This window comes from Taurulus bubalis (assembly GCF_910589615.1).
Source record: "Taurulus bubalis genome assembly, chromosome: 2".
NCBI classification, from domain to species: Eukaryota; Metazoa; Chordata; class Actinopteri; order Perciformes; family Cottidae; genus Taurulus; species Taurulus bubalis.
Window position 1 is genome coordinate 18,311,028 of NC_136590.1, and position 72,089 is coordinate 18,383,116.

General features: G+C 41.1%; 1 protein-coding gene across 1 annotated transcript; it reads left to right on the plus strand.

Moving 5' to 3' along the window:
- Positions 1-8,811: 8,811 nt before the first annotated feature.
- uts2r (urotensin 2 receptor) lies at positions 8,812-56,331 on the plus strand (the record flags this gene model as incomplete). The annotated part of the gene is made up of 3 exons (XM_079238027.1): positions 8,812-9,525; positions 12,081-12,459; positions 56,255-56,331. The coding sequence occupies 2 exons, from the start codon at positions 8,812-8,814 to the stop codon at positions 12,456-12,458; spliced, it is 1,092 nt and encodes a 363-aa protein (XP_079094153.1). The 3' UTR covers position 12,459; positions 56,255-56,331.
- Between the last annotated feature and the right edge of the window lie 15,758 nt (positions 56,332-72,089).

Here is a 72,089-nt window from a genome sequence, read left to right on the forward strand (position 1 = left end):
TTGGGAGACTGACAGCCAGTCCACCGTCACATGTGGGGCCCATGGATTTTTTTTTAAATAAAGGCCTCATTAAAGTTTGCACCTTCTGAAGAATCCCAACAGTTTACAGACAATGCCTGCAGGGCTGGGTGATATGGGGGAAAGCAAAATGCAATCATCTATTGTTGGGTTGAGCATTGGTGCTTCATCAAAATATAAACCGTTTGATAAGTAATCATCAGTAATGTGGATGCAATGGGTAAGTGGGTAAAGGCAAATAACAGGACAGCTTGAACAGTTTGGTAAGGTCAGATATCACTTCACTATAACGCAGCCTTTTAAACCAGTAAAAGATCAATATTATGTTCTCAGAACTCTCTTCCTCTCTCGATAATTTGACACCATATAAATTAATTGGATCGAAATCACTCGCAAGAATCATTAATTTCAATAGTGACAACGAAGTTGCCGAATCCAATCAAATAGGTGCTGGTCCCAATCATGATACAGAAAAAATAAAGCACCGCACTAACACATTAACACACAATGCCAAAATGTCCATCTTTAGGCTCATTTTCATTCTCTCATTAGATAAAGTATTCATTCTTAAAAACTTTGTTTAAGCTTAGGTAAAATAAATATAATTTGGCCTTTTATGGTAGATAAAGACATACTCTTCATACATATATATATATATATATATATATTTATATATATATATATATATATATATATATATTGGATGTCAGAAAGGCTGAAAAGGACATTACTTTATATTATATAAGTCACTTCAGAAGAAACAAGTATACTATCTTGAAACAAGACAGACCAGCGGGTCTAGAATCAATCTGTATCCAACCCCTGGTGTCATTTTTCCTTGTCAAGACAAATACATATGACACAACAGTTTGTGACACATAAACAATTTGTAACACTAATAATTGTACATTTATAAAATTACACCGCCGAACTGTATGCTGGGTACAGCGTGCCCACTATCTCAACAAGAAGAAACTCCGTCGCACAGGAAGAGACAGACTCTTCCGCTTCCTGTTTTTTTCACATTCCTGGAGGGTCCTAAGTCCCTCCAGATTTAGTTTCCGAACACTCTCTATGTACCAACATTTTTAGCCATACCGCCCAGCCTTACTTCAGAGATGACATTTATTTTTAAAACACGTCTCTCCCTGGCCACTTTTAGCCAGACAATTGCCACTCCTGTTCCTCTCCTGGAACATATCCTGGAATATATCTCCTGTTCCTGCCATCGTATTTGTAGCCGTTTCATGCTTGATCTTTGATATAGCAGAACTAGGATCCCTCTCTGAATTTGTCCTGGCATTATGGGATAATACAAGGTGATATGATAGGACATAGAATTGGGAAAACGATAAAGAAAAAAAACTATGTCTCAATGGAGCCTCCTGCTGTTCTCTTTGCAGGAGTAATGATTTGCGTTGTGATGGGCTGCAGATGTGCGTTCAAACCCACCAGGGAACGAAGCATTCTGTTGTGTTTGAGTCAAATCCCTTCCCGATCTGGAGGAATGATTTACACAAACTCGATGAGCTCATGGTAGTGCTTTTGGAAGTGTGTGTGGAGACAGCGCAGACACACATCTCTATTGAGACCAATCTGATGAAAGGATTGACTGTGATTGCCTGTCAGCATCGTGAATGAACTGTGACGAACGGCCTCACTCGCAAATCTGACACTTACATAACTCCAGCTCTCGCTTTTTTTTCGCTCTGGCATTCTCTGCTATCTCCCTCTGTTTTTGTGCTGAAAGCAGCTTTGATGTGGCCAATACGTCAGATCCAGTAATGAAGCGGTGGAAGAAAGCCTCATTTGGCTGTAATTAGCCACACAGTCAAGTGGCCCGGCCGGCTTTCCAGACACCAATTTGTCGTGAAGTTCACACTTTGCACAGAGTATTCGAAGAAACATCAAGTCCTGCTGTAAATATGTGTAGTTTTTATACTACTAATGTTAACGATATTAACTACGGTCCAAGAAGTTCCAACTTGTAACACTGTGCTCTACTATCTTGATGTACTTGGGCTTTGTTTTATCGTTTTCTCCCTCCACTATATTTATCTGACATCTATTGCCCTCTCCGTTCACCCATTGAGACAGCGTGGAAATTCTCCAGACTATCGGCCTGTAATTTCCTCTTTTTTTTTTGCGTGTGTGAGTGTCTTGTGGGGATGTAAATCTGATAACAGTCATGTTGTGGGGACTCCGCTTTACTTTTCGCCACACTTGAAGACAATTGCATGTGCCCTTAATGTAAATCGTTACTTGGCTTGGGGCTAGGGTAAGGTTAGGTGAGAGTAAGTCTCTATAGAAATAATGTAAGTCAATGTAATGTCCCCAAAAGTCATAAACAGATTTGATTATTGGGATATGTACATGTATATACATAAAATAAAAAATAAAATGCGTAAAAGAAATAGGAGTAGGCCTCGTATGTGAAAATGCCCAAGTGTATTAGTGCTCTTGATCAAGCGCATTATGGACAATATGGACATGTCCCGACCAATATTTTTGGGAGGACAGAATTGTCCCCCAGCTACTTTTTTTTGAGCAAACTTCTCAAATAACGTTATATTTGGAGTGGAAAGGACGCACACAGAGAAAGAGAGAGAGAGGAGCAGACCGGGGAGCTGAATCGCTTGTTGACCGGCGCGGAGTAATGCGCTTCTGGTGTAATCAATATGTCCGGAGCCAGCTATGAGGTCCCCAAGGTATTTATGTCCCAAACAGCCCACCGTCTCTCGCAAAGTCGCTCCAAACGGACAGCCGTCAATAAGGAAAAAAAATGAAATGGTGATATTTGCACAGTATTTGAAGACATAATCGAAATCTGTTGTCGCTCTGCTCCACAGCTGACCCCCACAGGGTCCGTGGCAGACCGGCCGGACCTCTCTGAGCTCCGGAATGTTATGGTGAGACGGTACTGATAAAATATTGAACGGATTTAAGATTGGCGTTCGGTGATATACTTTGAAAAGTGCTAATGGGAAGGTTATGGCTCACAAGCACAAATAACTGTATTTCTGTGGATCTAGCCTCCACTTTATCAGACGTGTTGAACAAGACAGCGGCCACGCAGCAGGCTGAAAGCTGCAGGCTGAAGGCAGAGCAAGAGAGGAAGCTGTGCAATGAGGAAATAAGCTAATAGGTAAAAAAACAATTAAATTATAAAATAGCTATAACTTTTAATTAAAAAAAAATTATAAAATAGCTATAACTTTCTGTTTCTGTTTAAGCCAGCAGAGAAGGCTTAGTAGGCCCTGGCGGCCCGCCACTTGTGAGACGTATGCCTTGTAAAAAAAAAGGTGTGTGCCACGTGCATATTTATAGACAAATACACGGAAGCTGAGGAAGAGTGAATCATGTCTACAGGTGTGTTGACTCAGCAGAGATAACACTGTCAACACTGTGAAAAGTTGATTTGCATGGGGAATACATATTCGAAAGCAATAAGAATACCAGAGAGCATTGCTGCCTTATGTTCCATTCTATTTTTACATTTTGGATTTTCAACTGGTGCCTAAAGTTTGTGTTTTCATCGACATAAATAAATCATTCCCACCAAAAAGGGAGGACCCCAAGACCTGCGCTTAATAAGCATCGCCACCAGTGTTCATTTTGCAACTGGCCCGGCATTCAGTCTGCTTAAAGAGGATAAACACTCAGCGCGTGCAGACGTGTGTGTGTGTGTGAGTGAGTGAGTGAGTGAGTGAGTGAGTGTGTGTGTGTGTGTGTGTGTGATGGCTAATGAGGTAGAGGCGGGTGTGATCGTCCCATATGGTTGCAAGAAATCTGTGACAGGCAGTTGCTCTGCAAGCAGCCGATATTCAGTCCTGATCTGGTTTAAATAGCTGCTCATCAGTGCTCCCTTAATCCCTTCACAAATAGTCTTCTACTTTTAACAAAAATGACCTTTAAACACACACTCACACACACCATACCACACAAGCAATGTGACCCCCGCTGTGACAAGATCCCGAAGACAACCCTTATAAATTTCGACTATACCACGTAAACCCGCACACGGACCTGCTCCTTCAGAGCAGTGGAACCAGTGTAGCCAATCATTTATTTTCTATGGTTTGTAAAGCGCTGCAGAGAAGAGACCTGCTTGCTTTTCCACTGGCATGTTGACATCATTACACCTTCTTGACTCATAACAGTTCTTTGGCATTTAATATGCTCGTAAAAGCCAATGCAAGCTGTCGGAGAGATTTGTGTCTTATGTGCTGCCAAGTGTCTCCGCCAACCTTTTATCATTTCAATCCTATTACCAATATGCTGTAGTTACATAAATACTACATGGTGGCTGCTCGCCACAGGGTTGAGTGGCAAAGCGCATTGACTTGCAAGAGGCTCTGTGGTTAAATGTGGAATTCTGAGTTACAGCGTTGACAAAAACCAGAAAGAACTCATCTATTATTTTTACAGCAAATTAGTCAATTTATACCTTTAAATACTGTGATTTATCTGCCGCAGTTTCTTTAACAATAATTTGGGCCATAATCTTGTTTTTCACGTAACATGGCAACGTTAGCCAGACAAAAAAAGGAAGATTGAACTGACTAACTGCAAAATGCCCATGGTAATTGTCCATATTAGCTTCATGCTAATAACAAAATTAGGATGTTTGGATTATTTACTTGTTAATTATATTACTAGACGTTTTTTTTATACATTTTGCAAATATCCTATTTTCAGGATGGTACAAAATAAAATAGTACAGAATAATCACAATCAAAAGGCTATCATTAAAAATAGACCATGCAGGAAAAGCTGCCCAGCTTTAAGGCTCTTATGGGATAAGATATGAAAATGTCAGACTTTGATGCCCGATGGAAGTGTCAGAAAGGACAGCTGTCTGTGTGGTGTACTGTGTTTGATTACAGATTTGCTTTTGATTTACAGGTTAGCAGGAAATCTGTCTTTTTCTTTCTTTAGCCTCCAGGAATACCACCTGTTGTTTTCCCCATTTGTCTTCACATTTATGGAAGTGAAGTCAATAGGCCTTGTAATACTCATTTTCATGTCAAGTTCATATAATACTAAAGATTTTCGTTAATTTTGATTTCAGAGAAATCACACATTAGATTAAAGAGACCAGCAGGGATAACATATTGTTAACCTCTTAGCTTTCCTGTAAAATTTGACGAAAAACGCCTATCCAGGTATACCCAAAGTAAATTGCAAGCTGTACTTGAACTATTTGGAGTAAATGCATGGTCTTGGTCTCTTTTGAAAGGTAACACTCTGAAACTTTTTTCCCTCAATAGTCAGAATAACTTTAAGTGCTGCTGACACTGAGTTATATAAATTTGAACACACTAAAGTATAAGGTTTTTATTTACGCCTGAACATTTCTTGCAAATAGATGCCTGTAGATGACTATAAATGGGACTTATGGACTGGAAAACACAATGGAACCATAGCCTGAAGCCTTTTCTAGTCTAAGTAAAAAGCAGATAACAATATCACAGAAAATGATGTTTTTCTAATGAAATGTCTAGGCGTTTTTTCATTTTGAGACTGAAAATATTCATGATATATACACTATATACCTATTTAAAAAGGCTTATAGTCTTGCAAACTTATAGAGGTACTATTCATATGTACTACCAGTATTGCTGACACAGAGAAAATGAAGTGTAAATGCATTTTCATGCTAATTCAATGCCAAACTGAGGCTCTGTGAGCAGCTGACTCTTCTCATCATATTGAAGGCTGTTGGGATTATTTGCACCCCCTCCCTCTTCCTGGTATTCGTTTTTTAGGCAATTTCATTGGCTGTACGAAATGCATGCCATCCGAGCCGTACGACGTGACAGGCGTGATCCATGTAAGAAAATAGAGGCTCAGCCTGTACTTCAACGTAGCTTCTGGTTGGGTAATGTAGCCTGTCAGTCAGGACATGAAGCTCCTATTGGTTCAAGTGCGGTTTCATTGGAAACGTTCGATTTCGGCGGTCATTTTGATAATGAGTTCGTAGCTGTGCTCTCATGCAAACTTGCTTTTTTTCTAAAAACAAAACGTTATTCTTTCATATCTTCCAGCTGATATGAAATGATGCAACGCCAGTTCATGGATATTTATGGATGTAATCACGCATCGGACTAAATCTTTTATGGGATTTTTTTTTTATTGGACCTTTACGACGTAACAACACCGTTTTTGTTGGAATGTTATGAATTTATGGATAAATGAGGCGTCATCGGTGAGTTGCTTGGATTTTGCTATCGTTTGTTTGTTTGTTGTTGTCTGACAAAAGTCTTGTTTGTAGCTGCTGTGGTGGTTTGATCTTGAAACGGATAGCACAGCTGGAATCACAATAATCGTAGGTTTCCAGAAACATATGGCACTCGTACCGAACTCGTACCGAACTATAAATAGGGGGTACAGTGCACAGAATGTCCAGTAAAGGACGCCCGCGGGACGGCAGAAAAACCAGGAGGTTAACATCGCACTGGTTGCCTTGAAAAAAAGCCATTGAAATGTTTGATCATTGCCAATAAGTTATTTGGCAAAACAAACGTTTATGAAATGTGCACGCTTTGTTCAGCGATACAATCTTCCAAAATGAATCCCCCTTTTATGATAATTGAAACCATAACAAAAATATGACTTCAAGAAGAGGGAACCGAAAGTGCAAGAAATTCCAGGTTTAAGAACTCATTCCTGCAGAACTCTGTGAAGGAGAACTGATGCATGAATATTTGTCACATAATAGGCCAGTGTCAGTGAGGGAGAGCACTAGCAAGAAAGCCTATGCGTCTTTATATATGAATTGTCCCTCCATGGCCTGTACGAGTGGCGACAAAAGGCCAAACACATTGTTTAGCTTTGCCGAGCCGCCTGCAGCAGATGATGTTTGATGGCTTATAGGTGAATTTCTGCCGTGGTAGCTGCCATTGACCCTGGCACTATCCATTTAAAATAATGGACACTGGATACACCGCGCTGGAACAAATGGGCAGTGTTAGCTGTCTTTTTAGCGATTGATTTATATTGCGTGCGTGCTTTTGTCAGCGGGGTTGTTCTGTCGGTGTGTAATGTGTCTCAGTCCCAGTGTTGCGTATTAGTTTGAGGCGCACACCTCCGTTGCATGGAAATAGATGGCACAGAGGTTAGAGAGGGAGACAGAGAGCAGCACACATTTCCTGCATGCCTCTCTCTTACCCAGTCTCTCGGTCTTCTCCCTCCCACTTTGGGCTTCTGAGCGAGAGTGCCTCACTAGCAGCGCGCTCCTGCTTCTCTCTCTCTCTCTCTTTCCCCCTCTCTCTCTCCCCTCTCTTGCTCCATTTCTACCTCTGGCACGCTCAGTCCAAGGGGTGGATTCTCCGTAACCAGCTGTACCTTAACGTGATCCTCACTTCTCATCATTTCATTGATGTTCTCTTTTCTTTATTTCGTCTTCTATATAAAATGTGTCCGCTGCCGATGTAACAGCTGACAATGTTTGGATGCTCCCAAGGTGCAAGATTGGATGGAATGGAAACGAACTTTTAGGCTAACAGTGCACCTTTTTGTTTTAATCAAGACACTTTGGATTGCTGTATTTGCTGTTGAGAGACTAGTCAACAATGGAGGTTCTTTGTTATTGTAGTGGATGACTCATTGAGGTTATTCTACACCCCCTCAGGATTGCTGGATTTAGATTTTTCATTTTCTTTTTGGTCCACCGGCTTGTTTCACCCCTCAACGACTCTGAAGAATCAGTTGGGACTCTTATAGAGTGTGCACATTCTGCAGCGTGTACACTTTTGAGGAGCCAAGTGAAACAAAGCATGGCTGATGGAAGCACAGCTGAGTGTTGAACCCTTCTGTCCTGGGAGGCAGTCCAGGTAAGACTTTAGATTCAACGATTCTAATTCACTTGCATGGCCAGCTGTGATTGTCCTTAAAGGTACATATAAATGCATGCATCAGGGCTGTTGCGCTACACTAAGCAGACAGGTCTATTAGTGCAGACTGAAATGTAACATCAACCCTGTCATCTCTGTCCCTGGTGCTTTTGGGACAGCATATGTCGGAAAGGAAAAATACTTCCTCAATTATCTCTGTCTGAATAATTTTGACAGTTTGGGACTAAATGGACAAAGTGAGAGCTCAGTGACATACTCCTGGGTGCAAGCATCACTAAAGCTTGCATCATTTTGCTCTCAGAGAGTGAGAATGCATATTGTCATCAGATAGACTATCACCCAATGGCTCTCATGTCCATACATTTTGCTTATGTAATCAGCATCCAAAATTCAACTAACAGAATATGTTGCTGTTACTTTGTTTCTTAAGATGCTTTACAAACCTATCTTTGAATCCAACTGTGGCCCTGTTCACATTTACCCGAGACATTTGCCATCTGAAAACTTGATAAGCTCGAAGCTTTTTTTTAGAGCTGCTCTCTCTATGCCACAAGCAAAATGAGGGATTTCATTTTCCTCAAAATAAGTGAGTTGGTCATGGTAGATGCGTACCTCTGCAACCATGCAAGCAGTCAGATTTAGCAAATGACTAGTAGAAATAGAGCCTGAAAAAAAAGCTTTGCATTGAAAGTAGGCTCATTACCGCATTCCATAATGACTTCCTCTGTTACTAAAGGATATTATGAATTAAATTAAATCGGCCAGCATAGTTTCTGTTTATCTGACTATATTAGCCCTTATTTATGTCAGTTGCAATCCAATTCAATTATATAATAGTACAAAGACCAGTCAGACGAGAAGGGTTGATTACCAAATGTACATTTTCTGTCCAGTTGCAACCCTCACCCCATACATTACTGTCCCCTCTCATCCAGATATGACCACAATGTCCATGGAGCCTGTGGGAGTGCTCGTGGAAAGGAACGCCAATGCCACCGACACACCTCTGAGCGAGCATGAGGACACGGCCGCCACCTTTACCATCGGCACCATCCTCTCCATCATGTGCCTCGTCGGCGTCTCGGGGAACATCTACACCCTGGTGGTCATGTGCCACTCCATGAGGACTGCAGCCTCCATGTACATCTACATCATAAACCTAGCTTTGGCAGATCTGATGTATCTTCTCACCATACCCTTTGTCGTCTGCACACACTTCCTGAAGGGGTGGTACTTTGGGGACGCAGGGTGTCGGATTCTGATCAGCATAGACTTCCTGACCATGCACGCCAGTATCTTCACGCTGACAATCATGAGCACAGAGCGCTATTTCGCTGTGCTCAAGCCACTCGACACAGTCAAGCGGTCCAAAAGCTACCGGAAGGCCATTGCTCTGCTGGTGTGGGCCGCATCACTCATCCTCACCCTGCCAATGATTGTGAGCATTCAGCTCATGACAGTGGGCAACAAGGCTATGTGTCAGCCCACGTTGTCGCCACTCTCCTACAAGGTTTACATCTCCTTCCTGTTTTGCACTAGCATTGTCGCTCCTGGACTGATCATTGGCTATCTCTACATCCAGCTTGCACGCACTTATTGGGTTTCGCAGACGGAGACGTTCAAACAGACGAAGAAACTTCCCAATCAAAAGGTCAGTGCGTCGCAAGATATTGTATTCCAAGGGTTACGAGTGTTTCTACTTCACGCAAACTTACTTTCTCACAGTACTTTTCGTGCTTTACTGCTCATCTTCAAAGCTTTACGCACTAAACATATTTGCATGTATGTGTTCAGCCATGTATGACAACCCTAGTCCAAAACCCAGCAATTCGATGACAAACAACATTCGAAACCATTACAAATCACTGTTGCAAAAATCAACCATGTTCTGATCTGGCATTTCCAAGATATGTTGTGGTTTAGGCTCTGAAATTACTTGGTTAGAGTAAGGAAGACATCGCATTTGCGTACAAATTTGGAAATGATTGGGGAATAATCATGGTCATGTTTTTGTTTTTTTTATACCTTGACTGTCAGCAGAGGGCAGAAAACAAAAAGTAACATGTGTTGAAGTTGGACCTTTGGTTGACTTTGGTTACGGCATCACCCTAGTGCCAGTCCCTCAAGTCTTACCCAGTCAACAACTCAGCTTGAAATGAATCCAGACACATTCATCAGGTAGAGCCTGATGAATAAGCAGGAAGTTGGGCAAGACGCAGCTGTACAAACTACTACCTAATACATTCCGCTCACCAAGGCTGTGGATTCAGTCAGACTCCTTCCTGAGAGAGCATTTTTCTACAGCTATGACCTTCTGTTTTGGCAAGAGTTTAACAACCACACTGTCATTATAAAGGATGAATATTATTGCAGAGTATATGACTATAGCAGCATCTGTTCCCTGATTATAATCATAATAATAATAATGATGCTTTTATGTATAAAGCACATTTCACAGACAAAGAGGTCAAAAAGTGCTGTACAATAAAAAGATGGAGGAGTAAAAAACACAATAAAACAAACAGTGAAAATATATAAATAAAAACAGATAAAAAGCAGGTCATATCAGGTATTTAAAACAAAAGCCAGCATAAACAGGTAAGTCTCGAGTTGTTTTTTAAAAGACATTGAATCAGCAAACCGTAGAGGAGCAGGCAGAGTGTTCCAAAGCTTTGGTGCTACTGCCTCAAAAGCTCGGTCACCACGTGAGTGTGTGGGACGGACAGAAGGTTTAACTGGTTGGACCTGAGGTTGCGGGCTGTAGTATAAGGGCGTTCAAGTAGTTCAGCCACATATGAAAGAGTCTGACCGTGTAGTGCTCTGTATGTGAGGGTGAGGATTTTAAAGTGCTTTACGGGGAGCCAGTGAAGAGACCTGATAATGGGGGTGATATGAGACCATCTATTTGTCCTCGTCAGTAATCTGGCAGCAGCATTTTTAATTACCTGCAACTGGTTAATAGCAGATTTACTGAGTGCGGAAAAAAGTGCGTTGCTGTAATCAATATGTGAAGATATACAAGCGTGTATGATCATCTCTAATTCAACCGTAGATAAAACAGATCTCAGTTTGGAAATGTTTCATAGATGGAAGAATCAGGATCTGGACAGCTGCTTCACATGGGGGTCAAACGACAAAGATTTGTCAAATATTACCCCGAGATTATACGCAGGTTTAGGTGGACAGCAGAGGAGAGCGCACCAATGCTCTGCTTGATCATAGGGACAGCATCATCAGGTGCAATAACTAGAACCTCCGTCTTATTATCATTTAGTTGTAAGCAGTTTACTGCTGTCCAGTCTTTAATAGCATTTACACAATCTAGCAGGCTGGTTAACCTGAAAGATCATGTGATTAGATCATCACATGATCAATTATCTCCCAGTCGCTGCAGGTTTTCTATTGTCTATTTCAGTGGTTCTCAGCCTTTTTTCAGTGATGTACCCCCTGTCAAAAACATTTTCAGCCAAGTACCTCCTAACCAGTGCAAAGCATTTTTGGTTGAAAAAAAGATGTAATACACAGCACTGTGCATTCAGTGTCTAATTTAATATAAAATATATACAATTCTGTTTATGAACTTAAACTTATATTTTATTGAATATTTATTCAATAAAATGTTTTTAAAGAACTTTGAATGGATGTTACTTTTATATTTTTTAAACCTCACGTACCCCCTGGAGTGCCTTCACGTACCCCCATTTGAGAACCACTGGTCTATTTCACCCTTGTTCTCAGCTCATGCTGAGACAAACCCTGTTCCAAATTGCTTCATAGCAGGGCTTAAGTCGGGTTCATTTTGTCTTAACTTAACCATTGGAGCAACATAGAATGCAGAGTGCCTAACTTTCAAAAGTGTTGTTTCCTTAGTAGGTTAGTAGGCTACTCTCTGTCCCTCCCAGTGCTGTGACTGAGTGGGGATATCTTTCTGTGATAATGCTGGGGCAAAAAGGGTTTAATAATCCAATCTTTGGCTTATGATTATCATATGTTATCAAATGCTATTTGCTAAATGTCAGCGTATTAACATGCAAATGTAATCTTGTGAATTCTGCATTTTTAAGGAGAAAAGCTCTCCAAAAAAGGTAAAACCAGAGTGTTTGTATTCAATGTGTAGTTTGGTGATACACAGTTAATCGAATCCTTCCCATATCCCTATCTGGTGCATCACTGATTCTCAGTAACTAAACTCTTGTGTCGCAAAAGGTGCTGTACCTGATCTTCACCATCGTGCTCCTCTTCTGGGCTTGCTTCCTGCCCTTCTGGATCTGGCAGCTGCTGTGTCAGTTCCACCCCTCACTGACCCTTTCAACAAAAGCCAAGCGCAACATCAACTACCTGACCACTTGTCTGACGTATTCCAACAGCTGCATCAACCCCTTTCTGTACACGCTGCTCACCAAGAACTACAAGGAGTACCTTAGGAAGCACAAGCGGTCCTGGACGGCTGGCAGCTACTTCAACCGGAAGAGTCGCTTTCAGCGTTCACCGCGCAGGTCGCCATCTTCCAGCAGCCAGCAGTGTACTGAGAGCTTTGTGCTCACGCACACAGCCTCCCTACGAGCACATAACAGCAGTTTGTAAGGTAGGAGCAGATTTTTCTGGCTTTTGTACACTGCTTAGTAACAATCTACTAACAATTATGCATAAACAGCCTGAGAGCCGGTGGATTATTGGGACATGGCGGCTTTGTTGGAGTTTTCTCTCAAGCTGAAAGGCTTCTGATGGGTTATGTGATTAAAGATGTCATTGATTTCTGCCCCTCTGAAAACTTGTCTTTGGAGGATTCCCACTTTCTGGTATGCAGTGTAAACATATGCATAACGGACGAGCAGTGCCTCTTGATGTTTATGTATGGAACTATGGAATAAATAGCAAAGTGATTACATCATTAAACCTTTTTTGCCGAAGGTTTCGGACAATTGTCTCTTCCTCGAGGGGCACCAGGCATGATTGAATCAAACTCATATTTTATTGGAAAAGAACAAGATATGAGTCATGCAATAGTTCCACCTTTGTGTATATGGAAAGGAAAAACTATTCCTTCGAAGGAAGAAAAACAAACACATTTTATTTAACTTAAAATATCAACAGATCTTCTTTGATTTGACCATTTATTGGTCTGTAAAACACAGTCTAAGTTAAACACTCAGTCTAAGTCACTTTATAGTTTAAATTAAATAGTAGGTAGACCATAGGGCGGAACAATTATCAAAATCCCAATTTGACATGCACTCAGCTGGAGCTAATTAGTTAATTAATTGTGAGTGGTAAATCACCAAAAATCCGATCTTGACTTTTGTCAGGCTTTTTCGGCATGCTGTTTATGTTTGGCAAAAGATGGTTTTAATGACCTTTAAGCTTAAGTTATTTTGTCACACAAACTTAACGCAGAAGTAATAAAATGAACTTCCATGCTTCCATATATTAAACAGTGTATCTATTGTGTTGTAAGTTGCTATTTTGCCGTGATGCTTTTCTGAATAATTCTAGTTTCTAAAAAATAAATGTATAAGTCATTCTACAAGCACAATATCAAAATTCCAATAATGTGGCAATCAAATTATCTAGCTCGACTTGCTGAGTATTATCTATGGACAGTGTTGGGGTAGGTACTCAGAAAAAGTAACTAGTTACAAGTTACTTCTGAAAATTGTCACTAGATTACTTTACTAGTTACTGCATTTGAAAAGTAACTTCACTACTAGTTACTTTACTTTCCATTTTTTTAAGCAAATGTCCAAATTAACCGCAAAGATACATGGACAAACATCATGGCCCTTTCATCACTTTATTTTCAATAAAGGGCATCTCTTAGCCTTTCCACATAGTGTATTGTAATTGTAAAATGGCATATAAAACTCAGCCATTAACTTGAACGAACATTAACCCTGTTCACACTGTCTGACCAAAGAAATATGCCTCACTTTAAAATCCACAAACAACAGGATACAAGAGGCTGTGTACGGTGGGGACATTCAGGTCAAACAGCATAACACATTAAAAACAGGCTTTTGGAAACATGAGACCCCACTAAACCAAATGGGGGCCGACTCCTAAGAACAAAACCAGCTTGTTATAGGAATCATTGTAGTGGTTTAAGAAAAATAGAAAAATTAATGGCACTTTTTCCCATAAAATAGAAACAGAAATGCACTTAACCTAAAAAATAGAAACAGAAAATGCAATTAAATAAACAGAAAATCCACTTCATCATTGCCTAAATAAACAGAAAGTGCACTATATCCTATGAAGTTTATCATTTTTCTCTATTCTTCAAAATAGCGATTGTATTGCATGAGTAAAAGTCTCTGGAATCTTTTATCCGACAGCCTGTTCCTCCTTGGGGTCAGAACAATACTGCCCAGGCTGAAAAGCCTTTTGACAGTGTTGTAACTTGTTTTATTACATGATTTACTCTTATTGTGAAGAGCATGTAAACAGGAAGTGCTTTTACTTTGAAGGCAGAAAGTACAATGATACGTGCTTGTTGACGCTAACTAATGTTGATGTTACGTGTGGAAAATATATACATGTCGGGTGCAAGAGCGCGTTCTCAATGCTTTAACAGTTGTAATACTGCAGTTCACCAGTAAAGTGAGTCCGTTCATACCAGACGTGTCTTGGTCCTCATTAGAAGCTCCACGTCATTACAGACAGGTGCACTTGATGGTATTGGAGTGTTGTATTGCTTTGCAATATCCTTAATCCTAGGGAACCTGGAGAGAACCTCCTAGTTGGATCCGGGCACTCCGTCTCCGTCTCATCCATTACCCGCTTCCCTCCTTCTACGTACCAGCAGCTACGTCACTCAAATCACTCAGATCGGAGTTCTGTGATAGATTATTCATGCAGGAAGTGTCGTGTGACTCGCACGACGCTAAAAGAGAACTTTTCGGACTGGTAAAAATGGCTTGAGTAACGCAGGAAAGCACGTTACTGAGGTCTAGTAAAGTAGTGTAGTTACCAATATTTTGAGTGTAATGCGTTACTTTACTTCGTTATCTATAAAAGTAACATCGTTACTGTAATCTGTTACTTTGTACCTCGTTATCCCCAACAATGTCTATGGACTATCTATTGCACGGGTGTCAAACTCACATACTGCCCATTTTGATCTCAAGTGGGCCAGACCAGTAAAATCACAGCATAATAACGCATACATAACGACCATATTTTTGTTTTAAATCATTGGTGAAGGTTTTTGGATGATAAACCCTATTTTTAGGTCTTTCTACAATAAATTAGAAACATAAAGACCAGAAATTCAGACATCAGCTCACTGTTCATCTGCCTGGGCTCTCCTCTGCAGATTCCCTCGCTTTGTGACGCGTTTGTGACGCCACTTTCATGACGTGATCCATTTTTAACGACTTGCAACACAATGCCTCGCAGTGAAAAATACAGTGAAATGTCCAAAAATTGTGTGTAGAATCTGTATCAAATTTGTTTATGCATATTGGTTGTTTATTTCACCAAATGTCCACATTCTTCCAAAACAAAAAGTCCTCCAACCACATTGAATGGGTTTCAGATGGTCGCAAACGTTCCGTGCAGAGAAAGCTGGAGGACTGAATCAGCGAGGGGGGCGTCACGCACGCACACACACACACACACACACACACACACACACACACACACACACACACACGTAAGATAAGTCTGATTGTATAGAAGTCTATGAGAAAATGACTCTACTTCTCTCTTGATTTATTCCCTCAGTAAACAGTGTAAACATGAGTCTCAATCTCTAGTTTCAAGTCTTCTTCAATACAGTATGATATTCATTTAGTAAATGATGGTCCATTTAGAGTCAAATAGACCCATATTGAGCTCCTTTACAGGCACCATTAATGGAACTGTAGTGGGCAACACAAGTGGATGTTATTTGTGGATTTTTAATGGATTTTATTTGTATAGCACATTTCAACAACAAGGCGATTCAAAGTGCTTCACATAAAACCATTAAAAGCATCAAAACATAATGCAGATTTAAAAACAGTTAAGAAAACATTAAAACAGTCAAAAAACAAAATAAAAGTAGAAAAAGCAACTTAAAAAATAAAAGTTGAATAAAAGTTGCAGTGCAGTTTAAGAAATAAAATTCAGTTAAAGGCAGCAGCAAACAGAAAAGTCTTCAATGTGGACTGAAAGGAGCTGAGGGTCTCAGCAGACCTGCAGCTTTCAGGGACCTTGTTCCAGATATGTGGAGCAGAAAAGCTGAACGCTGCTTCTCCATGTTTAGTTCTGCTCTTGGAACAGAAAGTAGACTCGTCCCAGACGACCTGAGTGGCCGGGATGGTTCATAAGGTAGCAGCAGATCACAAACATACTTAGGCCCTAAACCATTCAGTGCTTTATAAACCAGCAGCAGGATTTTAAAGCCAATTCTTTGTTTGACAGGGAGCCAGTGCAAAGACCTCAGAACTGGAGTGATGTGATCCACTTTCCTGGTCTTAGTGAGGACTCGAGCTGCAGCGTTCTGAATCAGCTGCAGCTTTCTGATTGACATTTCTGGCACATCCAGTTATTGATTTCTTCAATGCATTTAGACAGCCCTTGTATGGGACTATAGTCCCCTGGTGATATAGCTATGTAGAGTTGTGTGTCATCTGCATAATTATGATAACACACTTTGTTGTTTTTCATAATCTGAGCCAGTGGAAGCATGTAGATGTTGAACAGAAGAGGCCCCAGTATTGAACCTTGGGGAACACCACATGTCATCCTAGTCAGCTCTGATGTGTAATTAGCTACCGACACAAAGTATTGTCGGTCCTTCAAGTAGGATTCAAACCAGTTAAGTGTTGCGCCAGAGAGTCCGATCCAGACTTTCAGTCTGTCTAGTAGTATGTCATGATTAACCGTGTCGAATGCAGCACTGAGATCCAGTAATACTAAGTCTGAGATTCTGCCACTGTCTGTGTTTAAGTGGATGTCGTTGAAAACCTTAACAAGAGCAGTTTCAGTACTGTGGTACTGACGAAAGCCGGATTGGAAGACATCGAAACAGTTATTTTCGGCCAAGAAGTTGTTCAGCTGTTGAAAAGGCGCTTTTTCCATTATTTTACTTAAGAATGGGAGGTTTGATATTGGTCTATAGTTTTTCAATATTTTGGGGTCTAAACTAGCCTTCTTTAGAAGTGGTTCAATAACTGCAGTTTTTAGGGTTTTTATGTAATGTAATGAAATCCCTCCAACTGTTGAGGAATGACTAAAGTAACGTCTTTAGTAGTCTATTGCTTGCTGGAGGAAGTCTTCGGCTAAAGTCAAGCTTGCAAGTCGATGGTCAGACTGTAGCTGCTTCTTAAATCATGTTTTCTGGTGTGAAGGTGATAGACCTGCTCTGAATGGCATTTTAGTACCTTTATGCCCCCTCTAACAAGTCACCAGTAATGTAATGAATTGCCTTTGCTGTTGAGTAATATGTAATTTGTAATGTAATTAACCTAATCTAATTTTCCAACACTGTAGAGTATCTAACAGGGCATTAGTCACATGTAAACCAAACATGCAGCACTCTGAAGGTTGTGGTTCAGCCCAATGCCTCTTCTAAGCGATCACCGTCTGGCCTAATGTGCTTGGATTTGAATCAACAATGAGGGGGATCTAATTGCTGTTTTAATTCACCAATAACAATACAGAGAATGAGATTAAAATGATCTTGACATATAAACAGTTTATGTGCCTAGGAGAACCAGTGTGATTTTACAGGTATTGCAAGATGATTTGCTTTTATAATGACGGGCAATTTGGGCAAAACAAAGAAGCCATCAAATCAAAGAGTGTGGATTGATTTGATCATCCCGCTGTAGACTGCGGTTAAATGACCTGAGGAGACAGCAGCAAAGATAAGACTGGATTCTGCACAGAAAAAAATATATATATGTATATTATCTTTGTCTGATAGATGAATGTTTAGCTGGCTAATATAAATGTATGAAACCAGGCAAACATTGTATCTATTTCCACACTGGCATTGTATTCATTATTAATTTCTTCATCGCTGGATACCCCTCTCTTCTTCAAATACTCTGCTGACTGTTGGTGACTATTGGAAAATGGGGCGCACAAAGGTGAGCTCAGGGAGACATTACCACGGCACCTGGAAAGTCAGTTTTGGAATAAATGAGCTATTGGAAAACTCAATGGCTCAATTGTATATTTAACGTTTAAAACATACACCTATCCTTCTTTCTTTTTTTATTACTTTCCGCACATGTCTTTCGTTGCCCATTTTCGTAAAAAAAAAAAAAAGAGGCCCTTGACGGGGCATCATTGTAGGCTAACACTCCTCAGAGCTAAATTCTGACCCGTAAGTGTTTCCTCATTGACAAGTTTCAGACTAAACTCAAGAGTACATGTGGTGACAGCGGCCTGCTAGGCTATGTGGAAGTACCCTTACTCCTAATGCATGCTGAAAGCGGAGTGATTTTACTGCAACACAGGACACAACAGGAAATGGAAGGAACCAGACCTTTTTATTTTTATTTTGCAGTCACTGTGGAAAACGCGTACTGTATAGCCCAGTTTTATGCAGCTGTGGTTTAATATTCATCGCATCAGCGAGGGCTTGTGGAATCTACCCTTCCACCAGTTTAATTATTCCATACATCTGAAGGACGAATATTCCCCACACAAACGGGTCTGATATTGCCCTGAAATTTGCTAATAAAAGGTCCCAGGAAATTATCTAGAGTAATGCCGTGTTCACACCAAAACAGTTGCGAATTTTCGCAACGCCACTTCGCCTATATCGCGCCGCAGGTGAAAAATTCGCTCTATGTGGTTAATCCGTTTTTTCGCAACCATCGCTGGGGAAAGGGGGCGGGGCTTATCTCTGTGTCTTGAAAACATTTACTATTTCCTTCATCCACCAGGTAAATAACCACTAGTTCTGCTTTATACTTGTTGAGGAAGTCCCACACACGTCGGAAACATCAACCACCCCCGTGTCTGGGTTCATAACATTATCCGTAGTCACACACAGCTCCGACTCCTCCAGGACGAGTGTCTGAGTGAAGCCGTTTCCAGCGCTCCTTCAGCGGGCCAGCAGTTTCATTCAGTAACGGCGGTGATGCCGGGCAGAGCTTCTCAACGCTGATTGGCTTTCGCAACTCCGCGTCATGCGAATTATTCGCTGGAGTTGAAATATTTGAACGGCGACGAAAAAGCGAAAAAGCGGCGTTGCGACGCCGTTTCGCTTCTATCGCGACGCCCGGCGAAAAATTAGCTTTTTCGCAACCTAACGCGGCTGTGCATTGACTTAACATGTAATCTGGACGCGCGAATATTTCGCAACTTTTTTGGTGTGAACACGGCATAAGAGGAAATGAGGACATTGGTTCATTTGCTTTTATATTGCATTCTCCAATCAAAGGCAACTGCGTGCACTGGTATCAAGCATCTATACAATTAAAGTCTCATAAGCACCAGCCTAGGGCTGGTAGCAAAAGAAGATATACATTCACATAATCTGTGCATATAAGATTATAAATAACCTTTCCGTTTGCAGCATTTCCCCAAAACTCTCCCAGACAAGGAGAGGACATTTGTCAGCAAAGGAAGTCAGACTTTAAATAAAAGAACATATTTGTGAGGAATATTTCTCTCGTTGTCAGCTGCGTCCGAAGGGAAAAGCTGAATAATTTAAAAGACAGTAAACAAGCTGCTGCAGTGAGACCACGTATGGTCAGTAAGACCACTTGTACATACACATATCTTCAAAGTATTGTTTTTCAGTGTTTTAGGGAATTGCTCTTCATAAATATGAATGCCAGAGAGAAACTGACATTTTCTCGCCATGCTAGAGGCATAACTGTACGAAAAGCGTGTTCTGTTGGTCGGTCCACTACTTTGATCTGGACTGAAATATCTCAACGACTACGAGATGGATTGCCATGAAATTGAATGCGTGTTTGTTGACGTGTATCAAGAATATCTGATCACAGTTTTTGTATTTCATCATAGTGCCGACATGCAGCCATGCACAAACCTAGCCCCATAAACTCCACAAAGGTCAAACGAGAGAAATTGGCCGCTATTAGAGTTGGATGTATACGCAATTTAATCATTCTCTAACAGACCAGACATGCGCCATTTTAAATCATAATTGCTTTAATCCCAAGTCTTGAGCTGTACACTTTGAAGTCCCTTCTGTCACACGCTGTGCCAGAGCATGGTATAGAAATATTGATAGAGAACTCATTAACTTGGTGCATCGTCCGACTGCCTTTTCCCCCATTGAGCTGCCATCTCAGCTGCCAAATTAAACAGCAATCGGACTTCAGGCGCCTCTTGGCAGGATCAAGCTGAGGTCACCTCTGGAAAGGTCATCCAGAAACACGCTGTAACTCATGCTATTTCTCCCGTGATGGGGAAAGGACTATTGATCTCTCAGCCAGCCATATATATCTGAAAGCTGATTGCATTGACTGGGCTCTTTTGGGGAATTGGAAACAAGAATTGCTGTTATCCTCTCATAATAGGTGAGAGGAAGCTTTGCTTGTAACTATCGGCTGCATTGTCTGGGAGAGTCCTGAGTGTGATCAATAAGCACCGTGACTCACCCTCCACTGCTTGTTCTACAAGATTACACGGAGGCGGGGATTGCTCGAGTGCCCCCCTCTGTTTTAACAGGTCCACGTTAATGCTGCAACCCTCGTTTAGAAAGGTCTTAAGCCGATAAAAACATGGACTTCTCTGATGATTTGATGCACGTAAATGTATGACACATTTCTTTCTTTTCTGGGTTGTACTCCCTTGTTTTCATTAGATTAGAGCAGTGGTTCTCAAATGGGGGTACATGAATGCACTCCATGGGGTACGTGAGTTTTAAATCCATTTAAAATGAGCATCCATTATTTATTTAATAAATATTCAATAAAATATAAGTGTAAATTCATAAACTGAATTGTATATATTCTATATTAAACTAGGCACTGATGACACAGTGCTGTGCATTACATCTTTTTTTCAACGAAAAGTTGACTTTGTAAAGTCTTTTACAAATTGACATTTTATCAAGAGTGCATGCAACTTTATGTATTTAACTTATTGTACCTTTTGGGGTCGTGACCCAGGGCAGTTGCTTGCTTTAATCAGTTGGAAATCAAGCTTTGGTAAACTGTTATCAGTCAGAAAGATACGGCTACTGTTGCCCAGACTATGCTGCACCTTGATGGGGAAAGTCAGTGCAGTGAGAAGGGAGGGGCAGCGTACGGCACACATGCAGAGGGGGAAAGATAGCCAGCTGCTGGGTTTTCAAGAAAGAAAGAATAAAAAGAGGGCTTGGGGATACGGTGATAGCAGACCATTTCTTGAGAAGCTGCAGCTGGTTCTCACGTCCCATGTTAAATGCCCACAGACACTTTAGGCACTACAGGCTGCCTCTGCGTGATTGAAGGAAAACAGAGATAATGGTGAGGATGATGGAGAGGGTCAGAGAATTGAACATTTTAACAGAAAATGAGGACAGCTGAGGTATTTTTCTTTTTATGGGGGTTATGAGGGGTTATGTTGTATTCATGTCATGAAAAAGAACGATGGAGGACAAAATGGATGAGGCAAAATAAAATTGATTAAGAGAGAAGATGGAATTGGAGCGACAGTGAATGATGGAAACGCTGGCATGCTTTCCATGGATTGAGACTTTTGAGTGATGGAGCAAAAGAGAACATGGATTTCTGAATTGTGCGAAATTATTGGCGTGTGTGTGTGTGTGTGTGTGTGTGTGTGTGTGTGTGTGTGTGTGTGTGTGTGTGTGTGTGTGTGTGTGTGTGTGTGTTGAGCGTGTTGTGACTGACCCAGGACAGCTGTGTGTGTTTATAGGCCTCAGGTCCTCGGCTGCACACATGCTTGTAAATACTTATCCTCTGACCCTGGACCAAAGTGTCCGGCATCTGCACACAATTTGGCATCCCAGTCTGAGAGGGGTTATTAAGAATCCGCTCTGCATTTATCCATGTTAGTACACGTCTACTGTGTTGAACGCCTCTAAATCCTGCATCTGGCTTTTGTTGTCGTCTTCCCCTTGGTGCTCCTGTCCTGTCCTCATAATGGAAATGTGTTGTGTAGTTTATTTTGCAGAAAAAGAAGAAGATACCGCTCAGTGAAAGGTGCTACAGAATATTCCAATGCAGAGAAATCCAGCATTTTAACCCATTTATATTTATTTTTGCTTTTGCTTTACTTTGCTCTCTCTTTCACTCATAAACAGAATGTGTGTGTTGTGCTGTGAAGGTTCCTCTCTGCACCGGCGTCAATCAATGTGAATTGCTGCTGGACATCGTAACTGAAGTAAATGGAACCGCAGAGCCGTCAATTTTTCATATTCAGGCCGGCATTCTGGGGTGGATGCTGACCTTGTAAAATGATGAATGTACCTTTTAAAACAACCGAATAGGATTGATTGGGTGGTAAGCTACGAAGCCACTGTCATCCTGACAGAACACATTTAGCATCCACTCTCATCGCCCATCACACCTGTCAAACGGGAAGTTGGTTGAAGAACAGAAAATACATTTACAAACGTGCTCGGGGAATTCTTAGTGTTGTCTGTAAATCCACATGCAAAATATATACATAAAAAGGCTGCTCCATGGACTATGTCTCCTTGATTGTAATGCATACAGTGCAAAAAATGACTGCTAGTAGACAATTCACCAGACTTTCATGGTATAGTTGACTCCATGGCAACACTCCATTATTATTTCCTATTAAAAGAAAGACGATAATAAATCAAGGCTATTTTGAGTGTTCAGTACCTTTATGACACCACCGAGATGCACATTCTCATTCCCCTAGAACACTGACATTTACTGTGTGATGAAAACCTGTGGGCTAGCAGGCAAAACAACGTTTTTAAGTATTTAAGATTATATATTCAACTTTTGTCATCATTAAGAATACGCTGAATAAGCTATTAGCGATTCTTATTTGCAGTGTATTGGTGTCCCAATGCCAGACGATCAGAGCTCTCCGCCTGCTGAATGACGTCTCAATGAAAAGTTGATGATAGAGCTGACAAACCTCGACCGCCTTACATGCCTTGAGTTGCGACGGGCCAATCACAACCGTTTACCTACATGCATAGAAGGGGGCGCCACGTGGGGATACCTCACTGTTATTGGTCGATTCACCAGATGGCTCCAAGATTATACAAAAATAAAAATGTAACAGCAGCAAAACCAACAATGGCCGTGTGTTTGCGTAGCTGGTACGACTTTTTTTTTTCAGCAGATGACTTTTGCGTGTCGCCGTCCTTCAAGACTTGGGATTGGTTCTGATTTGCTGTTTTTTTTTTTACTCAATGACATTCCATTACTGAATTACTATGGCACTGGTGTGTCCTTTATTCAATTCTTTCTAAAACGGATTTATGGCTGTTAATGCACAATGGACATTCAACATATGATATCATCGGAAAGTGAAAATCATGAGGAAATCTAAACTTACGTGTAATGTGTCCCGACTACAGTTATGACTGAGAAAGAATGTGATTTTTTTTTTTTCTACATATTGTTGCAATTGGGGGCTTTTAAAGTACCTTAAAACTCCTGTTAAAGTGTAAACTATTGAGTGTTTACGAGAGATGCTGCTTCGGACACAGATTTGGTCTTTTTCATGGCTACTTTCATGAATACAAAGTTGTAATGTTATTACTCGCATCTGTGCATTTCCTGACGTGAAAAGTCAATATGTCTGCTATGCAAAAGAGGCCTGTTTTGTCCTTGAAAGTGCATCTTACAGAAGTAGGAACTTGGCTGCTCGTCCTCGAGATACCACACAGTTGGCACGGGACCAAGATGTGGAAGTCGTTTTGAGATCATGTCAAAACGGATGCATTATTTATTATGGAAAAAAGGACTCCTCTGAATCGAGTGCATTCTGCTGTAATGACCTCCCCAAGGGCCGGGCAGGGTTTGGACATGATACCTTCATCCCTCAGAAGACTTTTGTGTGTGTGTGTGTGTGTGTGTGTGTGTGTGTGTGTGTGTGTGTGTGTGTGTGTGTGTGTGTGTGTGTGTGTGTGTGTGTGTGTGCGCGCGTGTGTGTGTCCGTGTCCATCTCCCCGTCCAAACAAGGAAAATCAATCTCTTGAATAGGGATCTCAAGCAGCCACTCTCCCATGTTTGAGCTTCAACCCTAATTACAAGTAGGGGGTTGAACTGGTATCTATGGAAACAAAGATATCTGCTATTACAGAAAACCAAAATGTGTGTGTGTGTGTTGTTTTTTATATATATATATTTGTCTGCGTGGGGCTGTTTGCTGAGGGGTACACATGTGCAGGCTAATCTGGTGCAATAAATTGAGCAGTCAAAAGAAGCCGTTACAATCAATAGGATGTCTGCTCATGAGAAGCCTGTGATCGTAAATATCTCTCTCTCTCTCTCTCTCTCCCCCTCTCTCTCTCCCTCTCTCCCCAACGACCACTGTAAAAAGGCAAATTCATATTATTGGAGGTGACTTCACAAAATCCTATATGAAACCCTGTATGATGTCATCCAAACCTGGATACCACCACTTCAAAACTCCACCTGTCAACTCAGATATTTACTTGAATTTGCCTTGTGTTTACTGGTGCCTTTGCCGAAGCAAATATCTTCGGGCAACAACAAACGACAATGTTTTCAACTTTTCAAAAGCTGAAACAAATAGAAAACCAATTGAAAAGAACTGTCGGAAAAGAAAAGAAAAATAGGTGTGCAAATTACCCACACAATGCATTGAGCATGAAGAAATCTAGTTACTTGGCATGAAAAACGCTGCCTGCCCAAATACCAAAGGTATTTGTCATTAACACACTGTTGTTGGCCCTATTTGACTTGGCTGAAGCCAATGGTCATGATCAAAATGTAATTACACAAGAGTGCATGCTGGTGATTGCATTCACTGATGCAATGCACCAAAATATCCAAATTAGGGTCTGTAAAGTTATTGTGTGGGGAGGTACTGAGACTTGTTTTAAACTTCTTTAACTTTAAAATACTTTAACTCCACCAAAGAGAAACAATAAATTATTAGGAAGGTGTACAAAAACCTGAACAAAAACCTAAATTATTTCATTGTTATAACTTGTACCTTTTAATTCCCTATGAGCTGCCTCTTTCCCCCTTCCCTTCATGGCGCTAACTATACTTGAATAATGCTGTGGCCCTCCGCTTCCTGATGTGTTAGAGCAGGGGTGGGCAAACTTTTTGGCTCAGGGGCCACGTTGAATAAAAAAATTTGACAGACGGGCCGGGCCAGTATCAGATGGATGGAGAGTGTTTGTGTGAACCTGTCACGGGAGGACAATGTTGCGGACCCAAATGCAGACCACATGAGAGTATGAGTATCTGGTAAAACAGATTATTGGAGCCAAAGGGAAGGTGGGGAGCCTGTGGTCCGCCACAGGGGGTGCTGGGCGGTGTGAGACCCGTGGCTCTACACTGGACGACGGCGAGGCCGGCAGGGGGCGGTGTGAGAATATAACGTAAATTACTCCGCTTTTTTGTTCAACTCGCTGGTTAAATCTTCATCAATTTGTTCTACACGCTGTTCTGCGTGATCAACTCAATTTTTCAAATTTGTTTTTGCTCTCTGGACATAAGAGACCTGCTGTTTCTACCATACATTCTTTCAAAAACTCTCCTTCAGAGAAAGGCTTGCTGGCTTTTGCTAATTTGAATGCTAGCAAAAAACTTGCCTTGGTGCTTGATTCTTGTATAGCAGTTTGGCGGAGAAAAATATTTTGCTGACTCTTTAAATTGGCTGCCAACCTCTTAGCAGTAGCCGCCCGTTCTGTTGTTGACTGTAGGCTAGCATAGTTAGCATGCTTGGCGGAAAAGTGGCGGCTAATATTGTATTCTTTAAATACTGCAATGGTTTCTTGGCAAATAAGACATACTGCCTCTGATCGTACTTCGGTGAAAAAATACTTAGCAGTCCACTCATTAAAGACTCTGCACTCACTGTCGACTTGTCGTTTCTTGGGTCCACTCATTGTGACAGAAGGGATCAATGCAGGAGGATGGCAGGAGGCTGACAAACAGAACCCTATATGTCACATGACATGAGCGCGCAGGGTGGCGCAGTTCCGTGGGTCGAATGTGGTTAGTTATGTTAGTTATATTGAGGAAAAATACTCTGCATGCAGCTGTCAGTTCATTTTACAACTCTAAAACTGTTGTAGTACAAACCCTGTCTCCGACGACAGAAAGTGATTCATATTACCATAATTCTTCTAAAGTTAACACTTTACGCCATAATTAAAAAGGATTCTGACCGCTAAGAAGTGGAGCTTTTCAGTGTTTTGCGGTATATTACGGTAATAAAAAAAATTAAAAAGTGTCGCCCTTGTCTGTGGGATCAGTGGGGGAGGGGTGGAATTGACCAGCACAGCACAGCAAGTGTTGTGTGTCGCTCTAGTTCAGCAGAACACGGCAGGCAGCGGTCCGCACGGCGCGTACAAACTGCTGTAACGCCTCTCTGTTCCCGACTTGATTTTCCCAAAGCACGATGACCACAACAGACCAGCGTTGATGTTTCTTCATGCTTATTTATTACACAGCGCTTTTCGTGTGTGTGTGTTCTTCTGCAGCAGAGCCGTGTGCGCAGCAGAAGGCATTACAGCGGTCTTTCTGCTGCAGCAGAACACACACACGGAAAGCCTAAAAGAGCGCTGTGCAATAAATAATCATGAAGAAACATCAACGCTGGTCTGTTGTGGTCATCGTGCTTCGGGAAACTGAACTTGGGAACGGAGAAGCGCTACAGCGGTCTTTACTATAACTTTTTTTTTTTTTTTTTTTATGTTATAGTAATTATAATACTCGGCGGGCCGGATTAAAATTCGCATTCGGCCCGCGGGCTGTAGTTTGCCCACATCTGTGTTAGAGCCTCGGAGACTGAATACAAATATAGCACTGCCCTTGCTGTGTCACCTTTAGTCAGCAAACAGAAGGATCAAGTGATCTATCACTTGGAAGCAAACCAATATTGTCGGCATACTGAGTGTAAAATGGAAACATTTACAGCTCACACTGTTTAGTCTAGGTTCAAGAGATGTCCTTTGAGGCCTAATGTGGTGCTGCTGCATTTACTAAAAGCTTATTTATTTATTATTTTACCAAAATGACCAATGATTAGCTAATGGGACACACACACTCAGCTTCCATTCATATGATCGGTGAATGAAGTATGGACAGTATGTATATATATATATATAGTTTATAAAGCTATTTTTGAGGGTTACAAGTGTGAATGAAATATGTTTTCAAATCTAATTATTCTTGATAAGAATTTAGGATAGGAATATATAAGCATTATGCTTCTGCCTATACCTTTTCAGTCATATCGTCTCCTAGAGTGTGTATACTCATTGTATTGTACGTGATAACTGAATAAAACACTAATACTAAAGTAAAAAAATAAAATAAAAATGAAGTAGTATTTGTATCGGTATCACTTTAAGGGTCCGGTTATGTGCTGGTACTGGAATTGGCGTTTTTGAACGATACCCTAGTTAGTATCATGAGCTAATGATTTTTACAACAATCGGGACACCTTGAGGCTTGCAGATGCTGGAACTTTGACGCAGGGCCGTTCTGGCTAAATGACAACACCCTGGGGCTTCACATTCAAAAGGTGTTTGTTGGTTTCAAATGGAGAGACCAACCTGAGGTCGTGTTCCTGAGGCATCATGAGCACAGTATCCTGCTGGAAGTCTCCATTTGGAAAGCATGGCTCGGAATGATTTCTCTGAGAGTCCCTCTGGAAGGTAATCGGATGGTAATTACATGAAAGAAAGAAAGAAGAAAAGAAAAATGTAGTTTAATAGCACATATTTCAGAATGTGATGGAAGTGGAAATGGAATTTTAATGCAGTGTGAAATTAAAATCCTGGAATAGAAAACTCAAATTGTTATATTGACAGTTGTGATAAGTATGTTGGAAAGCGGAAATGGAACTGTAAAATATAGCAGTATAAGTCATCCTCGTTCTGTTTCTTATATTCCTGATTTGAAGGTGGGGAGGCTCCCAATGTGAAATCCAGGCTTCCATCACCATCACCCGCCCTCCATACAATAAAGCAATTATGATTCTTCCCTTGATATATTAACTCATAGAGGAAGTGGCAGAATGGACCGCAAAGTCCCAGACACCTGTCGACAATCCACTTCTGAATTCATCAACATATCAGACGCTGTGTGGATATCATGAACTGAAGGAGAAGCTTTTCATTCAGCATACAGCACAGGAATTTCATTTTAGATGCAAGTAGGGGGGCAAGAGCAGTCAGTCATAAATAAAAATGTATTTAAAAAAAGAAAAAAAAAAGACTGCAGGGCAAGTGTGAGGCCCTTAGAAACGGAAGGCCTACTACACATCCCATGTGACTGTTTGGACCTGACCTAAAGGGTGAGGAAAGGAGACTGAGGTTTTCCTTTGGATGCTCTCTCTATGTCTCTATGGGTGGCTGTGTGCATTAGTTGTAAGAGAGATGAAAATGTGTACCTTCTGGTGATGCAGTTACTGCATGGAATATGAATGCTTCACTAAGGGCTTATAATGATATATGAAGTATAATTAAACTTCAGACCTGAGTGATTGTTGATGCACTATTGTATCCAAACTTAGCGTGTCGGATGTTTGTGCTGGTTGCGCCGCACCCACTAATTCACTGGGTAACAAGTAGAGATTCCAACACTAGGGCAAAAACAGGAAACAAGGTGAGCAGGAACAAAGAACAAAGCTTACGAGTCAAAAAAGGCGGCCTGAGTACCTAACTACCACTATGGTGATGACTGGCAGAAAGACCCGGGTTAATATAGAACAGTCTCCTGATGACAGATTGCTGCAAGGAGGAGGAGGAGATGGCCACGCCTCCTTGCTGACAGACAAACAGGGTAGAAACACACAGGAGACAAGAGGACAGGGAAACAGAGGAAACGCAGGGAAGCTGCTGGACAGACTAGATGAAAACACAACATAGCATTGCCATCCCTCGAGTCCTGTAAGGCTAAAAAGTGACTACAAAGTTAAAATTTATATCAAGGTTAGTGTGAGTCCACCAGGGCACATATAGCCAACGCTGTTTCATCCTAAATTACATTCCCATTCAATTAAACTGTATTATGCTTCAATATGTATTCAATTCAACTTAGTTTACTTTGTATAGCCCAAAATAACAAATACAAATTTGTCTCAGAGGGCTTTACAATCTGTACAATCTGTACACATACGACATCCCTATCCCGGGACCTCACATCAGATCAGGAAAAACTCCAACTCCCCAAATAAAGATTAGTCAGCTTTAGTTGTACGGGAACATCATTTTATACGAGACCATGCTGACGTAGTTGTGGCAGGTGGTCTCTTAAGGCAAGGCAAGGCAAGGTTAGTTTATTTGTATCGCACATTTCAACAACAAGGTGATTCAAAGTGCTTCACATAAAACTATTAAAAGCATCAAAACATAATGCAGATTTAAAAACAGTTAAGAAAACATTAAAACAGTCAAAAAGCAAAAAGCAAAATAAAAGTTGAATAAAAGTTGCAGTGCAGTTTAAGAAATAAAATGCAGTAGTGAGATGCAGTAATTGAATCTGGTTCAATTCAAGGCAGCAGCAAACAGAAAAGTCTTCAATGTGGACTTAAAGGAGCTGAGGGTCTCAGCAGACCTGCAGCACTTTTCTGGTCTTAGTGAGAACTCAAGCTGCAGCGTTCTGAATCAGCTGCAGCTTTCTGGTTGACTTTTTACAGAGGCCTGTGGACACACCGTTACAGTAGTCAAGTCTACTGAAGATAAATGCATGGACAAGTTTCTCCAAATCCTGTTGAGACATAAGTTCTCTAACCCTTGATATATTCCTCAGGTGATAGTAGGCTGATTTTGTAATTGCCTTGATATGGCCGTTCAAGTTGAGGTCTGAATCCATAACTACACCTAGATTTCTGGCTTGGTTTGAGGTTTTTAACATTAGTGGTTGAAGCTGAGCGCTGACTTTCAATCGTTCATCCTTGGGACCAAAAACAATTACTTCTGTTTTATCTTGATTTAATTGAAGACATTTCTGGCACATCCAGTTATTTATTTCTTCAATGCATTTAGACAGCCCTTGTATGGGACTATAGTCCCCTGGTGATATAGCTATGTAGAGTTGTGTGTCATCTGCATAATTATGATAACACACTTTGTTGTTTTTCATAATCTGAGCCAGTGGAAGCATGTAGATGTTGAACAGAAGAGGCCCCAGTATTGAACCTTGGGCAACACCACATGTCATCCTAGTCAGCTCTGATGTGTAATTAGCTACCGACACAAAGTATTGTCGGTCCTTCAAGTAGGATTCAAACCAGTTAAGTGCTGCGCCAGAGAGTCCGATCCAGACTTTCAGTCTGTCTAGTAGTATGTCATGATTAACCGTGTCGAATGCAGCACTGAGATCCAGTAATACTAAGTCTGAGATTCTGCCACTGTCTGTGTTTAAGTGGATGTCGTTGAAAACCTTAACAAGAGCAGTTTCAGTACTGTGGTACTGACGAAAGCCGGATTGGAAGACATCGAAACAGTTATTTTCGGCCAAGAAGTTGTTCAGCTGTTGAAAAAACACTTTTTCCATTATTTTACTTAAGAATAGGAGGTTTGATATTGGCCTATAGTTTTTCAATATTTCAGGGTCTAAACTAGCCTTCTTTAGAAGTGGTTTAATAACTGCAGTTTTAGCGCTTGTGGGAAGACACCTGAAAGAAGGGATGTGTTTACAATTTGTAAAAGATCAGCGGTCATGCAGTGTGAAATATTTTTGAAAAAGTGGGTTGGTAGAATATCCAAGCAGCAGGAGGATGTTTTCAGATGTTGTATAATGTCTTCTAGGCTTCTTTGGTTAATTGAGTGAAATTGTGTCATGATATTTGAATGGATGCTATTTAAAGATGGGGACAACACATATCCTGTGGTTGGTGTGGAGCCACCGACTGCTTGTCTAATTTTCAGAATTTTATCAGCAAAATAGGAGGCAAATTGATTGCATGCATGGATTGGAGCGTAGCAGTTACCGACACCGGAGGGTTTGTTAGACTGTCGACGGTAGCAAATAAGGCCCATGTATTGTTTTTGTTTTTGGTTATGATGTCAGAGAAGAAGGCCTGTCTTGCATTTCTAAGTTCCAAATTATAATTGTGAAGTCTCTCTTTATAGATACCACAGTGAACCTGGAGATTAGTTTTTCGCCACCTGCGTTCAGCTTTCCGACACTCTTTTTAAGAGAGATGCCAGTAGCCGTAAACAATAGGGCAGAAAAGCCAGAGGTCTGACGTTGTGCTTTTCTTCTGGGACAACGGAACCAATCCTGAGGTTGTTTGGGATGTTAGAGGGATGTGGAAGGCTCTGGCAGACTTTCACACAATCGGGTGCTTTATACATTAGGGGCTGCTGACAGACAACAATGACAGATGGAGCTTAAGCCAATCCAGACGAATGATGTGTGAGCACACTGCAGCCCCCGCATGGACCTTTGAACCTCATAAAACAACCACACACAAGACTAGCCAGAAAATAATAATAATACTTTCATTTTATATACCGCTTTTCAAAATGCTCAAAGACGCTTTACATAGGACAGAGACAAACAGAACAAAACAAAAAATAGAAAGACAATGGAGCAAACAGAAAAATGGAGAAGCTGCAACGGAATGAGTCCTGTAGTGGAGGGTAGGGAGCAGGGGTTAGCAGGTGAAGGTGAGTTTGAAGAGGTGGGTTTTGAGGGCTTGCTTGAAGGATGATAGGGTGGGACCCTGACGGATGTGGATGGGGAGGGAGTGCAGCAGCTGAGAAGGCCCTGTCACCCCAGGTCCGGCGCTTGGTCCTGATGGTCTTCAGAGTGTTTGCATCGGCGGACCTGAGGTAACAGGTTGGGGCGTTAAGGGGAGGAGGTCTGAAAGGCAGGGAGGGGCTGTTGTGGCAAAATGACGAGGAGAGACGTTGATTTGGAGTTACAATCCAGCGGGAAGTGTTTTAATGACCACAACAAGGCACATTCAACAAGACCACAGTTCAGAACTTTCAGCATAAGCTTTATAGTGTAATTCGGTCCTCCCAGATCACTTTCCATCAATCAGACCAATTGATTGAAACACAAACAAAGCCCATCCGTCTTTCCAAGTATGGTATGTTCTTTTGGTGTGACCTACGGTCGGGGTCAAAATAACCTTTGACAGAACACACAATTCATGTACTGGAAATGTGTTTACTCGACCCAAGTTTCATGTCACAGGCAGTGTAATTGCCAACTTCCTAATTTCTACTATTTGTGATAAAACCAGATGTGTTCAACATAACAAGTTACATACTACGTTTTCCTTATGATTCCAAATGTAAGGTGTCCAAACTATGTCATATGATGATTTTCTCCAACAGGGCCATATTGTTTAGGGCAGGGGTGCCAACTCTTTTTTGGCTCGCGAGCTACTTTTAAAATGACCAAGTGAAAAAGATCTACCTACGTTGATAATGGTACATACCTATATATATATATATACCAAGTATACTTTATATTTACAATATTGGCGTACCTTTTGTACATTTTTGGTCATTACATTTAACTCTGATGACTTGCACTGAATGGTCTTTGAAGAGCTCTCGCTCGAACAGAACAGGCGATCTTCGTTGCCACATCCATGATCTCTTTCATGTTTAGCATTGTAGCGCATAATGCTTGTTGGTGTATTATGCAGTGGTAATTAAGGAAGTCGGGGAAAACATCGTCCTCCCTATACTTGGCAATAAATCCATTCAAGCTGCCAACCATTGCGGGCGCACTGTCTGTGGTGATTGACAATAATAGGTTTGTTCGAGATGAGCCAGTTCTGCACAGAATCGATCGCCAGCGATCGGTGCGCAATGCATGCCAGTTGGATTTTTGTCCGACTTGATCCTGACTTGATCTGACGTCATGCACACGTGGTCAACGATATTCTCGCGAGAGCAAGACAGCCCCCGATTTCAGAGCCAGAGACTGTGTGGCGCAGTGCATGATGGTAAATGCTTAAAAAGATTTGACAGTAAATGCTTAAAAGATTTGGCAGCAAGCACGTGTTGTAGAAAATCTTTATTTTATGTGTAGTTGTAATACTTAACGCTTGATTGTTGACTATTAGTCTCATGTTTAATCTAAAAACATATCTTGTGTAGTTGATAATACAAAATTGTATTTATACAACACAAATTAAAAACAAGAAGTAATGTATTTCACAGGCAGACATAAAAAGAACAAATGGATGCAGCTAGACCCACATTTCTACATAAATATATATTTATAAACACATATAAATAAATCCAAACGTGATCTGTAAACTACAAGAACCCTAAAGTTCGGAACTAACAGGAAGTCATTTTTTCTGTGACTTCTTGTTTTCTGAAAACTGTCCGACTTGACCGCAGTTTTTTGACTCTGCCCCCTGCTGCTCCCGCCTGCTCTCGTCTGGATTCTAGGCGAGGCGCAGCTCTTTCGAACGAGCCTGTTAATTTACCCACCGGGAGCTGCGTTTTTTATTTTTATGGGATGCGATCTACCTGCGATCTACCCGCACTACGATCGACCTATTGGGCACCCCTGGTTTAGGGCTTTGAATGAATGAATGAATATATACTTTATTAATCCCCAAGGGGAAGTTTTTTTGTCGTCATCAGTAGCGCCTTACAATTGAAGATACAAGCACACAAGATAAAAGATCAAATATATAAAGAAGCAACAGGGATGAAAGATATATACAAATTAAAATAAAGTCATATATATTTAAATATACACAATAAAATAGAATACAACTAACTGGAGAATATATTTATATTTACAGAGTGTATTCATTAATAAAATGAATTAGATAAACAGTAGAAAGTGCAAAAAGCAAAGTATGTATGGTACAGTGATGAATTGAATTAATCCACAGAGGAACTAGCAAGCGGTGACTTGTTATAAAGCCGTATTGCTGTCGGCAGGAATGTTCTCCTGTAACGGTCCTTATTGCAGCGGAGCGTGAGGAATCTCTTAGAGAAAGTGCTCCTCTGGCCCTGCAGCAGGTGGTAGAGAGGGCGGTCCAGGTTGTCCAGCGACGATTTCACCTGCGGTCGGAGGTGGGCCAAGACCAGCCTCTCGAGCACCTTCATTACATGGGAGGTGAGGGCTACCGGTCGGTAGTCATTGAGGACAAATGGAATCGACTTCTTCGGGACAGGGACCAGGCACGACGTCTTCCACAGCACCGGGACCTCCTCCTGCCTCAGGCTGAGGTTGTAGAGGTGCTGCAGGACACCAGACAGCTGGGTGGCGCAGGTCTTTAGGACCCTGGGGCTGATGCCATCAGGTCCTTCAGCTTTGCCTTGGTGGAGTTTCAACAGGGGGAGCAGAGGAGGAGGTGTGGTGAGAGGAGGAGGTGATGAGTAACATTTTAAAGTCAATCCTGTATTTGCCTTGGAGCCAGTGAAGGTTGCGTAGGACTGGGGTGATGTGGTCATAGCGGCAGGTGGAGGTGAGCAGTCGAGCGGCAGAGTTCTGAACATATTGGAGTTTGTTGATAATTTTGTTGGGAGAGCCGTAGTGGATGCTGTTGCAATAATCGAATCTAGATGTTACAAGAGCATGGATAATAATGTTGGTGGTGACAGAGGACAGGGAGGGCCGGAGGCGTGCAATGTTATTGAAGTGAAAGAAGGCAGTTTTGGTGATATGGTAAATGATGAAGAGGAGGGGACTGGGTGACTGGGGAGGTGGAGGATTTACAATTGTTTATGGCAATGAATTGATGTCGGTCTGAAAGATATGAGGTGAACCAGGAGAGGGCAGTGCCAGTTATACAAAGGAGTACTGGAGACGTGAGAGGAGGAAGGAGTGGTTGATAGTGGCGCTGAGGTCAAACACTCCTCATTTACTAATCCTTCTTCTTCTATAACTATACCTCCATTAACTTCATCTTCTTCCCCTTTGCCTTCCTCTTTCACCTCCCTGTCTCCCAATCAAGTTCTTACCTTGGTAGCCTCTACCCGCCCAACCACCTGCCCCCTTGACCCTATCTCACATTCTCCAGTCTATTGCTCCTGACCTTCTTCCCTTTCTCACCCATCTTATCAACACCTCCCTCTCAACTGGCTGTTTCCCTAACGCTCTGAAGAAGGCAAGAGTTAACCCTCTCCTGAAGAAACCCACTCTCAACCCGTCGGAAGTCAACAACTACAGACCTGTCTCTCTCCTTCCCTTTCTTTCCAAAACTCTGGATAGAGCTATCTTTATCCAAGTCTCCTCCTTTCTCCACCATAACAACTTTCTGGACCCTCACCAGTCTGGATTCAAGGCAGGCCACTCAACAGAGACTGCCCTCCTCACTGTCTATGAGCAGCTCCACACTGCTAGAGCAGCCTCTCTCTCCTCTGTCCTTGTTATTTAACCCGTTAAGCTCTATGGTATTTTTTTATTATTATTTTTTGTTATAATAAAGGCAACCCTTGTGAGCTTTTGGTCACATGTTTAAATATTAGTATATATGTTGCTGGCTAAGAGTAAATAAAGATTGAAACACAGAAAAAATAGAAGTTTCAGGTCCGCCTATAAAAAAAAAGCACTTTTAGGGTGATTATCTCCTTGAAATGATGCTTCACTAAGCCCTGAGGCTCTCCCAAATCATAGCACAATATGTGAACAGTCTCTCTGCAATGTTTTCACTTGAAAAAGTGAAGCAGAACAAAGTCAGAGAGGTAAAGTACAGAGAGCAGAATTCAGGCAAGGTTTCCAAAATTTGCATTTGGGCACATTTGCGCATAGTTTCGCGCATCTGTGACATTTGAATTTTTTCATGTAGCAAACCTTATATTTCACTTGCATATGACTTATGGTGTTCAATAAACTTGTATTAGTGGGGATTTACTGAGGGAAATGCATTTTTTCTTTTATTTGCTATTTTCTCAACAAAAAAAAAGTATGTTCCTGGTTCTTTGGTTCATATCTCGCTGATGCTTTGCAGCAGAGAGATTTGGAATAGATTTGGAATCTGTGTGGAATTGTCTTGCTTTTTGCCATTGGTTTCATCTGATAGCACCAAGCTACGGGATGCTAGTTCCGGAAACATGCAGAGTGGGCTGACTCATGACAAAATTATAACTATTTTATTTTAATAATTATTTGAGTTGGTGTTTGAGTTGTGTTGAAATGGCTGACTAATTATTGTAGCCCAATCTCTTGTTTAATTTAATGTGTAGCATCAATATATTTGTTCATGATTATTGTAATGTTTTACACAGTTTAACTAAAATTTCTAAAAAAGGACCTAAATAGGTTCACTCGGGGCTTAAAGTGGATCGGATGTTAAACAGAGCAATTTTGAGATGTGGATGAATTTGGATAGGCTGGGGTGCTTTGGTTAGGAGGCAGAGTCAGGCAACTCGCTCGTGTAGGTTGTTGTGGTGATGACGTGCAGGAGTTGCGGCGATGCACTCGGCTGACCAGAGGGACGGGCTGGAAAGAGTGGAGCGATCAGGCCGGGAGTAAACTAACTTTCTGTGGGAGGCCCTATAGATGTAACGGGGCCGACAGAGGAGTCCAAGTGTTTTGATGGCTGAGATGAACGGAGGAGCAGAGAAGTTGTTTAGTTTGAGGAGCTGCGAGATGTAGAAGTATTGCAGAACCATGGCAGCTGTGTCTGTGATGACAAGCCTGAGATCTTTTGTCGGTAGCCACAAACTTGATGACTGGAGCTGGAGAAGTGACTCCACGTCAGGACAATCCACAGGAGGCAGGTGATCGGAGCAGGACAGTCGAAAGGCTGGCTCGTCGATGGGGGAAGCAACAGAGAGTGACTGGACAGGAGGAATCGAGATAGTTGAAGTGGTTCGGAATGAAATAAGAATATCTGGCGGAGAGTCTAGGACCTGTAACTTGAGAAATAAATATCCAAAACAACTAATGAGAGCTAAGAGGGAGCGTCTACAGGGTTCAATCCGGATGATTAACACTGCTGAATATTTACATGTTTAGCATCCATCAGATTAAATGTCTCTGACTGAAGGTTCTCGCAGACTAATTGTGCTAATTTACTCTGAGAAGGCCATAACTGCAATCAGTATGCCGTGTCCACAAATACAAATAGAGGGCTTTCCAGGCCAAAATTAAGCAGCTCGTATGGTCACATATGCTTTGTCTACCACAGGCACACACACATAGACACACACACGCATACAAATAAAAAATTTAAAAAATGCACTCAGGCAAGCCTTGAATCGCACTATCATTCATCCATTTGAATAATGTGAAAATAATGAATGACAATTTAGATTTGTGTCTCAGAGGGGGGGAAACTATTCACCCCAATAAGCCATCTTTGAGTTGTTTAGTCTCCAATTATTTTTATTAAAACGCGTCAAAGTGCCGACTGGTCCTATTTTCCTTTATTTCCAGCACAAATCAAACCCATTGCGTTGGTAGATTTTATCTTTGGCCAGAAAAATAAGCCTTTAAATCCTTGAAAAATGTAACAGGATGTTATCCATGATGATTGTGGTCTCCCTTGTGGAGATGAAAATCCCAATTTGTAAGAATGTGGCCCCGTTTTACTAAAGTCGATGTGGATTCTGGCACGAAGCACACAACTTTCCAGGACATTCATACTCTTTTTACTTTTTAAAAGCAATGTGCCTGTTCCCGTTGAATATAAAGCATTTATGGACACAAAGTAGTAAAACTCAAGGAGTTGCCAAGTTATATTTTATGCCAGAGACCAAGAGAGCCTGACTTTTAGTTACTATAGTGGTTTAAAGGGTACATCAGATAGTATTCTCTATTTTTCTTATTGTCAATAAATCCTACAAAAACATTCAAACCAACAATAAATGAATTCTACTAAAACGTATTGACTCATCCTATTTCTGTAGCTCGAAATATCGCCTTCCTCTGGACCTCAGAGATCCATTGTGGTCCAAACAACCCACCACAGATGGAGTAGAGGTGTCAGGACTTTCGACAAGACAGATGGAGCCCCAACCCGCACGTTTCTTTACGCTTCTTTAGTCCATTTTTATTGCGTCTAGTGAAGTGTAATCTGCAAAGGCAGTTGTTTGAAATGTTGTTGTTAACATCCTGTTGTACATGTGTTTGGAACTACATTGATTGATTAAGGCTCACAGTCTGTCTGTGAGCTCGCCTGATGATTCCTGATTCCCCTCAATCGCCACAGTGGGCAAGGGAATAAAATCAATTAATCAATACAAAGGCCATGGAGCAAACAAGAAAACTGTTTTGGTAAACTGATTTTCGAAGGCAAAACTCAGCTTCCCAGGAGCTGCTGTGGACAGACGGGCAGAGTCAGTGTGGATTGGACTGACAGAGCTTGCTCACGTCTCGTCTCGTTTCTCGTGGGGATTCACAGTTTAGGTTGGGCCTGAACGCTAAAGTCCATTAGTTCCAAACCAAGGACGTTTGTTTACTCTTGGAGTCCAAAGGCATTTTTAACCCACGTGATATCGGCTCTGAAGATGTGTGAAAAGAAGCCATTCATCTCTCAGCCGCAGTTTATTTCTCCTCAAATAACCTTCATTTAACTGGGTGGGGTCTTTTTGATGGACAGCCAACTGTGAAGTACAGAAAGGCATCTAGGAGCCAGTTCACCGATGGTAACATGCATTTGAGTCGTAGGATATCCGCAATCCAAGATTTTTAATTGGTCAAAATTGAGATAGTACATGTTAATCCCTTACTTTCCACGTTCAGACATTTCAGCTGTGTTATTAGATGCCATCCAGCATCAAGTGACAGGGAAAGGGAATAACATTCAACACAGAATGTGACAAAGGACATTTCAAGACCATCATTAACACCTTCGCCTGCTGAGACAGCAGGGCCCCTCAACGTTCAAGTTCTTTGGAGATTAAAAGTCTTTATGTGGCCTGATTACAGCAATAACTCCCTGACTCCCATTACTCGGAATCAGGCTTGATGCATGCGGGCTACACAATTTGCACAAAGATAAAGCTGTTGGCGTGCAGCGTTTTGCATCTCAATTAATGGCCGCGCAGATGCTGCATTGCACCGTAAAATCCCCTCCTGCCTGAGTCTTCAACTCACCCAGGTAAATAGATTATCCACGGAATTTAGTTGTGAATCGAAGCAGTTCGGGCGTGATGGGACCATATGCCTATGTGTACCGATGTGGACCGAGCCTATAGAAAGATGAGTACACAGCAGGAGAGGGATAGGCGGGGGGGGGGAGATGGTTGTGGTAGCCAGATGCAGGGCTTATTAAAATCAAATTGCACAGGGTGAAGGTGGGGTAGACGTCGCAGTTTGCTTAATGGGAACTTTTCCAAGCTCTCGCAGAGATTGTTTCAAAAACGGAGCCAAAACACACAAACAAGCACGACGCAGATCCTTGCCCCACATTCAGGCACACACACACAGACACACACAGGTGAAATGACCAGTGTTTCATACAGACGCTTCAAAACTGTACAGCACTTGTGACTGAAGGACAAACAGCAGCTCTACCTTGACAGCAGCCAGAAATAGCTTCAATCAAGCCATTGGGGGCTTTTCCACCGTAGGTCATCCATTCATTCTGTAGCACAGCGAGACACTTATGGGTATCTAACTGATTGCATTGTGATCAAAAGGGAAGTGGGAGACCCTGAGAAGGGTGCATTTAAGGCCTGTGGGACCTCTGTGGGACCTTTTCATCCCTGATGCCACCTTAACAAGCCTAACAAATAGCCTCTTCGCCTGTGTAATGCTCAGGACTGATGAGTCAGAGCTACAAATGAGAAGGAAATCTTGTGATCTAATTGAATGTGGTTATATTTATACCAATGGAAAGGTGATGCTCTAAAGAAAATAATGAAATAAATGTATTGAAGAAATGTGTGAGAAATATATAGAATGCAGATGCCTCCTTTAAAGGCACGAAAGTATATTTATTTTGCAGCAGTTGAGAAATCTCTATTCTGCAACTTGATACTTTTCAGCATTTTTTGTTTATCCGTTGATAGTTTAGCGAGGGCGGAGCTCTGGGAATCACAAGTAGCCACCTGCAGGGGAAGAGGCTTGACAGCAACGTGACAGGATATGATGCACATTTTAGTTGAATAAATATTTAAATTTTTTTATTTTCAGTGACCCAATATCACCTCAAGCTCCAAGATAAGAGGAGTTCCCTTTGAAAGATTTTCCACTGGGCAAAAAGAAGAAAAAAAAAAAGAAAAGAAAAACGTTTTTTCTTATATTTTTTATTTTTGTCAGCCTCAGGGAGCTGCAACAGAGGGGCTAAAGAGCCGTATGCGGCTCTGGAGCTCTGGTTGCCGACCCCTGAGGTTGCCGACCCCTGAGGTTGCCGACCCCTGAGGTAAACACTGGCCTTTAAGCACAAACGAGCTAATTTTGAAATAGTCAAGCCACCGCCGTCAGCGACCACAATTTTTGTATTCACTCGACTCAGACTTTTGTTTTAAATGGCAGTCGTCATACCAAGTGACGATGTGGAGACATCCAACCGTGACCACGATCAGCTGTGACTCCAATCTTCACTGGGGCGGTAGTTAACGCTGTGGAAAACAAAATAGAGAAAGGCACCAAGTACCATCCATCAACTCCCCCTGCTACACAGCACCATGTGATACAGTCAAAAGCTCCGGCGCGAGCGGATAAGTGGGCCTTGATTTTAATCTTTCAACTGCAGCTCCCAGGGCCAAGAAGGAACTGTTAAGGTCAGCAAATTATATTGGCTTTCTTCATCTGTACACATGAGTTCTGACCCCTTATGCTCATATTGAATAAATGTATTGATTGTCTACATCCATTTCCCCAGCAGAGATGGGAGGCAATTACTGTACAGTACTATTCACTTTCAGATGGTTTATTAAGGTCTAAAAAAAAATTCTTCCAAAGCATTAAGTTTTCTTAAGACTTTGTCAATAGAAGCAGAGCTTTTATGTTATTTTTTGAGCGCAAAGCTGGATATACATGAGTGACGTAACAGATAAAGTTTCAACACTATTTTGCTGACACCGCCAACAACCGGAGCAGCTTCAAAACATTTCTGGAGTTGCAAACTGCCGGCAGCTTTTGACAGCTATCTGATGGTATTACAATAGGCTGGTTTAATCCTGTTAACTCTTGAAGTCTCCTGTCGACTCTTTCCATACAACTGTGATTGTGGAAAGAATGAAGCAAGTAAAGGGTTCACTTTGTACTGCGCTACAGGAAGTGTCACAGGCAATCTCTATCTGGTGGTATTCTCCAGGTCATCCCAAGTGCCTTTGCATTGATCTGGTGGCGTACCCAAGCTGCTCTGTGTCAGGACAGCTACTCTTTCTTTCTGCAGTCACTTGTTGTAACACTGCATCAGACACTGGAGAGACTTTTAAAAGCCAGAGGCATCATGTTTGCCGAATTGCATCGCAGGGTCTCTCAGGCACAGAGCAAGTCTTCATCTGCACAGTCTACTTCAAAGATGCTGAGTTCAATGACAGCAGGCTGTATCTTTTATTAACTAGGTGTGTTAATGATACGTCACTGCCTCTCTTTGATAGGAATTCTGATGCATACATATGTGACGGTGACATAATATATATATCGCAAATAATTAAGAATCCAAAAGGGGAAAAACAGTCACACCGAGCACAACGTTTGAATTCTCCTCAAGGAAATATACATTAACTTAATTACAAATCTACAGTGTTACATAACCAGGGACACTGTGCCCCCAAAATGTGAAGCAATACCGTCCACAAACCCTACACCTGGCATATATGGATAGAAATGAACTGTCAGCAGTATGGAAGGTTGTGAGCTTCGTGTGAGAATAGTATTGGTAGTAGTAGAAATACTACAATAATATGAATACTACCTCAACTGCTTGTAAGCTAGTTTTAAAGGTTGATCAGTGTTGTATTGTTTACACCTTCATTCTCTACTGCCTCTGGAAGCCTCTCTGTGCTAATGTGTCTGAACCTCAGTGTCAGCTGTCACTGAAGGTGGAATCTGGGGTCAGGGCTGTAATTTCATCATTATAAGGGCAAGGCCTCTTGGCCCTCTTGTGGATTTTGGGGGGGATTTGGGGATTTTAAGTAGTAATTTAAATAATTAATTCAAATTCAGGGTTAAGGATGTTTTTTTATACGCAACAAGACTATGTGAAATTAATAAATAAAAATGCTGTTTATTTCAGAAAATCATTTATGATATTAAAAAAGGACCAATATTTGTTTATTGGACTTTTTGACGACATTTGTCTGTAGGCTAAAGCAGAACGAAGTACAATTATGAACAATATGGCTCAAAGATTTTTGTAGCATGCTTATTGCTATTTTAAATCTTTCAATCACTTGCATTTCTTGGGAGGGGAACTAGATTAAGGAGACTCTTTCGGGTGAATGCCCTCAACCAGCAGAGGTGACTAATCTACAAATTTACTAATTGTAAACTAGGTACATATTATTTGGTGAGCAGCGGGTGCTGCCGCGAGCCCCTCCGCCGTCCCAAAGCTCTCACAGGCGGTCCACTCCCAGGTCCAAGTCCAGATTAAAAATGAATCGCGCATGCCAAAGCCGCCGCAGATCCTGACCTGCGGTCTGATACACTATGGCAGAGCACTTTAAGTCAGTATCACTTCTGGATCTTTACTCTTCTCTCAAAGAGGAGAACTTTCCAAACATGAGGAGAAAAACTGAACTGGGTAAATATCAAAAGTACGTATAAAGTTAAACAATTGCTGGTCTTTAACATACATATTTAAGGTAAGGTTTAAAGGTATCTCAAAAAATATTTATATACATATTTTCATAGCCTTATTGTAACATGTATTCGTACCAGTAGCAGCTCAAAACCATATAATTTACAGTTTTTTTTTATAAAGTAATAACATTAATATTGAGTTAATTGAATGCTCTATTGGTTCAGCCCTCCACAACAATCCCAATTTCTCATGTGGCCCCTTAGGAAAATGAATTGCCCACCCCTGGTCTAGAGTGTCAAAGAGTGGCAAAGGAAAAAATGGTGGAACCAGCAAGGGCAGTCCGGGAATGGGCATCAAAACACACTGTGGCCGCATGGCGTACGATTTTCAGAAGGGCATCAGGACCAGACACCGGGGCCATGACCGCATCACTGTCATGGCCACCGGTGAAACTCATGCCCATTGTTGTAGTCCATTGTTCAGAAGCTTCCCCTGAGCAACAGCCACCTTCCGTGATAGGCTGGAAAGTTTTTGAAGACGGGCAATAAATCCATCCCAACGGCATGATTGGAATTTTATCAGTGAGGAGCACACTGCGGTGTGCCATTTCAGACAAGAGCAAGGTCACCGTCAGAAAGACGTCACACTAATTAGGGATACACTCCTGCAAACACACCAGACATGTATGCCACAAACCACATGTATCTGGACGTACACACATACCTCGAGGTGCCGAGATAATCAATTGGAAATGCCATCCGTTCATGGTGGGAAAATGTAATTTATTGCATATGCACGTGGCCCGTCGCTTTCACTAGGGGCTGCCTACCAGATACCGCAGACATGGAAGGCATGTATTTTCTGGTATGATAGGGAATTCATGTGAAAGTTACATACCTAATTGCCAGTACTATGCCAGCAAAGAGGAAGCACTCCTTGAGAGAAATGGAAAGGACACTGAGTGTATGGAAAACAACGTACATTTTATTCTCTCTACAATCGAGGAGACACAAAGCAGTAATGAAAGGACCCGGTTGAGAGGAATGTCCAAAGTAAATGCCGAGAGCTACAATGAGAGGTGTCCTAACATTATCCATTAATTAAAACCTGTCCTAGACTGAAGGTAAACAAGTGGATGCAATCGCTTGTGAGGCTTTACAGCTCTGCATGTGAACGGCAATTGATCGCATGCTTTGTTGTTCAGGCACAGCGGGAGGTGGGATGCACAGGATGAGCTCTGTGATTAACGGGCTGACGGTGAGGCTAAAACCTCAGGAATGAGGAATGTGAAGTTATTTTCCTTTGGTAACCAAGTCAAACGTTGGCTCTGTTCCCTCCCTGTGAGGGAGCTGGATCCTCTGCAGTGCTGCGGATAAGACGTGATCTCAGTCAGGAATCTGAAAAAATTAGTAGACGAAAGAAAGTAGTATAGAGGAAATGTCTAGACTTCATAGCCACTAGTCACATCACACTTCTGCAAAATCTAACTTTATACTATCCTATGTCCTCGACTGCAGGAGGAGAAATGTTTGTTCCAAATGCTGATTTTATGAACTTTGGCTCTGAACAGACCAGTGGAAAATTAGCCAAAGTCAACATGCACAAATCATTTTCAGAAAAATAAATACATAAAAGAGACCCGAGGACAGTCAGAACGGGACAGTACAAGACTAGTTACATTCAAACTGTAGTTAACTCGGGCAGACCCAAATAGGGAGAAACCCCAACAATGGCAGCATGGTTAAGTTGGAAAGCTTAATAAATCCCCAGTAGGGAAATGAATGGCCGCTTGAGATGCCACTAATTATCAAGAAGTCCTGGTTTGACATTACACATGATTCACATGGGTATTAGACATATTACACAAAATAAACATTAGGCTTGTTTGTAAGAGCTGCGCCTTGCCTGGAATCCAGACGAGAGCAGGCTGCAGCAGCAGGCGGCAGCAGCAGGAGGCGTTCACAAAAAACTGCGATCAAGTCTGACAGTTTTCGACTCAAAGTAGACACAGGAAGTCAAAGAAAAAATGACTTCCTGTTAGTTCCAATCTTTAGGCTACTTGTAGTTTACAGATCACGTTTGGATTTGTTCATGTGTTTATAAATATATATTTATGGAGAAATGTGTGTGTAGCTGCATGGCGATCGACATATTGGGCACCCCTGCATTAGAGGCATTGGGCACCCCTGCATTAGAGGCATCAACGCCACTGTGACACAAACAGGAAATGATGAACGCTGAAAAGCAGAATTGGCCCTTGCTGTTGCATTATTGAAAGGCTAGAGAGGTGAGAGCAGGGAATAACTCTATAGTACATAATGGAAATTAGTTCAATCAGACAAAAAGTCATTTGTCGACACAACATTTGCCTACATTCTTCAGAGATGGTTCCCGAGGGCTCTGTCGTAATTGTCCGTATCTCAAAACCGATTACAGCATGAAGCCAGTCAAAGTTAAAAAGGCAATAAAAAGATCGACTAATTCCCCCTCATAATGATATTATTGTTTAACATTAAATCTGAATGGAATTTGTTTTCCCCCACAATATATGAACAATTGCTCTATAATCTCGTCAATAGCCAGTAACGGAGCTAACACAATCACAGATACATAGCTTTCGGTTCATCTCCTGAACCCGGTCCTTCTGCTTCCCACTGCTCAAGAAAATCAACAAAAACAATTATTGGAAGACTGGGATCAAGACTACAGTATTTGCAAGATGATTGGTTTGCCACTCAGCCGGCTGCATGATCAGAAACAATCAAAGGGCAATTTGTAGAACATTAGGCCTGTGTTGTTCTGAAAGGAGGTCAAGGTGTCTGAAGTAGTCGCGTTGCGCCTCCAACCTTATTTGCTTTTGGTCGAGTGAAATGTGAAACGGGGATATAAAGATATCCATGCTATATACTTTCACCTTGCCACGAATAGCCGAGGGGAAAGCCATGAAATGAACATGCACACGCGCACAGGGGAGAGTATATGATAGAGCAAAGAGGGAGAGGTGATGAAAGAGAACCAATAAACCCCAATGTCTGATCTCCCGAAAGTGAAATCGGGACAAAAGAACTATAGAACACTTGTTCAGCAGGTGTGGGGAAAAGAACGCTTAATGGAAAAGACATGAGGGGTAACGTGGGGTTTTCTCGCAGACCCAGATGATGGAAAAGCTCTCCTGCGTTGTCCATGTTCATGCTGCCTCCAGCTTACTTTGATCAGGTTTTGTGAGGTGAGCTCGGCTTATCACATTTTTCAAGAGCAACCAGGACGAATCTCAGGCGATGCCTGGGATTTGAAGCGGTGCATGCACAGTCACCACATGGTGCAAGTTGCTTAACAGTTCACCGCCCACGGTTTGGCAGGCGTGGACAACTGATACTCTTTCAAATGCTCCCATACTTTCAGATAAGGTTGTTGAGAGGTCAAGAGCTCCAGTTTGATATTTGATCCGATACTTTAAAGGGAAGGAATAATCTCAGTTGTAGCCCTTCATCGCCTACTGCGTGACTATTGGGTGTGAAGGTGTGAGGGAATGCAGAGGACAAGGCTGAGGTGTGAGGGTGGGGGAGGGGCTCATGTAGGATTTAGACAGAAAGGCAGAAAGGGTGAAAAAGTGTGTGAGACTCAAAGCTGTCAGTAATAAAGAACATGTGTTGTCATCTCATTGTAATTCCTGATATCAAAATAGTCTATTCCGAGGAGCTTTTGAGGCTGAAGTCATCATTTCTAACACTATTTTATGAAGACTACCTTGCATTGCAATACATATCATCATTTACTGTCATTTTCCAAATGCTAATCCAGCGAGCGCTGAACAAAGGAAAACAATAATCACGAGACGATGTGAAAAGTGTTGCTCGTAGTGATAAACCCGCGGACCAAGGGCTGGTGGATATGGAGGACAGAAAATTACTTAAGTATAAATAAATAAATGCATGAATAAATACAGGAATAAATAAATAAATGCTTAAATAAATAAATACAGGAATAAATAAATGCTTAAATAAATGTATACACAAATACAGGAATATATACATATAAGTGATACCTAAAAAGGACATCATTAAATAAATCTATTTCTGCATTTCTGTATTTCTTCATTTATTTATACCTGTATTTATGTGTCCACACGTATTTCTTCATTTATTTATGTCTGTATTTCTGTGTCCTTACATGCAAATGAGCTGTGGCGGTCCGAACCTCTGTCTAAAGCATGATTGGTCACAGGAGTGTGATCGCACCTGGTATGTTATGCTCTACTACTTCTGCCTTGCACATGTTGTTGAGGTTGGCAAGCTCAGCTAACCATTAGCAGAAGTCGTCGTTAGCACTTGGCAACATGGCATTGTTATTACAAGCCATTTCAAATCAATTGCGTTCTTTAGCAGACGATTCAAGCTGCTCAGCCACATCCCGCAGCAAGTCTGCCAGCGGCCGCCAGGTTAGGGTGACCAGATGTCCGGATTTAGGCCGGACAGTCCTGTGTAATGTTGCACATTACAAAAAAGGTAGCGCGGTACCCGTATGTTAAAAACTATGATTTCGCATATTTTTAGTATCGATACTTTATTAAATTGCGCGTATCAGAGCACACTCCCTGCTCCCTCTCTCTCTCATACAAAGACGGGCTCAAAGGGGCAGGGCTGCAGGGCTGCAGGGCAGCGCTCACACAGCAGCAGCGCTCGGTCACAGAGCGATCGCTGGGGAGACATGCACAAGCTTTTGCCGTGCCGACCGTCTTCGGCTTGTTGGAACAAAGCTCTCCCAGTGGATATGATATGATGATATGTGTAGTCCAGTAAAGCAGCAGTTTGTAGAATCCAACAGTTTCTGAGTGGAGTTCTGTTGCACACGTCCCAATCAGGCCACCTGATGCTTGTGTCTGTTCTTTTTTTAATATATTGTTTATAGTTTGAAGTTAAAAAGTTTGAAGCTGTAGTTTTCAAGTGTTTTGCATGTATTTATGTATATTCAAAGTATACTTTAAATAGTTAATATATTGTTCAATTTGAAGAAATAAACCTGCCTTGGCAATAAAAAAGTATCGGTTCAGGCCCCGGTATCGTTTTCAAAGTATCGTTTTAGCACCGGTATTGTTTTATCACCGGCAAAAACCCAAACAATGTCCATCCCTAATTATAATATACTGAATTGTATTAATAAGATGTCCTTATTATGTCAAAGTGTTGGAATAAATGTTAAATATTTAACTGCAAAGTAGTAATGCGTGATACCTTTTTTTGCATTGAATCATACTGGGATTAGATGGCCCCACCCAAAAAGAATTGCCACCAGCCGCTACTGGACACAAGTCAAATTAAAGCTGCTCGCAGCTGTGACTGGGCCCTCGCTTCCAGCACGTCGGGGACGCCTGCGGGTCGCCGGCGCGATCCTTCGGCTTACCCCGACGTGCTGGAAGCGAGGGCCCAGTCACAGCTGCTAGCAGCTTTAATTTAGAGAGAGAGAGACACATATATATATATATATATATATATATATATATACACATACATACATACATACATACATGCTGCAGTGGTTTTCTTCCCTGAGGTCAGACTCAGGGAATAAAACCACTGCAGCGCTGAGCTGCGCCGGAGCAGCAGCGCACCTCAGAGAGAAAGAAGAGGTCCTGTTCAGCTTCGCTTTAGTTAGTTTGTGCTCTGTGTTATGAAGTCTCGTCTGAGAGGTTTTTGTGTCATGCTGTGAGCTGAGCGACCTGGTAGCTGTTATGAGGCATTTTCTCGTGTTTTGTTCGGACGGCAAAAATGTGATTGTTGAGCTAGCAGGCTAGCTGCTGTTTTATTGCCTTTCTCTCCATTATAGTTTTAGAATCTGCCGCGGGTCAATAAAAAAGGGGCCGCGGGCCGTAGTTTTATGTTATATATATATGCATGTATTTGATATATATGTGTATATATGTAAATATATATACACAGATAAAAATATGTATTAAAAAAGTGATCAAAAGCTTGAGGTTTCATGGAACAGCATGGAAGTGGTGTGCGACTATTTCATATGGTTCTTGATCATACAGCAAGCTGTTGTAACTCAACTATACTTTCTCACAACTGTTCCAAAATTAGCATGCTTTATGAGAGTCATGGCTTGAAGACTTCTGCATGCTAATATTAACTCATAGTCAAAGCACCACCTACTGGTAAACTATGGCAATTTGACCTAGAAATGAACGAAGAAAATGGAATTGGCCGACTTCCGGTATGGTTTAGAGCATGGTCCCAAGAGTGTTTTTTGTTTTGTTTATATGTGGTACATACGCCTATCAAATGTTGTCTATCTATGTTGAACGTACTGCGAGAGCTGCTTTGTTGAATTTAGTTGAATTTTCTCCTTAGAAGTTCATTGGTCCTTTTCTTTTGAACACAATGAGATATAAACAAGCTTTTGATAAGTTTTGATGACAGATCTGTGGATTTTTCTTTTCTCCATGAAATTCAAAATGGCGGAAAATCTAAGTAGGTGGAGCTTAATTTTCTCCGGGACTTTTTTGTAGAGCAGACCCACCCACACAAAGAAGACTACTAAATAGAAAGATCGTTACATCAACATCGTTGAATGTGAAATGCATTGACTATAAGCAGGATCAAAACAGAGTCTGATTTCATACAAACTTTGAGAATTAGAGCTTGAACAGTCATGTGACCATTTTAATTCCCTACTGTAAGTATAACGGGGTATGGGGCTGGATATGCTTAGAGGGAGAAATGTTATATTGCTTACATTTCTCTTTAATATAGTTAGTATCTGGTTATATTTAGATAGTATGAAAAAGTATTTCACCAACTATTTGGTATAAAGTATGTATACAGTGGATGATTTGAATATGAATCAATGAAGGACGATAATACAAAAATAGTAAAAGCAGGCACAGTAAACAGTGGCACATGTGCGCACACTCAATATTGACAGAGTGTCAGTATTAGTGGTCTGTGTGCATTGGTGTAATTGCATATGTGGATGAAGCCTGCAGTGCTGCAAGTCGGAGATAAGAGCCAGCACCGTGTTAAGCCAGGTGGGATAAACCAGGTCTGTATGTCCTGCCAGAGAGGGAGCGAGCAAGAAGCAGCCCCCAGGGGAAGTCAGCGACACGACACATCCATGAGGCTGATAACACGCTCTGCTGCTATGACCCTTTGCAGTCCACTGAATCCCTGGTAGTGAAACACTCCTCCCAACAATTTGAATATAAAAATACAATTCTTTAAGGATGCAGGATGTAGCGAGCAAGCACCCCGAATATTGCTCGTTTGAAACATCTGTGGAGTTACAAGAGACGGCAGACAAGAAAAAAACAAACCTCAGCCGATGAGCCCTCACTTCTTCTTTATATTGAAATCCGCTCATGGTATCCGATGAGCTCTAAATGATTGGCAAATGAGCGCCTCGCCGCCTGGCGGCTGCTGCCAAGCAGCCTGTCAGGCGGTTTGGCTGCCGCTGACACAGCGAGGGAGGCCTTGACGGTGGAAAAATGAAAGGGGATGATGAAGGAGAGACAGTAACGGCAGGGCTCGCGGCCAAACGCATAGCAATCTCAAGCCAACAGGTGGTCAGGGAACAGCTGGACCGAGGGCAGGGGGAGCATTCAGGAGTCATTCTATTTTCTGCCCACCGCTATTTTGAAACAGCAAAACATGGGGTATTTAAGTTGCGTTGATGAATCAAGCGGTTTGTAGTTTGTGTTCCCTCTGCAATGCCACCAGCTAGTAAAGCAGTCAAGGAGATAGACAACTTGCAGTTCAAAGACGGGCCAAGACAGACACAACTCCTGGGAGGCGCACTTATCGACACGTCTGTGCACTTGCGAAGCAAAATAAATCGTAAACTGGGAGAACACTATACTCATTCCATTCTTCCGTTGCATCTACTTCTCTAACACTGTGCATGAAAAGCAACTCCGGGGTCTATAAAGTTGCATCAGGGTAAGTGTCTGTGTCCGGTTATTGCACATAACCGTTATTTCAACCTTATTCAACTTTGACTATGTGGTGAAGCCTGACCGGAGTGGCGTAGAAAGTGGTAGGAGGCAGACATAAGACGCTTTGTTAAAAAAACCAAAAGGTGTTTATTTATATAAATTGCTCTGCTACCCGTGAACCAAACATTATATACAAACAATATAAATGGACAAATCAAACAAAAAGTCAATTCACCCCCCTCTACTTGGTCTAACCCAGTGTTTTTCAACCTTTTTTGAGCCGCGGCACCTTTTTTACAATAAAAAAAATCCTGCGGCACACCAACAACCAAAAAAGTTACAAAATGTCACATTGTAGCATAATACAGCATATATAGTATGTAATTATTGCGCTACCTACTGGCATGGAAGAGTATTTAATTACTAGGCCAGCCACTAAATTGCAGGCTCAGACGATCAACAATGGCATATTATTTGCGGCAACTAAATAATATTTTTTTGGACCGATTAAGTGAAATTGGACATTTTCCCACGGCACACCTGACGATCTCTCACGGCACACAGTGGTTGAAAATCACTGGTCTAACCCCATGATGTCACAGCTGTAACCATTCAGCGTATAAATAGAGGACATGGCTGGGCGCCTCCTTCTTTGGCCCCTGAAACAGATGGTGAGTATGGTAAGTGTTAATTGAAGCAACTGATTTTGCGCCCAATTATTGTCAATGCATTTCAGGTGCGAGTGTCATCTGACTGTCATCGACATAAGCTGATGCACCTGGGCAAAAATAAAAGGGTTTTTTTGGTGCTTTCTCAGAACTTGTGTTGAGTTGGTATATCTGGCAGTCAAGCTCTGTTTAACAGTAAGTACCAACACAAGATAGGCTTAATGGAATGCCGCACTGACTCAGCAAATAAACTTGCGTTCTTGCCCACTCTGTCACAGACTATATCTTCGTTTTCATTTTTTTTGCCAGAAACGCAACCTTCCCGAACGTTAACCACAAAGTACAAAGTGTGAATTAAAAAAACATTTCTGGACATTAAAATACATCATCATGTATGAATTTATTGTAATAGGGGGCTTTGCAATATATAACATGTATGCGTCATAAAACAAAACTAATACCAACAAAAGGAGCACAAAGAATTAAATGTGAAATGTATCCATATACATTATATCATTGTTATAAATTTGACATTGTGCAGACACCATCCTCCACGTCTCCTCCCACTCACCTCCACAACTGAACGTAACAAGTTTTAAGGGAATTAGCCCCTGAAGCGCCGAAACGTCACTCTGGCTCTTGATTAAGATAAGTTGAACGTTGTCAATCCACTGGGGGGAAATGTAATAAGTACAGAACATATGCATATCATAGATAAGTCAGATTTGTACTTGTTTTGTAACCAACAGAGTTCAAATATACAAAAACTGCTTCAAACAAACAAAGCTAATTGACCCATACCTCACAACTCAACTGCAATGACCTCGACAAACCTCTTATTCGCTACCATGCCTTGTGTTATGGGCCGAAACTGACTTTACCTTCATGTGTAAACGGTCATAAACACACTGCTAACCCCATACCGAATCACTGCATCATGGGTCAATCAGGACAGGGTGGCTTCTAAAGGTCTCACGGTTTGGTATAAATTACACCAGCGTCAGATTTGATCATAATCATGGAGTTCAAATGTGTGAGCAGCGGAATGTGCGAGATAAACACAGATAGAAATTGGATTAGGGAAGAGGATAAGAAATTTAAAGAAAAAAAGAGAGGTTGAATGATTGTTTTCATGCCCTCCGAAACAGCACCCCCTCTCCCCAGTGGAGGGGAGAGGGTGGTGGGGGGGGGCACTTAAACTACTTAAAGTAGTTTAAGTGCCCCTGTCTTTTGCCAAGTTTTGTGCACAAGGCAGGGGTGATGCTTGATGTTCCAGTCAAAGAGGCCTGTAAACTGGATGTGGAAAGTGTGACGAGAGTCAATTCTAACAGGCATCTGCTCAAGCCGGCAAACACATTTTTTTTTATGCATGCACACAAACGCATTTTAGCGTGAGTTAAAAGCATGGCCCACACTATGAGCAAGACGTCACAGGGGAATCAGCACTCGAGGACTTGAGATACGTTTCATTAGTTTATGCCGTGCCAGTTGCTTTAGACCAGACGTAAATCTCTCAAAAACTATTCACAATGGACTGCGAGGACATTTTGTTTTCGCACAGTCGTGGTCCCCAGAGGATGAATTCTACCAGCCTTGGAGATCCCCCAAACTTTTATCTAGAGTCAAATTGTGAACATAAATACTACTACAAAACAAATTCAGTTATTGGTGTTTATAGCTCATTAGCTCGTATTGGCATGCAAACCCGCCAAATTAGGATGGTGGGCATTATACAGAGCTACAAACCCTTTGGGGCTCGAGCATTTGTTGAGTGGACTGCAGGTGCCATCTTTGATTTCTTAAACCCATTTTATAATACATCCATGTGTCACACACAAAAAATGTTTTTTGGGGCTGTGAGGGATGTTTCTGCTGTGGTACTACGAGTGGCAGCTCCATCTAGCTCTCTTAACACATCCATCACCAGGATGCTAGACTTTTTCTCTGCCTCGAACAATAACTTTCTGGAATATATGAAACCGGCCGAGAAATACTCCATCAATTTTTTTACACTTCAGTTTTACTTGAGTCTGTACTCAATTTTGTTGCCGTCACATTTCCAGCCTTAGTGCTAAACTAAGCTAATCATTTGCTGTCTCTAGCCACATGTTTACAGCGCAGACACTAAAATGGTATATGCCATTACTGGAGATAGTCCTGACTTGAACCATGCTGCAGGAAGTGGAGCCAGATTTGAAGTGTGTGCTAAATATAACGAGCAGCAAAACCACACGACCGCTTCATTTGCCATCTCATTTGTGCCACTTTTTCCCCATTGATCTTTGCAAATTATTGTTTCATTAATAAAATGCAGTCGCAGTGAGCGTGAAGTGAATGGGGTAGTGAAATTAAAACTTTTTTTCATATCAAGGCTACAAATATTATTCCAATGACATGGCATTGATTATGTCATGATGATGAAGTTTTTCCTGAGATCTTTGTAGTCTTTATTGATTAAGTACTGATGGATACAAAAAAATCAAAAGCCTTTTGATTCATTAATTACTTCATCTACATGCAGCAATCAGCAAACTGATTCTTAAACCTAAGGTTTTCCTTTATTGTATTCAGATTGTATTCAGCCGACGCACCAAACCCTGGCTCCTACTAAATGATGTCCCACACAAATAAAGTGCATTCTCAATTATGTTTCCAGGCCAACATACTTTCTCCTGGCTAACAAAGTGATCAACTTTGTAAATTGAAACAAAAAGAGAAAAATAACCACTTTGTAAATTACTTAAATTACGGACTTGAATAAAAAAAATAATCATACTTTTGGTTTTACATGGGACTCAAACAGCTGCCTCACGGCTGAAAGTCCTGTAATGACCCGACCTGCACACAAGAGGCATTCACAGACAATAATCTTAAACCTATTTATAATGTTTAAAACTAAAATATGCTTCCATCAAAGAGTAATTCATTAGATGTATGTAAACATAATTTTTAAGAGACGAAGCTTGGACGTAAAACATGAAAAAAAAAGATATTGTAAAGGACTCAGCTGTAAATGAGGTATCTAGGTACAAAGTACAATACAGGTTGACTGAATTAAAAGATGTGTCCTGAATATGTCCAGCAGCAACACTCAACATGACCACTCTCACTTGCCATCTTTCAGTCTCATCTCAATTTACTGCAATTTAATTCTGTTTATTTGTTGGGAGATTAATAATGGCTGCTGGGAAAACCAGGTATTGTATGCACGGCATGTTGTGTGTGTTCTATAATTAGACTTTTGTGTTACATCGGATGACTTGAGTTTGTTTATTTTCTGCCGGGGCGGTGGTACTACATCTTGTGAAGCAGATGAATAGTCACTGAATGAATGCATCTGCAGCTGACCCACTTCCATTGGATTTGAATGAGCTCAAGGGGAATTGTAAAAATGCAGATAAGTTTTTTGAGAAGAGAGCTGTGAGAAGACATTTTTGGCGGGAGCTGCTTCGCTGCTCATGCTACAACAACAGCGTGGTGTTGTTGCAGCTCAACTGTTTCCATTGAGGCAATACACACGAGTAGTAGAAAAATAAATAAAAACCTTGAGAGAGAAAGATCTCAACACTGCTTAATGTATCGCCTCCGCCTGCTTGGCCGGTCCCTGTGTAAAGTGGTCGCACTGGTTCGGAAAGATGTGCTTTGTCTTTTTAAAATCCGGTCATCCGGAGCCACAGCAAGTAGGAGCTGATTTTAGCAATTCAGCCTGTGGTTCAGCCTTTTGAATGAGAAGCATAAAAGAATGACAACAACAGATGTACTTCCTTCCTGGGATTGGCCCTGAATAGTCAATGTGGTTTCGAAGCAAAGGATCATTCCATTCACAATACATGGGGGTGCTGAACAATTGTCTTCATAAGAAATTGCTTGGTTTCTCCCAATAATTCATGATATATAGCCTATTTTGGTGTAATTATTAGCTTTTCAATAATATAGTTATAAACAATTTGACAACAACCCTGCTTTCGATCAGTCTGTGATCCAGTGGGTCCACTGGAAAGCCTAAATAACAACATATGGCTACTGTCTCAAATCAACCAATGCATTCATAAATCAGAGCATTCACGTCCAAATGCAGCACTATCAGGTGGCAACTGTGGCTCAGTGGTTAGCATGCCCGTCTTTCAATCAGTGGATCGGTGGTATGATCCCCGGCTCTTCTAGTCCATGTCAATGTGTCCTTGAGCAAGACACTTAACCCCGAATTTCTCCCCTTTGCTGTGCCTACGGTGTATAGAGCAAAAATATAAGTCGCTTTGGATAAAAGCGTCAGCTAAATGAAATGTAATGTATCAGAACTAATTCATATCAGCTGGTTACAGCACTCTCGCTGTCTATCTCTCACTTTGCTTTGCTTCTTGTTTCCCTTCTGTCGGTGGATTGCTTACAATGGGAGGAAAGGGAAACTAGGGCAGAAAAGTTTTTATTTACTACTCAGAAAGCAAGCAGACTACACATGTTCTGCCCTTCTCCGTTTCAGTACTACGAACAGAGCTTCATCTATTGGATGTGCTGCACTGTGCTATGCAGTCCCGCACAGCACAGGACTGTAACAACAGCTTAGCGACATTCACATGTATCTCGGACAATCATTTTGTGGCTTCATCTATTTTTCAATAGATGCATAAAGCTGAAACAGAGGAAAATGGCTAAAAAAACAAACAAAAAACATGATTCGATCAGTCGACAATAGGCAACACTTGACCAATCGGATTGCACAACGTAAATTCTTAGTCAGCAAACCACTTTTTTCTTCTGTTAAAAAAAATAATGTACAGTTGTGCAAAAACTCTGAAGCGGTTATACATAATGCAGGATGATAAACTGTGTTTTGGTGCAAAAGTGACATAATAATGGCAGTAAAATCAAAGACACCGCAGGCACTGTACACATTTAATGTGATACTGCTAGGTAATCTTGTTACCTACGCTCTCTAAATCATGCTCTAATGATTGAAGATGGAATTCTGTGTGTGTGTGTGTGTGTGTGTGTGTGTGTGTGTGTGTGTGTGTGTGTGTGTGTGTGTGTGTGTGTGTGGAGGATTAACAACCACAGTATTAATAGCCTGTTCTGTGTCTCCCTCATAGATATGGGCTGAGATGTGCTGGAAGAGGAAGACAGGAAAGGAAGATGCTGTAGGAGACGATACACAACACAAGCAGACGCCGAACTCCTTGTCGTTACACACAACTGGAGGATGCAGATCGAAACTGAACTGAGATTGCTCGCGAACTCGACACCTTCGCGTCTCCATTTGTTGGTCACTCCCAGAACTTCCCAATGGCATGAGGAGAAAGATCAGTGTCTTACATAACAAAACTGAAGCTTTAACTTTTATGCGTTCTTGTATGTCTACCCTTTGTCCTTCTCACGGTACTTTGTGTGACAACCAACAACCGGGGAGTAATGCTGACGCACAAGTGAGTTAAAGGCAATATTATTGAGGCATCAGCGGTTTGATTTACAAAAAAAGTGTCTAGCATGTGATATTGGAAATCTGTGGCACGGTTGCCCTGGCTGACACATTCATTATTACCATGAGCTTGGCACTGTAGTTTTTATTTTTATTTTTGAATCACTACTAGTGATTCAACATATGGCCCCAACATATTGTTGGTTTTGGTCTTTTTTTAGATGAACAAGAAAAATAAAGAGAAATGACTGCTTTAGCTCATGTACAAAACAAGGTGTTCCTTCAATACACAAAAACATTAGGATACAGTGTTTTAAATGAATTGTAAAAAAAAAGACTAATCAAAGTTGAATTCATGGTTGAGAAAAAATATATATTCTCCCTTATAAATAACGTTGCTGATATTTAATCTGTTTACATATATTTTAATTCCTTTGCATGCCGGTACTGCTATTTAATGCTAATATGTAATTCTATCAATTTTAACAACATCTCAACAAAACACTCAACAGCCAAAAGTGCTTTTTTTAGGCTCCACCGGGCCTCTATTGTCATCCCAGGCCAGTTTGATCATGTTGTGGCTTCAATTCTGACCGGAGAAAGGGTACAAAGAGTGTCAGCAGAGTTGCAGATAGAGACCAAGCTATTACATCTCTCTTGATTCAACTCCCCGAGCAGCAGGAGACATGCATATTTAACCCGTCTATCCTCTGAAGAAATGTGGTTCTCAGATTTGGGAGCTTTTGCATGCAGGAGCTTGAAAATTGGGAGGAATTTACACAGAATTTACACAGATCTCACCGTGGGATCTGAAGTTTCTTCCTTTTTTTTATGTAGCCTGCTGGCTTTGTACTCATGTACATGTTGTGGCAAACCAGGAGGAAAGGAGGAGCAGACAGAGCGCAGGGGGCGGATCCCCAAGCTCAGGTTGGGGGAGGTGGTCGGGGGAAGGTACTTCCCAGTGCAGGTGCTGCAGCCAATCGGCACTTGGCATTGGACCCACCTGCAGCCCATCAGATAATCAGAGGGAGGATATATTCTCAGAGCTGGGAGGAAGAAGGGGGGACTGGACAGGAGGCTAAGAGGACCCTCTGAATTACTGGAGAGGAGCCGCACGGACAAGAGGTAAACTGTATACTAAAACCTCTCTCCTCTGATCTGCCCTCCCAGAGCAAAGGACGCTGCTTGTGAGACCGAAGACCCCGACCGGGAGGAATCTTTTGTTAGGTTTGGGGGTGAAGGGGTTAAACTCATTTATTAAAGAACACTTTTTGTTGGCGTACTAATGTCTCTGAGTCTCGTATTTTATTGTTGAATCTTGCCTCCAAGTCCCCCGGGTTGCCACAATGTGTATATAGACACATGAGAACTCAACACTGGCTATGCTAATTTGCAATGGAGTAAAGCCAGATTTCATACCCCGTGATTGAGTCTCCCAACCCATGAATAATCTACTGGCCAAAGATAGAACTGCCTGTCAGCCAAAAAACATGACATGGTTTGGTTGCGTTCTATCCTCTTTGACTGAGCAGGAGGTTACTTGGAATACGAATAAAGCAAGTGATAATCCTTACGGATAGTAGCCTACTAGCCATTGTCGTATGTTGAACAAAATGATGCTTTCTGCAATGTGCAAGGTCCACATTATAACTCATGACGAGGCCTGGTGAACCCGTTTAAAAAACTGTTTGGGAGAGTTATCACAAACTGCTTATTCATGAAGAATACATTATGGCCCACTAAATTATGGCCCAACTGTCCTTGCAACACCCTTTAGCACACAACACACAGAGCTACCCTAGAGCCCACACGGTCACTGCACTCCCTAAAGAAATGAGCAAATTCTTGGAAAATTGTAAAAAGAGGTTTCAGAGAGAAGCAGACAACAAAGTATTAACAGGATATTTTCAGTAAGAAAAGACAAGAAGATAAGATAGAAGCTAAAGCATACAGATCGTAGGGGAAAAAAGTGAACAACCACGTCATCATCTGTATAGCCAAATTGGTTTTAGGGCTAGCAATAGCAGCATGTGTTTACACTCAGTATACCTTCAGTAGCCAGCATAGCATAGAAGTGCAAAGGCTAGTAACTGATGTGCTAACATACTCTGCTAATGTTAGCTCCACAGGTTTTTACTTAGAAACGTGATGTTTTACATCTCCTTTCAACCTCTGCGGGTAACGAGTATCACGATTACACAACGTTTAACCCTGACCAGCTACAAATCCACAAAACCATCCTGAAAATGCAGAACATCTAAAACCATTGCCATACTCCGGTCAGAGCTGGCCAATACTACGCTATGATGCTACGCAGTCTGTGTTTAAAGGCGCAGGACTTAGCGCAGAGTCAATTGTATAACCTAATGTCTTCTGTTGCAGGGAACTTTTCAAAGTCGGAAAAATAGACCTCCTGATTTCATCAAGGTTATCTCAGCTCAGGCTTCTGGACTTCACATTCCCCTGTGACTACAAACTAGGGGGTTTGAAAGACCAGGCAGGGAACGTCTAACAAGGTTTCAGCCTTTTTGAATCTTGACCCATTCTGGATTCTAAAAGAATATCTGAACCTCTGCTGCTTTGATTTTTCATTTCCAACACAACTATTCTGCTCTTATAAGTGCAATACCACATCGCTAGATTACCCTTTAATTGTAATATGCGATTGAGTAATCTGATTCAATATAGTAGCCTATCTTAATAACGGACCAAAGTCAGCACCTGCCTACGGAACTTTGCGACTTATAATAGTTTACGCAAACTTCTCAGGTGTGTCCATTCACTGTCAAACATATCTCCAGGTCAGTAAGTAAAATAATGATCTCATCTCAATATGTCAATACATGTTCCTGTGAAATCCCCACGGACTGAGTGAAAACATGTCAGGTCCTCTAGTCTAACCACAAGTTGCTCAATGCAAATGTCATCTGTGGATAAATTAAGATCAACCTTCCATCAATCCAATGTCCTTCAAGCCTAAAGATATTTACTTGCAATAGTACTGATGCGGATGAAATAAAATCAGGTTTTCCTGCCGGTCTTTCAGACAGGTTTATCATGTGACACACAACACAGTCTGGTTATTTCATTCTGCTTGCATGGACTGTATATCTACCAAATCAAACTCGGGTAAAATTAAGTACAGAGTTAATAACAGACTTCTCCTTGTCTGTTACTGTAGCCACTCAGAACATTGGTGGTTATGCTGGTTATCCCCCACCTGCTTAATTAGGCTGTGTTAAAAAAAAGGGATGACACACTCGGTCCAGTCTTGAGGGGCCCGTCTGCCCTTGGCTGATGTTGTATTTATCTCTTCTCCTGGTGAGAACACAACACCTGGAGCTACGATGGAAAACGGATGCCGTTATTCTCCGCCTCTCCGTTCTCAGCTGTAGACAATGAGTGATGTAAATGATGTGCACTGTTATTAAAAAGAACAGTTTGACCTCTTCGACTCGTGCGTCTGTGTCCTTGGTAGAATAGACTTGAATCCGTGTAATTAATTGGGTTAATCGTACTTCTTATTTGGCATTGTACCACCAGGGCTCTCAAGTTTTTAAGACAGGTGATAAGAGTGACATTTAACATTTCTTCCAACACTTTAACATAATAAGGACATCTTATTAATACAATTCAGTATATTAATATACATATATATCATGTCGCATACCCCTCCGAAAGATAGTCCTGCACTTGAGTGATGATTTCAAATGTATAATAAATTCCCAAAATCAACGTAAGAGCTGTGTACAAAGGCACAACAACGATATTTATGTTAGCTTACTCCTCATTTGCATTAATAGCGCACACACGTGGCACACACACTAATTTCCTTAAAACATACAGTTATTACAACTTGAACTAACCTTGTGCCTCTTCCGCAGAGTGCTAATACCACTACTGTTTCTAATTTGAATATCAAAAGCAAATGAAAATATGGTCAATTTTGTATACAAACGGCGGACATTGCGACTTCCTTTTAAAGCTTGCGAGCCGCCTTCAAAATAAAAGCATCTCATTTTACAGGAAACCAGTTAAATATAGTTTAGCTTAACGCAGGTAAAACACATGCAACGAAAACAACAACATTGATTGACAAACAGTTTCTAAAACCAGAACACAAATTGGGTTACTTAGATATATAATAACCGACAGCATGGCCTCACACAGCTCGTTTTGTGCTGTCTTTGAAGTGCCTGACTGTCTTGCTCCTCCAGTCAGGCTCGTCATGCGAGGCCAATTCAAAAGCCCCACAAAACCTCCCCGGATGGAGAATTCAGATTGGCTATTCGTGTAGCCATTTATTTTTATTGATTGGCAGGGGATTCGGGGGAGACGTGATTCCTCCATGGTGAGGGCAGCGCGACCAGGTCATGTTTGCACGCTGCGGCACATTAAATAGCCTAGAGTTTTTTTCAGCGTGAGAAATACGATGTGTGGTGGGAGGGCGTGACTTAAGACCGAAATGCGTGACAGTCACGCTCGATGCGTGACACTTGAGAGCCCTGCAAAATGTGCCCATTTTTATCCACCTCATTGTGTTTCTTCACCGCAGTCCTGTGTCCGTGGCTAGTGATGTTGACTTAGCTTGATATGCTAGCTTAGTAGCTTGACGGAGTTATTCATGCGTGTCCTCCTGGTGTTCTCATGTTTTTTTAATGTTTCCGACAAGTGCTTCATGTCCCTTAATCCCGTAGCTGTCCATGCTGGATCGGTCCACGTTGTTTTAAAAAAAGCAAGCATGGAAAGCAAAATACGGTGTTAGCACGACTGCATCCAGCAGCTAGCTTAGCCAAACCTGGCTGTTGTAGCTTAGCCGTCTTCACAGAAGCAGAGAAGTGCTCGACTCGTGCTTGTGCTTGGAATCGCCACTGTAATCTTGTTAAAATGGGTGGCGCGCGCCTCGTCTGCCCTGATGAGACAGAGATGGGAACACGCAGCCTTGGGCCAACTGAGTTTGGCCCTCCCGGAGGTTTTTTAGGAAAACCTTTTTAGGGCACTGATTGGATAAATTGTATGTCATTCATTTATATCTTTAATCAGTGAACTGCGTATTAGACCTGTCTTTCTTGGGCCAAATCGATTTGGCCCCACCACGTGCACGGCGCAGCAGAGACGTGCACGGGGGCAGCTAAGAGGTGCACTAGCGGAGAGGACAAACAGGAAAAGCATATATTTTGTGCAAATATCCTATTTTACAAATATTACTGGGTATATTCCATACCTCAAACACAAATATTGACATTTGCATAATTCATTAATATTATTATAACTTTTATAATTAATAATATTATAAATATATATACATATTTTTGTTTTTGTTGGGTGGCTGAAGGTGGCCCTCTATTGGCCGGCCGTCACTGCATATGGATATTTTCAAACAAACCAAACTCAGTCCTCTTGAAGTAAATCAAAGGTGGCCCAACAGAAAAGGGTCTATTTGGGTCTAATGACAGGTGAAGCAGGCTTGAAGCCAGTCGTACTGAGTATAGTTCGATTCAGAGGGGTCCGAGTTATTTTGAGTTTGTTTGGAGGGCTGAAAGGGTGTGAAAACATCATTAGTCACAATCAACATCTGTCAATTTAATGAAATAAATGTGTGACTTAATTTAGATTGTGTATATATCATCATCATGTGGAAAACTACCGTGTATGTTTTCGCACCGATTGAGCAAAGAAATAACTAAAATGAAAATCTAAATTCTAAATCATGCAAAGCATACTCAACATTATGCTACAAAGTGCTGAGTGCTCTCTCTCTCTATCTTTTTTTTTGCTGAGCGCAGTCTCGCAAACAGTCTCGCAAACAGCATTTCAGGACAATACGTGCTGTCCTTGCCACTTTGCAAACCTCTGGCAGAAAACATCTAATAAATGCAATTTGGATTCATTGGGAACTAAACATTATATTAGGGTTTATGTTTTCTTTATGAATCTGAAAGTGAAGAAATGCAATTAAAAGTGGAGCATAACTCAATGTTATTCTTCAATAAGTGATAATGACTGGCGATCCGCAGTGGAGATGAGAAATAATTCAGCTGCAGCCCTAATGAGCACTCCTCTACTTTGCTGGCAAGAATAGAAGTACTCAAGTTTATAATCCATTCCCTAACATGTCTAACTGCAAGCACATGTATGTAACCTTGCAGGTGCACACAAACCAAGAAAGCCTTGGGGCTGCGGTAGCCTTTGTGGTCAGATGTAGGACCAAGAATATGTTGGTGGGGAGAATAAATGAGTAAATACAAGTCCTCTCCCCTCCTCCAGTCGCTACTGTCAAGATGTCCTTGATCAAGGCTCATAAACCTCAACTGTTCGATGGAGAGGCACAACAAGCTCTGAAAGTACAAATCCTGCCACAAGGCAAATTGTGGCAGGAATTAAAACAAACATGGACTGCAAGCAGCAGCGTGTACTGTTTATACAGCGCCATTTGCACTGAAAGAGCCACAAAGGACAAAATTGTTATAATTGGCTACACAATCGCCTTAATGCTTGAAAAAGAGAAGATTCTAGATAGGTTATATTCATAGACGTGTCCTTAAAGGGTCCAGTATATTAAAACTTGGGCCTTATTTTTTTTAAATATATATATATATATTTTATATATATATATATATATATTTTATATATATATTTTTTTTTATATATATATATATATATATATATATTTTTTTTAAATATATATAAAAAAAATAAGGCCCAAGTTTTAATATACTGGACCCTTTAAGGACACGTCTATAAATATAACCTATCTAGAATGATTAAGGATGATGAAGGACGACCACTCTCCCCATGAGCCACCTTTTAAAAAAATAAAAAAATGTTTAGAAGAAATTACAACTGTTGAACATAGTGGAGCATTTAGCAGCTAAAGAGACAGTAATCTCCCCTTAGGAGCTGTTGGAAACCAAAACAAGTTTAAAGTTTAAAGGTGAGTGAACATTGGACCGGATTATTTGTCAAGTGGACAGAGGCAAATCTCTTTAGTGAGTGCTTATGTGTATATATATATATATATATATATATATATATATATATATATATATATATATATATATATATATATATATATATATAGAAAACTAACAAGTATGACATATCAACTGAAAAGGTATGTTTAAGCATAAGTAAGCTTATAAGCCATAATCAGCAATATTAAAACAATAAAAGGCTTGCAATATTTCAGTTGATTTGTAATGAATCCAGAATGCATGACATTTGTTTTTTTAAATTGCATTACAGAAAATAAAGAACTTTATCACAATATTCTAATTTTCTGTGACAGTCCTGTATGTGTTTCTGGTGTATTGGTTGATGATAGAACACAGAAAAGAAAAAAAGAAAAATTCAGGAAAAAAAAAATATTCCAGGATGTATTTCCTCTTTTTAAATTATGCATATCATCGCTTTTTTTCTACTATAAAATAGCACTATGTTTTAACAGTATCTCTGCAAAAGTTTTACTTTGATTAAGTGAAGTTACATATTTTGTGTTTTTAATTAAGTGCACATTTCGGGAACTGTAGGTTTAGGTCCGTTGAAAGTCAAAGTGCCCTAACTTTCTTCCTGGACCTTGGACGCCTCTGGTTTCACAACAGAGGGGCTCTGCTCAAGCAGATTCATCAAAACATACCAAGCAAGTATCGTTTCTTCCATAAGTAAGTCATATTTCAGTGTTTTGCCTGGAATGTGGTTGATATCTTGCTGAGGCTTTGTCCCACAAGGGATTTGGAGGTATTGGCAGATTTTGTAGGTCGCAAGCGTTCCAGAAAGGTGCGCCATCAAGCTAGCGAAATGAAAATGTTATATATATATATATATTTTTTTTTTTTTTTCATAACTTGGGGAGCTCTCTCAAGTCACATTTAAGGTTTATGTTAACATTTATGGTTGAATTGGGTTATAAACATGGAAAATATGCTATTGTAAGGCCAGGCTGTGCAGAACTGTGGTTTAACTTGGCACAAGTTTCATAACATCTGATTTCATGTCATTTAGACAATGAACACCCTTTGTGTCAGTAATTACTACGAAGAGACAGTCTTAACCCTTTAAGCACAGAAGGAACCAGTTTTAATTAATTTAAGTTAAAATCATAGTAGAACACAGCATTTGGGTGTTCAAAGGTGTTTCAGTCAAAAAACTGTGACGTTCGGTTAAAAAATTGAGTTTATGTAAATACTTAAACTTAACGGTTACTTGACTTATGTTTCACACCAGATGTATCTTCTCACAAGGGTTGCGGTATTGTAGCAATTTAAATGAAGTTAAACAACGTTGTGGTTCAGGAGATTATGTTGTTGTTTTTTGTCTGATAATATGCGCAGGGGGATTTCCGCACCCTGTTTTTAATTAAGCAATAAGGTACGAGAGGCAGTACTGTGTCGTGCAATAATGTACTGTTCAAGGGTGTTGTTAGGCCCAACGCGCTGCGACTTTATAAATAGTAATAGTAAGCTCCCTTTCAGCACAAAATAGTTGTAGCCACCAAACGTTGTGTATCGCATTTCAGCGACAGAGAAAATAGTCCCGGAACGCACATACGGGACTATAAAACTGACTGCCTGGACCAGGCCGGTTGGAAGCAGGTGGAGGATGACACTCAGCCACCGATGTAAAGAAGTGTTCTCGCTCCTTCTGTCCGTCTTTTCTCCGTCATTTTTCTCCTCCATGATGTTTAGAGAACTTGCCTCGCGTCGGGAAATTACCAACGTAATTATCTCACTGGAAATTATGACGATTTTGTGATCAAACCCTTTTCATTCCTCATCTTTAGGTTAGGGAGGAAGTGACGTGTGTTGTCGTTCGTTATGCTAGTGTGGGGGATGCTAAGTGAGCTTGTTAGCTCTTCCGTTTGAGCTACTGTTAGGGAAGAGCCCCGTTGCAATACTGTGAACCCTCAAGCAATAAACCTGCACGTTAAGGAAACCAACGTCTGCGAGTCGTTACTGCGGACGTTGCAATATCAAAGTTTACACGAAACATGTTTGGTAACTGTCAAGCTTGAAATGACAACTAACGGTCGCGCAATTTAAATCTACCTGTTATTTTAAGTGCGCTCTGATATGGAACGCTCTAAATGTAAACAGGCTATACAGTACTTTATGGCTGAATAAAGTACACCCTGTGACTCACTCTCAACCAATCAGAATGCTTGATTTGATCTACCCGTATTATAAAGGGTTTTAAGGCCTTTACACACAGGGGGCGTTTTGTTTTCAATGCAAATCATTCCCACGTCCATATATGTTTTTTTTCTGATCTTTTGTATTTGTCATGAATACCATCACAAAGGCCCCATAGTTCAAAACCATAATAAAAGCCCTACATAATAATTGCAGGCAAGTATTTTGCATTTTTTTGCCATATATTCGTCAGGTCCTTGGTGCGTAAAGGCCTTTACACACAGGGTTTCGTTAAAGATTCTGCTGTAATATTAGTTATACCAAAACAATTGAGCAGATCAATGAATTGCCTCGTAAGAAAAACAAACTGGACAAGATAAGGGTGGGATTTAAAATAGCCGATCTACTCTACTAATTCAGCCAGTGGATTTGTTTGTTCCACTTGTTCTTTTTGCTTGTTTTCTCTCACAATAAAACAGATTCAGAGGTTTGAAGGTGAGCGTCAATTAGAAGTCTTGTTTAGCTATTTGTGTTTAGGTGACAATCACAATTCCAGATGTGAATTTGCCACAATTCTTCCACTGTGTGCTCATTTCAATGCATAGCGAGAAAACCACAATCATGAATTAATAATATTAACCATGTCTCTGTTCCGTCGAAGTGTCAGAGTAAACAGCACCAGGGCCCTGTAACACAAGCAAAAACAAATGGAATGCAGCCATTGCATAACACCTGTGCTTTCCTTGTTGTGTCAAGTCCAAATATGGATGCTGTGGAAAAAGGTCTATTTAAAATTAAAGGATGAGTTCACTTGTTTTTCAAAAATAGTTTTCAACGTGCACTGTACAATAAAGGAGAAATCATTCCCCGTATCCATATCAGCTATCAAAAGATCACTTTCCTACAGTCCTCATTCTGTTTAACAATAACAGATATACTAAAGTCAATAATCAGGCATGAAAACGGGTCAGGGGTGAAAAATGTGAGAAGGATATTACCCCTCTAGGGGGGTCCGGGGGCATGCTCCCCCATAAGAAAAATTTAAATATTTCATATTTTAAAGCATCAATCTGATGCATTTTGAGATTCTTTTTTTGCCAACCTGGGGAGAGCTGGAGAAACTTAACTTCAGCCATGAGTCAAAAATTATTATGGCCTCCTTACTAAGTATTATGCAAGCCATTTCATGCCAGCCTGTCACTGGGTCTAACATTTACAGTCAGACCTACAAACTCATGAGGGGTGAAAAAGGTGACACCAGCGGGGCGGGGGGCAGTGACGGGCGAGTCAGTGCTGAACAGCGTCACTCATCGAGAAGCTGACAAACTATGATCATTATGGGTTTTAATTCTTCTTTTGTCAATACCCAAGTGTACATATATATATATATATATATATATATATATATATATATATATATATATACACATACACACACACACCCGTTCAAAAGGTTGGGGTCACCCAGACAAATGTTCAGTTTCTTCGCAATTTCTCGCATGGAATAGCTTTCATTTCTAAGAACAAGAATAGACTGGCGAGTTTCACATGAAAGTTCTCTTTTTCTGGCCATTTTGAGAGTATAATGAACCCACACATGTGATGCTGTGCATAGGAAGGCCAGTTGTAAAGCTTCTCTCACCAGCATCACTGTTTTAAGTTGTGCTAACATAATTGCATAAGGGTTTTCTAATCATCCATTAGTCTTCTATGCGATGAGCAAACACAATGTACCATTAGAACACTGAGTGATAGTTGCTGGAAATGGGCCTCTATACACCTATGTAGATATTTCATTAAACACCAGACGTTTCCACCTAGAATAGTCATTTACCACGTATAGTGTATTACTGATTAATTTAATGTCATCTTCATTGAAAAAAAACAGTGCTTTTCTTTGAAAAATAAGAAAATTTCTAAGTGACCCCAAACTTTTGAACGGTAGTGTGTGTGTGTATATATATATATATATATATATATATATATATATATATATATATATCTTGTAGACTTAATACTTACAATATGCAACACTGCTGTACTATACTGAATATTGTTTTGCTACTACTACATTTCACTTCATAATATTACACTTATATGCCATAATATGTATAATGTACCAGCCTTTTTATTTGACCATATTATGTCATACTTTTATTCCACTTTACTTTGAGGAGACGTCACTGTTAGTCTAGAACACTGAATAATGTTTCCACCAGGTAAACCTGAACATGCACACCTCTCTCTGTGTGACACGATTATAACCACATAACTATATAAATTATAATTAACTGGAGGATACACTTTTTCCTACACGTAGATCTTAAACCCTTAAATATAAACAGTATCCCGGCCACCCTACGGAGGAAACTCATTTAGTTTTTTTTATTACAATAAAAGTTGGATAAAATCTCCATTGTCCTCTCCTTATATGTAGTGAGGTGTCGGTAGGTAGACTGCAGTGCCGCTGACTCGCCGCTCTCCTGTCTGACGTCACACGCTGCCACGGACTTGCCGCTGCCAGTAATCTCACTCGCTGTCTCTCCAACAACGTTAGCTAACGTGTTAGCAAGCAGACTAGCTTGCCATTAAAAAACTGTTGGGAGGGAAATGAAGCTGCTGTAGACATCTTAACGCTGATTGGCCAAGACTCGACACGTCAAAGATCTTCTATCGCTAAGATGATCACGACCTCAGTTTTTTCCGTGTCCCACTCCAATCTCAGAAACGGCTGACAGTTGACCCCCCCCTCCCCTCTCTCTCCCAAAAACAAAAACTCTTCGGATCTGCACGATTCACGTAGGTCACCTATTTTGGTGAAATTTTCGAATTTCACCGAAAGGTGAGGGATTTTCATGTCTAAATAATAGTATGAAGAAGTTTATGAAGTGGCTATGCCCCGAAGTTACAATAGTGTTAGTACAAACACCATTGTCACTACAACAAGAAATCACTGTCCAGGAAAGAAAAAAAATGGCGTGAGCAAAAGGCGGCAACTCTGTCAAACTCATATCAGCTTATTCTAAACTTGAAACTTGAGATGGATTGCTGTGGATTTGGTCCCTATCTCTTCTATTGGAATTGCTCTTTCGATGGAATCTGTCTATGAACAGTACGGAAATGCTCCAAAAAAGTGTATGCTTCAAATATGAATCTAGTCACAAATTAGGTAAACATTTTAATTCGTCCAATACTTTAGTGCAGGGGTATTCTACTAAAATTCAGCGAGGTCTTTCATCATGCAAATGTCCGGAACATCACAATATCCAATTTGCACTACGATGTTGTGCCATATGTGTTGAAGTAGCCAACAGTTCTATTAACGTCTGTATGTATTCAACAACTGATTGTCAAGATAAATAAATAAAGTTCAATTGAATAAAATCGAAACAATATTTATTATTACTGATTTCCAATTGAACTGGATTCATTATGAATAACACATACTCGAATAATACAGTATCTTCTCTTATTTTAAGTAAAATAAAGGCTGGATTTAAAACAGAAACCTTTTGAAAAATGTGAATCTTAAAATAAAGTACTTGATTTTCGAAAAATTAATATAACTGCAGCTTTAAATTCAGTTTATTTAAGCGTCAAGCAATGTGGGGTTAGGGACTTTATCTGTGGTTATTAAAGCACTTGTTAAACTACTCTGATCTCAGTGTTCTATAATCTCAGGGTTCCATGCTCTGATCTCAGGGTTATTTGATCTCATTATGCTGTGATCTCAGGGTTCTATGCTCTGATCTCAGGGTTCTATGCTCTGATCTCAGGGTTCTCTGATTTCTCCGTTTTTCGGTCCAGGATCCAGAGACAACGGCATCTGGTTCCGGACCAGGACCACGGTCCGCCTGTTAGTGACCCCTGCTTTAGTGTATGACCGAATACCTGCAAAGCTAATGATCCTCAGCTGTATTTTGTATTTAGTAGCAAATGCTAGCACGCTAACATGCTAGAATTAGACTGGAAACACATTAGCTCATAACTGTATTATAGTGTAACGGTACCGGCCGTGGCCTGGTCAGAACCTAGGGGGAGCGCCTACTCCTTACGCCAGCCGTGTAAGGAGGGCCCGTTTTAGAACCCTGAGGTTTCCCTCTCAGTTTGCTTTCGATTACAATTTATAGAGACAATGACGGGTGTTAAAAAACCCATTCGTTCGGTTTCCCCCTGGCCTACCTGCACTATTGAGCCACGTCTCCACCGAACTGTTTCCTCTAATAGGAAAGGAAGATGAACCGTTTTACACACAGTGCAACCCAAACGATTACTTACATTTGTCTGGATCTGGAAACGAGGCAGAATCGTGCCGCATTGTGATCTCTGGTCAATGGCCTCGGCCGGGTGTTACCTTCTTCGTCTCGAAAAATCTGTAAGTTATCTTATTCCATTAAACGGGAGTCCCCATTAAGTAGAGTTCTACACTCTTATTTGAGAGTATACATTTTATTTCAACAAGAGTTATTATACACACAGTACCATAACTGAGTCTTTTTTTTACTTGGAGTAATTCCCCGCAGCAGTTAAGAGTCAGTTCACCAGTATCATATGTTTAAAAAGCTACAAGAGCAAAAGTCACATTGTAATTCATCAACCGTTTCTTTTTTGTCTTTGAGAAATCCCCACAGCGCTTAGAAGCAGTTACCAGTAATTACAAGTATGGGAAAGTCTCGGTTTGATTTCTCAAACCAAGTGGTTCCATCTCAGGGACAGAGCCCAAGAGGAACTGAAGAAGTGCGCAGTTATCACAGTATATATAGGCAAGTGCGTGGGAAGATCTCTGTCGAGACATAGTGGGAGTAACAGGTGCGTGTGATTACGATCTGCTTTGGGCTTGGTCACACGCTCAATAGCGTGTTTGTGGTTGCAGCTGCAAAAGCTACTCAAGGTCAGCTGATAAACAGCAGGACCATATTTAGACATGTCTTCCGTCTACAACAGGATACTCTCTGCTATGACCTTATTTAGACCCGTCTTCCGTCTACAACAAGATGCCATCTACTATGACCATATTTAGACTTGTCATGTGATATATAAATGTCATAAAAAAACGGTATGTACTACAGCGTATTTAAGCACAATTTCACTCAAAACAATTAGCATAATGCAGCATGATAATGACTATTTAAAGGCATCATGATAAAAGATAATTTTGTTATAATGCATAAAGAGAAAATGAAAATAACTTAGAATGAAAAGTACTTAGAAAAGAGAAGAACTCATACTTTACATAACCCAATCCTCAACAATAGTACTTACACACTCGTCAGTCATCAGATTGCTAGTACTGATGCCAATACACAAATGTCTGTTTCGTGATCGGTCACAATTTACATAAGACATGTCCTAACCCTAACCCTCTCCAACGGGTTTGATCAATCTCCAAACAGTCAAAACACAGGCAAGAACAATATGAGGAAAGATGCAAGCTCACAGGCGATTCAGGAGTTCTTTCCAAAACTGGATGTCTCCAAGAAGCCAGTGATACAAATTGTGTGTGTGCTTTCAGTGTGCAGAAACAGTAATGGGGTTCTGCGAACTATGTTCTCGGCAAGCTATGTTCTAAGAACATTGAAAAGGTTCCTCCAGTTCAAAAATGCCTTAAAGATGCCCAACTTCTAAGCCTACATTCAAGGAAAGATTTAAAAAAAGAATGGGTCTCTGACTCTCTTGCTTAATTATTCAGCAGGAAATAGCTGACCTATGGATACAGAGAGTAGCCATACATCTATAAATAAATGTTCTTGACTTCAAAAGGCCAAAAGAAATGGCCCAGATGAATCATCATACCATTCTGACATGATTACCATTCTGACATTTATGATTTATCTGTGCCTTCAGAACATGGGTAGACGGCAATCCAGAAGAAAGAGAAGGACCAGGTTCAAGATCTTAAGATTTGCTCCAGCAGCCGAGAAAGGAAAAGCAAAGACAGAGGTCACAATATCCAGCTCAATATCCAGTAGCTCCTACCCTACACCTCGCAGATGAAAGTTAATTATGTAACATCCCAGTGACTTCACAGAACACAGATACCAAAGTTTATAAATAGGAGCGACTTTCACTAGTCTAGTTAGACAGGACGTAGACCTGTGGAGGCAGAGGCACCATGCGCCACCAGTATATCTGGTTACCACCAACATATTGACGCGGTTGCTTTACGGCCATGCTCAAGTTCGCCTGGAGACCAACGTCACCGCCGCCAGGGACAAGCGTCGGGGTCGGTTGCTATGTAGACCGGGCAGGCGGCCTGGGCGAGCGTTAGCTGGCAGCATAGCCTAGCTCTAGAGACGTGGAACGTCACCTCGCTAGTGGGGAAAGAGTCAGAGCTGGTGCGGGAGGAGAAGCGGTACCAGCTAGGTAGTTAGGCTCACCTCC